General features: G+C 41.7%; 1 protein-coding gene and 1 long non-coding RNA gene across 2 annotated transcripts; one reads left to right on the top strand and one right to left on the bottom strand.

Moving 5' to 3' along the window:
* The first annotated feature begins 18,473 nt into the window (after window positions 1–18,473).
* slc8a4a (solute carrier family 8 member 4a) lies at window positions 18,474–63,543 on the top strand. Its single transcript, XM_034177767.1, has 9 exons — window positions 18,474–18,583; window positions 18,989–19,056; window positions 31,085–32,492; window positions 34,744–35,267; window positions 56,956–57,062; window positions 57,294–57,412; window positions 58,876–58,975; window positions 59,258–59,530; window positions 62,675–63,543. Exons 3-9 carry the CDS (start codon window positions 31,149–31,151, stop codon window positions 63,052–63,054), a joined length of 2,847 nt encoding a protein of 948 aa, XP_034033658.1. The 5' UTR covers window positions 18,474–18,583; window positions 18,989–19,056; window positions 31,085–31,148; the 3' UTR covers window positions 63,055–63,543.
* On the bottom strand, window positions 46,209–63,700 carry LOC117516885. The gene is made up of 3 exons (XR_004562567.1): window positions 63,545–63,700; window positions 56,082–56,091; window positions 46,209–46,219 (listed from the first exon to the last, which is right to left on the bottom strand). It is a non-coding gene; the product is annotated as an uncharacterized LOC117516885 (long non-coding RNA).
* Between the last annotated feature and the right edge of the window lie 8,389 nt (window positions 63,701–72,089).

Raw genomic sequence — 72,089 nt, 5'->3', positions numbered from 1 at the left:
CCCCCCCCACAGTCTACGTCTAAAGCAGCATAACCAAGGGATGGTCCAGGGTCACCTGATCCAGCCCTAACTATAAGCCTTAGCGAAAAGGAAAGTTTTAAGCCTAATCTTAAAAGTAGAGAGGGTGTCTGTCTCCCTGATCTGAATTGGGAACTGGTTCCACAGGAGAGGAGCCTGAAAGCTGAAGGCTCTGCCTCCCATTCTACTCTTACAAACCCTAGGAACTACAAGTAAGCCTGCAGTCTGAGAGCGAAGCGCTCTAATGGGGTAATATGGTACTACGAGGTCCCTAAGATAAGATGGGACCTGATTATTCAAAACCTTATAAGTAAGAAGAAGAATTTTAAATTCTATTCTAGAATTAACAGGAAGCCAATGAAGAGAGGCCAACACGGGTGAGATATGCTCTCTCCTGCTAGTCCCCGTCAGTACTCTAGCTGCAGCATTTTGAATTAACTGAAGGCTTTTTAGGGAACTTTTAGGACAACCTGATAATAATGAGTTACAATAGTCCAGCCTAGAGGAAATAAATGCATGAATTAGTTTTTCAGCATCACTCTGAGACAAGACCTTTCTGATTTTAGAGATATTGCGTAAATGCAAAAAGGCAGTCCTACATATTTGTTTAATATGCGCTATGAATGACATATCCTGATCAAAAATGACTCCAAGATTTCTCACAGTATTACTAGAGGTCAGGGAAATGCCATCCAGAGTAAAGATCTGGTTAGACACCATGCTTCTAAGATTTGTGGGGCCAAGTACAATAACTTCAGTTTTATCTGAGTTTAAAAGCAGGAAATTAGAGGTCATCCATGTCTTTATGTCTGTAAGACAATCCTGCAGTTTAGCTAATTGGTGTGTGTCCTCTGGCTTCATGGATAGATAAAGCTGGGTATCATCTGCGTAACAATGAAAATTTAAGCAATACCGTCTAATAATACTGCCTAAGGGAAGCATGTATAAAGTGAATAAAATTGGTCCTAGCACAGAACCTTGTGGAACTCCATAATTAACTTTAGTCTGTGAAGAAGATTCCCCATTTACATGAACAAACTGTAATCTATTAGACAAATATGATTCAAACCACCGCAGCGCAGTGCCTTTAATACCTATGACATGCTCTAATCTCTGTAATAAAATTTTATGGTCAACAGTATCAAAAGCAGCACTGAGGTCTAACAGAACAAGCACAGAGATGAGTCCACTGTCTGAGGCCATAAGAAGATCATTTGTAACCTTCACTAATGCTGTTTCTGTACTATGATGAATTCTAAAACCTGACTGAAACTTTTCAAATAGACCATTCCTCTGCAGATGATCAGTTAGCTGTTTTACAACTACCCTTTCAAGAATTTTTGAGAGAAAAGGAAGGTTGGAGATTGGCCTATAATTAGCTAAGATAGCTGGGTCAAGTGATGGCTTTTTAAGTAATGGTTTAATTACTGCCACCTTAAAAGCCTGTGGTACATAGCCAACTAATAAAGATAGATTGATCATATTTAAGATCGAAGCATTAAATAATGGTAGGGCTTCCTTGAGCAGCCTGGTAGGAATGGGGTCTAATAGACATGTTGATGGTTTGGATGAAGTAACTAATGAAAATAACTCAGACAGAACAATCTGAGAGAAAGAGTCTAACCAAATACCGGCATCACTGAAAGCAGCCAAAGATAACAATACATCTTTGGGATGGTTATGAGTAATTTTTTCTCTAATAGTTAAAATTTTATTAGCAAAGAAAGTCATGAAGTCATTACTAGTTAAAGTTAAAGGAATACTCGGCTCAATAGAGCTCTGTCTCTTTGTCAGCCTGGCTACAGTGCTGAATAGAAACCTGGGGTTGTTCTTATTTTCTTCAATTAGTGATGAGTAGTAAGATGTCCTAGCTTTACGGAGGGCTTTTTTTATAGAGCAACAGACTCTTTTTCCAGGCTAAGTGAAGATCTTCTAAATTAGTGAGACGCCATTTCCTCTCCAACTTACGGGTTATCTGCTTTAAGCTGCGAGTTTGTGAGTTATACCACGGAGTCAGGCACTTCTGATTTAAAGCTCTCTTTTTCAGAGAAGCTACAGCATCCAAAGTTGTCTTCAATGAGGATGTAAAACTATTGACAAGATACTCTATTTCACTTACAGAGTTTAGGTAGCTACTCTGCACTGTGTTGATATATGGCATTAGAGAACATAAAGAAGGAATCATATCCTTAAACCTAGTTACAGCGCTTTCTGAAAGACTTCTAGTGTAATGAAACTTATTCCCCACTGCTGGGTAGTCCATCAGAGTAAATGTAAATGTTATTAAGAAATGATCAGACAGAAGGGAGTTTTCAGGGAATACTGTTAAGTCTTCAATTTCCATACCATAAGTCAGAACAAGATCTAAGATATGATTAAAGTGGTGGGTGGACTCATTTACTTTTTGAGCAAAGCCAATTGAGTCTAATAATAGATTAAATGCAGTGTTGAGGCTGTCATTCTCAGCATCTGTGTGGATGTTAAAATCGCCCACTATAATTATCTTATCTGAGCTAAGCACTAAGTCAGACAAAAGTTCTGAAAATTCACAGAGAAACTCACAGTAATGACCAGGAGGATGATAGATAACAACAAATAAAACTGGTTTTTGGGACTTCCAATTTGGATGGACAAGACTAAGAGTCAAGCTTTCAAATGAATTAAAGCTCTGTCTGGGTTTTTGATTAATTAATAAGCTGGAATGGAAGATTGCTGCTAATCCTCCGCCTCGGCCCGTGCTACGAGCGTTCTGGCAGTTAGTGTGACTTGGGGGTGTTGACTTATTTAACATATTCATCCTGCTGTAACCAGGTTTCTGTAAGGCAGAATAAATCAATATGTTGATCAATTATTATATCATTTACTAACAGGGACTTAGAAGAGAGAGACCTAATGTTTAATAGACCACATTTAACTGTTTTAGTCTGTGGTGCAGTTGAAGGTGCTATATTATTTTTCTTTTTTAATTTTTATGCTTAAATAGATTTTTGCTGGTTATTGGTGGTCTGGGAGCAGGCACCGTCTCTACGGGGATGGGGTAATGAGGGGATGGCAGGGGGAGAGAAGCTGCAGAGAGGTGTGTAAGACTACAACTCTGCTTCCTGGTCCCAACCCTGGATAGTCACGGTTTGGAGGATTTAAGAAAATTGGCCAGATTTCTAGAAATGAGAGCTGCTCCATCCAAAGTGGGATGGATGCCGTCTCTCCTAACAAGACCAGGTTTTCCCCAGAAGCTTTGCCAATTATCTATGAAGCCCACCTCATTTTTTGGACACCACTCAGACAGCCAGCAATTGAAGGAGAACATGCGGCTAAACATGTCACTCCCGGTCCGATTGGGGAGGGGCCCAGAGAAAACTACAGAGTCCGACATTGTTTTTGTAAAGTTACACACCGATTCAATGTTAATTTTAGTGACCTCCGATTGGCGTAACCGGGTGTCATTACTGCCGACGTGAATTACAATCTTACCAAATTTACGCTTAGCCTTAGCCAGCAGTTTCAAATTTCCTTCAATGTCGCCTGCTCTGGCCCCCAGAAGACAATTGACTATGGTTGCTGGTGTCGCTAACTTCACATTTCTCAAAACAGAGTCGCCAATAACCAGAGTTTGATCCTCGGCGGGTGTGTCGTCGTGTAGGGAAAAACAGTTAGAAATGTGAACGGGTTGGCGGTCTACACGGGGCTTCTGTTTAGAACTACGCTTCCTCCTCACAGTCACCCAGTCGGCCTGCTTTCCCGGCTGCTCGGGATCTGCCAGAGGGAAACTAACGGCGGCTAAGCTACCTTGGTCCGCACCGACTACAGGGGCCTGGTAGCTGTAGAATTTTCCACGGTGCGGAGCCGAGTCTCCAATTTGCCCAGCCTGGCCTGCAAAGCTACGAATAAGCTACACTTATTACAAGTACCATTACTGCTAAAGGAGGCCGAGGAATAACTAAACATTTCACACCCAGAGCAGAAAAGTGCGGGAGAGACAGGAGAAGCCGCCATGCTAAACCGGCTAAGAGCTAGTAGCTGCGCTAAGCTAGCGGATTCCTAAAAACACGCAAAGTGAATAATGTGTAAATAATTTAGAGGTGATTCAGCAGAGGGAGTGCTTTAGTTAAGGCACGTGAAGATTACACTGTGAAACAAATCGTTATCTAGGTAACTAGATCAATCTAACTGCGCAGATTAAACAGCTAACAGATACAGAAAAACACCGCTGTGCTCCGGAACAGGAAGTGATACAATACCGCAGTGAGAGCCAACCACGAGTCAAGAACATAGCCCGCAGGATACATTTCATCAAGGCCTTGTTGAAAAGGTCAACAAGGCCTTGATGAAATGTTGAAAAGGTTTAAAACACATTAATATTTGATGGGCATGTAGCATTTGCTCTCTTTTTCTTTTTACATCCAGTGAAGCAGGCAGAGTTTTTCTGTCAAGATAGCTTTTTCCCAACATGTTTGAGTGGGAATGCATTACTTAAAAACAACAACAACAAAACAATATAACCACTAATTGTCTTGTTGAACAAGAACTGAGGATCCCCCCGCTTGTGCGTGCTCTGTCCTGCACCCCCCGCTATGAACACACGCTCTGGATTATTTTAATGAAACATTTTAAGTCAGAGCGGAGAGAGACACTGTGTGTCTCCATTCTGTTCTGCTTTCAGCAAACACTGAAAGCAGCTGTCTACTGATCTCGCTGTTGTTTGTGGCAGAGATATGAATTAAATGAGAACTATATTTCTTATTTCTTAAATTATTTCGTTGAAAGTGCAAAATAAAACAAAAATACCACAAATAATATGATCAAATTGGTACATTTTCAGCAACATTTCAGTTAATTTTTTTGGAAAATCCGTATCGTGTGGGAGAGAAAATTTTAACCCGAGAGCCAGGAGGAAATTTGCAGTACTGGGCAGTACAGCCCGGCGCTGCCCACTGTAGCTAGAACCCTAGTTTGAAACTTAAAATACTGCATAATCATCCCTTTTATGTAATGGTGTCTAACTCTTATTCTGTGTCTTTTTCACTCATTTTAATGGTTGGCTTTATTAATTTTGTACAACATGCGATGGTCTTCTCTCTCATATTGTTGTGTTCTTTCTTTGTTCTTTCAGAAAAATAAGAGTGGACTCTTGTAATGATCCAATCTGTAATTGACTCCCTCTGTTTTGTTTTCCACTCTTTGAAAATAAAGAATAAAAAAAATAATAAAATAAAATAAAACTAAACCAAAACAGCAACTATAAAATAAATAAAACAGGCCAAATACATCTAATACCAGCAGTTTATCAGTAGATATGAATATCTTCTTTTACGTGGAAGAAATGCTTTTTTACTGTTTGTTTGAAGCAATGTCAGGATTCAGATGTGTTTGTCTATATGTGAGTTGTGATAGACTGGCATCCTGTCCAAGGTGAACCTGTGACCCTTAATTGGAATAATAAATGAATGTTGGGACTCAAAAAAAAAAAAAAAAAAAAAAAAAAAATACTGCATAATAATTTGAAAATGGTGAGTGACTGGATTATTAATAGTGAATATACCGTGCCACTGGGCTATGTTTTCAATAACTTGTTTATTTTTTATGTTTAGTGCTGAAGTAAAGTACCCTGCTACTGGTCTAAGTTTTCCAAAAGAAATGGTCTATGTATTTTCCAAAAAAAAAAAAAAGTAAATTATTAGACATAGTGATCCTTGACTTTCCCTCCCCCCTCCCCCTTATAGTCAATTTCCTGTGTTGTTTCTCTTTTCTTTTCTTCCTTTGAAGGCCAAAAGTGAAATTGGCATCTGCTTTATTGTTGTTGTCTCTCAGATCCATGTGGTTTCTAGGTAATTCCCTTTGGCAACAGAATATAAACAACATCATGTGACCCCAATCTCGCTTTCACATCATAATGATGAGAGGTTTTCCCATAATGGATGGCAGCATTTTGAACAGATTTCAGGGATTTGTCACTCAGAAATGATCAAAATGGTGAAATTCTGTGAGGCTTGAAGTGTCTGACATTTAACGTGTCTGACATAAGTATGTGGACTGTCAATGCCAGAGAATAAGCAGCCTGCATGCAAATTTTGAGCTTCCTGGAGTGTGTAACAGCTGAGATAACTGTGGCTGCAGAAATCTTAAGAGGCTTGTATCATATCCAGATGATAAACGAAAGAGCTACTAAAATCAGCAGGACCTCAATAAAACCATATTAAAAGCAATATGTTTGAAGATCAATCAATCAATCAATCAACTTGTTTCTTATATAGCGCCAAATCACAACAAACAGTTGCCCCAAGGCGCTCCACATTGCAAGGCAAGGCCATACAACAATCATGAAAAACCCCAACGGTCAAAACGACCCCCTATGAGCAAGCACTTGGCCACAGTGGGAAGGAAAAACTCCCTTTTAACAGGAAGAAACCTCCAGCAGAACCAGGCTCAGGGAGGGGCAGTCTTCTGCTGAGACTGGTTGGGGCTGAGGGAAAGAACCAGGAAAAAGAGATCGATCACTAATGATTAAATGCAGAGTGATGCATACGGAGCAAAAAGAGAAAGAAACAGTGCATCATGGGAACCCCCCCACAGTCTACGTCTAAAGCAACATAACCAAGGGATGGTCCAGGGTCACCCGATCCAGCCCTAACTATAAGCCTTAGCGAAAAGGAAAGTTTTAAGCCTAATCTTAAAAGTAGAGAGGGTATCTGTCTCCCTGATCTGAATTGGGAGCTGGTTCCACAGGAGAGGAGCCTGAAAGCTGAAGGCTCTGCCTCCCATTCTACTCTTACAAACCCTAGGAACTACAAGTAAGCCCGCAGTCTGAGAGCGAAGCGCTCTAATGGGGTAATATGGTACTACGAGGTCCCTAAGATAAGATGGGACCTGATTATTCAAAACCTTATAAGTAAGAAGAAGAATTTTAAATTCTATTCTAGCATTAACAGGAAGCCAATGAAGGGAGGCCAACACGGGTGAGATATGCTCTCTCCTGCTAGTCCCCGTCAGTACTCTAGCTGCAGCATTCTGAACCAACTGAAGGCTTTTTAGGGAACTTTTAGGACAACCTGATAATAATGAATTACAATAGTCCAGCCTAGAGGAAATAAATGCATGAATTAGTTTTTCAGCATCACTCTGAGACAAGACCTTTCTGATTTTAGAGATATTGCGTAAATGCAAAAAGGCAGTCCTACATATTTGTTTAATATGCGCTTTGAATGACATATCCTGATCAAAAATAACTCCAAGATTTCTCACAGTATTACCAGAGATCAGGGAAATGCCATCCAGAGTAACGATCTGGTTAGACACCATGCTTCTAAGATTTGTGGGGCCAAGTACAATAACTTCAGTTTTATCTGAGTTTAAAAGCAGGAAATTAGAGGTCATCCATGTCTTTATGTCTGTAAGACAATCCTGCAGTTTAGCTAATTGGTGTGTATCCTGTGGCTTCATGGATAGATAAAGCTGGGTATCATCTGCGTAACAATGAAAATTTAAGCAATACCGTCTAATAATACTGCCCAAGGGAAGCATGCATAAAGTGAATAAAATTGGTCCTAGCACAGAACCTTGTGGAACTCCATAATTAACTTTAGTCTGTGAAGAAGATTCCCCATTTACATGAACAAACTGTAATCTATTAGACAAATATGATTCAAACCACCGCAGCGCAATGCCTTTAATACCTATGACATGCTCTAATCTCTGTAATAAAATTTTATGGTCAACAGTATCAAAAGCAGCACTGAGGTCCAACAGAACAAGCACAGAGATAAGTCCACTGTCCGAAGCCATAAGAAGATCATTTGTAACCTTCACTAATGCTGTTTCTGTACTATGATGAATTCTAAAACCTGACTGAAACTCTTCAAATAGACCATTCCTCTGCAGGTGATCAGTTAGCTGTTTTACAACTACCCTCTCAAGAATCTTTGAGAGAAAAGGAAGGTTGGAGATTGGCCTATAATTAGCTAAGATAGCTGGGTCAAGTGATGGCTTTTTAAGTAATGGTTTAATTACTGCCACCTTAAAGGCCTGTGGTACATAACCAACTAACAAAGATAGATTGATCATATTTAAGATTGAAGCATTAAATAATGGTAGGATTTCCTTGAGCAGCCTGGCAGGAATGGGGTCTAATAAGCATGTTGATGGTTTGGATGAAGTAACTAATGAAAATAACTCAGACAGAACAATCGGAGAGAAAGAGTCTAACCAAATACCGGCATCACTGAAAGCAGCCAAAGATAAAGATACATCTTTGGGATGGTTATGAGTAATTTTTTCTCTAATAGTCAAAATTTTGTTAGCAAAGAAAGTCATGAAGTCATTACTAGTTAAAGTTAATGGAATACTCAGCTCAATAGAGCTCTGACTCTTTGTCAGCCTGGCTACAGTGCTGAAAAGAAACCTGGGGTTGTTCTTATTTTCTTCAATTAGTGATGAGTAGAAAGATGTCCTAGCTTCACGAAGGGCTTTCTTATAGAGCAACAAACTCTTTTTCCAGGCTAAGTGAAGATCTTCTAAATTAGTGAGACGCCATTTCCTCTCCAACTTACGGGTTATCTGCTTTAAGCTACGAGTTTGTGAGTTATACCACGGAGTCAGACACTTCTGATTTAAAGCTCTCTTTTTCAGAGGAGCTACAGCATCCAAAGTTGTCTTCAATAAGGATGTAAAACTATTGACAAGATACTCTAACTCCCTTACAGAGTTTAGGTAGCTACTCTGCTCTGTGTTGGTATATGACATTAGAGAACATAAAGAAGGAATCATATCCTTAAACCTAGTTACAGCGCTTTCTGAAAGACTTCTAGTGTAATGAAACTTATTCCCCACTGCAGGGTAGTCCATCAGGGTAAATGTAAATGTTATTAAAAAATGATCAGACAAAAGGGAGTTTTCAGGGAATACTGTTAAGTCTTCTATTTCCATACCATAAGTCAGAACAAGATCTAAAATATGATTAAAGTGGTGGGTGGACTCATTTACTTTTTGAGCAAAGCCGATAGAGTCTAATAATAGATTAAATGCAGTGTTGAGGCTGTCATTCTCAGCATCTGTGTGGATGTTAAAATCGCCCACTATAATTATCTTATCTGAGCTAAGCACTAAGTCAGACAAAAGGTCTGAAAATTCACAGAGAAACTCACAGTAACGACCAGGTGGACGATAGATAATAACAAATAAAACTGGTTTTTGGGACTTCCAATTTGGATGGACAAGACTAAGAGACAAGCTTTCAAATGAATTAAAGCTCTGTCTAGGTTTTTGATTAATTAATAAGCTGGAATGGAAGATTGCTGCTAATCCTCCGCCTCGGCCCGTGCTACGAGCATTCTGACAGTTAGTGTGACTCGGGGGTGTTGACTCATTTAAACTAACATATTCATCCTGCTGTAACCAAGTTTCTGTTAGGCAGAATAAATCAATACGTTGATCAATTATTATATCATTTACCAACAGGGACTTAGAAGAAAGAGACCTAATGTTTAATAGACCACATTTAACTGTTTTAGTCTGTGGTGCAATTGAAGGTGCTATATTATTTTTTCTTTTTGAATTTTTATGCTTAAATAGATTTTTGCTAGTTATTGGTGGTCTGGGAGCAGGCACCGTCTCTACGGGGATGGGGTAATAAGGGGATGGCAGGGGGAGAGAAGCTGCAGAGAGGTGTATAAGACCACAGCTCTGCCTCCTGGTCCCAGATACTTCTATATGAAGCCATTTTCACTAATGTTGAACAATTTCTCCCCAGTTTGAGAATCTATTTTGATGTGTTTGAAGCGTTTTAACAAAATTAAACAAGCTCAGGTTTGTCAAACCCTTCCTTATGTTGAAGATGTAGGTCATGGCAATAAATGTAGCTGAAAGCAAAAGTGCAGCACTTGTCTCATCCTCATTACTGTCAATGTACCCTTGATCAATCTCCAAATTGCTCCAGGTGTGTGTGTGTGTGTGTGTGTGTGTGTGTGTGTGTGTGTGTGTGTGTGTGTGTGTGTGTGTGTGTGTGTGTGTGTGTGTGTGTGGTATTATTTTAAACAAAAAGAAGCATTTGCTCTCAAAGTACAACCCCAATTCCAATGAAGTTGGGACGTCATGTAAAATGTAAATAAAAACAAAATACAATGATTTGCAAATCCTCTTTAACCTATATTAAATTGAATACACCACAAAGACAAGATATTTAATGTTCAAACTTATAAACTTTATTGTTTTTGTGCAAATATTTGCTCATTTTGAAATGGATGCCTGCAACACGTTTCAAATAAGCTGGGACGGTGGTATGTTTACCACTGTGTTACATCACCTTTCCTTCTAACAACACTCAGTAAGTGTTTTGGAACTGAGGACACTAACTTTTGAAGCTTTGTAGGTGGAATTCTTTCCCATTCTTGCTTGATGTACGACTTCAGTTGTTCAACAGTCCAGGGTCTCCGCGGTTGTAGTTTGCGCTTCATAATGTGCCACATTTTCAATGGGCGACAGGTCTGGACTGCAGGTAGGCCAGTCTAGTACCTGCACTCTTTTACTACAAAGCCACGCTGTTGTAACACATGCAGAATGTAGCTTGGCATTGTCTTGCTGAAATAAGCAGGGTTGTCCCTGAAAAAGACGTTGCTTGGATGCCAGCATGTGTTGCTCCAAAACTTGGATGTACCTTTCAGCACTGATGATGCCATCACAGATGTATAAGTTGCATGTCATGGGCACTAACACACCCCCATACCATCACAGATGCTGGCTTTTGAACTTTGCACTGGAACTTTGCGTTTTGAACTTTGCTTTTATGCCCAATCATAACACTCACCTATTTCCAATTAGGTGTTCTTTGAGCATTCATCAACATTTCCAGTCTTTTGTTGCCACTGCCCCAACTTTTTTGAAACATGTTGCAGGCATCAATTTCAAAATGAGCAAATATTTGCACAAAAACAAAAAGTCCATCAGTTTGAACATTAAATATCTTGTCTTTGTGGTGTATTCAATTGAATATAGGTTGAAGAGGATTTTCAGATCATTGTATTCTGTTTTTATTTACATTTTACACAACGTCCCAACTTCATTGGAATTGGGGTTGTAGGATGGGAATGTAGAGTAACTGTTGCAGTGTTAAATGAACACTACAACAAACACATACAGTCCCATTCAAAATAGTATTAAACCTTCTCTGTCAGAGTATAATTTAACTGATTTAGTGTTGATCAGCTTGATTTAATGCTCAAATAAATTTAGTTTACACTAAGATACAGCTGATTTAACAGTATTTTGGATGGGACCATATGTACTCACATCGGTGTTAATTTAACACTACAAAATTTTCGCATATGTCGTGTTCTGTAGGACGTCCAATGTCAGTCTCATGAACGACACTTCCTCTGAACATTTTGTTGGGGGTAATGGTTGCAGAAACATCCTCGCATGATCATGTGACTGCTAAAGGTAGAGATGTTCACTGCAGATATCGGTCAGGACACCTCTGTTCTGTGAAAAACCCACAGTGAGTAATTCAAACTCCAACACCACGAATGAGCATTTCAACTTCTGCCTCCAAGAACATTCAAACCAGTGGGGTAGTCTTGGAGGGGTCAGCCTGTCCCTCTGATGACGCAGTTATTTCATGACACACGGGTGGAAATGTAGCTTGCTTTGCTCAGTCGTTTTGTGGTTTATCTTGGCAGTAACTTTCATGCACCTTTGTCCTCAGCCTTTGAGGTCATGAAATTCCTGGTAAGAGCTTATGGAGTCATGAGGTCCTTGGACATTAGTATTTGATGATGCTGGTATCTATGCAGGAGAATGAAGGTCCAGGTCTTTAGGGTCGTGGTGCTTCCTGTCTTACTGTACAGCTGTGAGACTTGATGATAGTCAGTGACTTAAAGCAATGACTAAATGGCTTTGAAGCTTGGTTTCTTCTGTGAATCCTTGGGTATTGCTGGTTTTACTTTGTGTCAGTTGAGCAGCTATTTGGGTAGACTCAGATGTGGAGTGTCACTTGCATCATGCGAGAGCTTCATCTACAACATTTAGCCATGTGGCACGTTTCTCTGAGCATGATCCAGCACGCCTCAGTGTCGAGGACCCCGACAATGGGAAAAGGCCAAGGGAACATTCACATTTCCCCGGGCTGTGGCAGATAAATGGTTACTTTGAAGATGTGGGGATGGTTCAGCTGTCTGACTAGATGGTTGCCATCCAGGACCCGGGGTGATTCCATGATGTGGTGGGTGCAACTGCATTGGCACACACTCACAGACCTGAACTGACTTACGACTTAAACTGGTTCTATTCATCTAAAACTGTCCATTCAGTTGTGGCACCCAACAAAGCTCCATATCAGCTGATTAATGAGCACAGAAATTAAAAATAAATTTTGTAATAGAATTTTTGTTTTGTTCTTGGTAGGAAAGCTACACATATTTACTCCAAAACAACGTTGTTTTATACAGTCTGCTAATAATCACACTTAAAAATGGCAAAGCAATTGAAAAGCAGACATCTCTTCACCTTCTCTGTCAAGAAGGCCTCTCTGATCCAAGGATGAGACAGCAGGGTGAAAGCATTTGTTAAAAAAGCCATTTGTATGGAAGTGTATTGCATTCACTTGATAAATTAATTTTTTGGTTTGTTTTTCACAGTAATTATTTGTGTTTTTCTGAGTAATTTTTTGTCTGTTTTTTTAGAATAATTATTTCTGTTTTTCTGAGTAATTTATTTTTTGTATGTTTTTCAGAATAATTATTTCTGTTTTTCCTGAGTTTTCTGTTTTTCAGAGTAATTTATTTTTATGGTTGGTTTTTCAGAGTAATTTTTTTCCTGAGTTTAGAGAGCGTTTGAAGACACATTCATTCATTGAGAGCTCATTTTGGTAACAAACATGACATTGTTCAGTTTAAACAAGTTTTACTTTGATCTAGGTTTAAGACACTGGGAGATTGTCCTGTCTTTAAGTCATATATTATCATTAGTTTGCCGACTCTACGCAGGCACCGGAGGACTTTGCGGGTGTTCAGAAGGAAAGCCCATTCAGATCTGCTAGACATAGCAGTTTTTCTCCAGGATCAGTTGGACAGATACGATATGCTCCATGGATACAGGATGATGCATTTGAAACCAAAAAATAAATTACTCAGAAAAACAGACAAAAAATAAATTACTCAGAAAAACACATATAATTACTCACAAAAATAAATTTATCAAGTGAATGCAATACGATTCCATATGTTTGCGATACAAACTATATGCACAAATTTAAGAAAAGAGGCTATTTGTTTTGTACGATGTGCTGGAATGATTTCAGGGATGTAAATGAATAACTCAAGTGAAGCTTCTCCACAGGAAATAATGCACTTTTTAATGCACTTTTTTTTCATGTGATTTTTCACTTGAACCCTAATTGAAAAAGGTAAAACAGTTTTCCAGTTCTCTAATTCACCTGCAGCTGATTAGAAAGTCTCATTGTTCTCTCACTGTCATTCTTCTGCTAGGTTTGCCGTTGTCTCCCCCCCGGGAAGGTAAACTGCAGCTTGTGTTCATGAATATTACAATCACCACCAATAAGCAGTAAATTAACAGGAGCCACAGGGAGATTAGACCTAATGTCACACCAGCAGTGTGGCTCTAAAGATATTCATTAAGTTCATCATCATTCTCAAGTCCACACTGAAATACCTCATCCAGGCTACGGCTACAAAATATTGATGGTTACTATGGCAATACCTTTAGTTTTCATTTAGCACCACCCAGAGGTCATAAACTCCACTTACTTTATATGTCGGAGGGGCAGTGATCATCTGGGTCTCAGTTTTATTTTAATTTTAAGATAATGACATTTGACACCACCTATACTTTTTCAGAAATAAGCAGGCATCTAGATTTATAAGGTGGCTCGCTCCTTTTTTTAACCTCTACAAAGGAAGTTGTTTTCAGCACCTTGGTGACTAAGTGGTCAATGCACTTGATTCCAAACCAGAAGGTTCCCAGTTCATGACCTTTCTCCATGTAATGTGGAGTCCAGTCAGGAAGGGCATCTGATATAAAGCTTTGACCAAATCAACATGCAGGAAGGTATCAGATCTGCTGTGGTTCCCCCAAACAAAAATAACTTAATGAAAGTTTTTTCTTCTGTAAAACATCTCAAAAAGGCATGTATTACATAATAATAATAATAATAATAACAATAATAATAATAAATGTATATAACAAAACTGATGCATACCCAAATAATCAAAGTGTCTGGTTCTATGATTGTCCTGGATTAAGGCCAAGATCCAGACTTGTAATGACTCGCTGGACTCAGAACATCAGACATCAGAACTATCTGTATGCGGTGAAAGTGTTGAATTCGAGGAGACATTCATTTTTCTCACCAGTAACATTCATGTCTCTAGGTCCTCTGCCTTTGTGATAATAGACGTCTGGAAAGGCCTTGAGCCTTGAGTCTTGAGCTTGCTGGACAGAGGTGTTTGATGAGGTTGTTACCTTTACAGGAGAGTGAAGGACCAAGTGTTTACAGTCTTGATGTAAGGTGATGACTAGATGTCTTTTGTACCAGGTCTTTTTAAAGCATCTTTAGGTATCCCTACAATGACTTTGTGACAGAAGAATTGTTACTTAGGAAGACTCAGATGAGAAGTATTACCTGCTACACCATCGACTGCAGTAGGAACATTGGCTACAGCATTTTAGCCATGTGGTGTATTTCTCTGAGCATGCGCCATCACACAAGGGCCTCACTTTTGAGGTTTCACCTGGCTGCAGCAGACAGATGGTTACTTTTGAGAGATGGATTGGACCAGTTGTCTATGGGTGTTGTCATGCAGGACCTGTGATGTGGTGGACGTGGTACATGCTCATATAGTAAATAATACAGTAAGTCCCTTTGGCTGGGTTAGGCTGTTTTTTCACTCAGGGTCACCACAGCGGATTCATGGTAGATCTTGCATGTTGAATTGGCACAAATTTTATGCTGGATGCCCTTCCTTACGCAACTCCACATTACATGGAGAAATGTGGCAGGGGTGGGGTTTGAACCAGGAACCTTCTGCACCAAACCCAAGTGCACTAACCACTTGGCCATCACCCCTGCTGCTCCTTTCAAAATCAAAGTGCAAGTGCAGGACTCAACAAAGCAGCTCTGGTTTTTAAGATCGTTTACTCTAAAACTTAGCAGGGTCCAGTACACAAAAAGGCAGTCCAAAAACAGCAAATAAATCAGGTACATCAGGCGATAAGGTGTGGTAAAAAAAAAAACAGGCAGGTGGTCAAAAAACATAACGTGGCAGCAGGACTAGAAAAAGACAGATGCAGCTGGAAGCGAAGGCATAAAGCAACCAGTGCAACCAGTGAATCTTATATACACCCTGGTGATGAGCTACAGATTAGAAACAGGTGTGTGGAAAGCTCCAGAATAGGGTGTGGCCCAAACAGTGTGCACCACCTCCCACCAAGCAAAAAGAGACAGAGAAGAGAGATATGGAAAGACAAAGCCCAAGCAGGAAAAACCCAGCAAGAGAAACCACACACTGATAAAACAATCAACCTAAAATGAAAAAAACAACAAAAAAACAACAACAACAACAACAAAACAACAAACAGAAGAAACATAATACAAAAGTCCAAACCCTGACAAGATTTGAAAGCACTAACACCTGCTTAATGTGTCATCACTGATTTTGGTGGTTTTCCAGCAAAATGATTTCTTTTTTCCCCCTCCTTCTGTTTGCAGTTTTGTTTCATGTTAGCCAAACCCTGACAAGATTTGAAAGATTCAGTAGAATCTGACAGTCACAACAGCTGTCTAGCACCAACATCAGGTCAAAATTGTCATCCATAGGTAACTTATTTTATGGTACTGATGTAGACCTGGCTTTAAACACAACTCTTGTTTCTGTTCCAGTTCAGAAATTCTGCTCTTCTAATACTGTTTTGCAAATATGCTGTATAATTGTCGCCAAACCATACTACACCCAACCCAAACAAACCCAATTCAAACCAACCATACTGAACCCAACTATACTAAAGCAAACCAAACCAACCATACGGAACCCAACTAAACTAAACTAAGCTAAACTATACTAAACCAAACCAAACTAACACAACCCAAATCAGACTAAAGCAACGAAACACAACCCAACCCAACCAAATCTAATTCAACCCAACCATACTGATCCCAGCTAAACTAAACTAAGCTAAACTACACTCTAAAACATGCTGCTGCATTTAGTTATGTCTACTTGCTACCTCTCTTTAACATAAAGAGCTCTTACAAGTTTTGGATGTTGAACTCAACTTTACAAGTTGAGTTGAGCTGTAAAGTTGACTTCAACATCCAAAACTTGTAAGAGCTCTTTATGTTAAAGAAAGGTAGCAAGTGGCCATAACTAAATGCAGCAGCATGTTTTAGAGTATAGACTAAACCAAACCACATCAACACAACCCAAATGAAACTAAACCAACCCAACACAACCAAAACCAACCAAACCATAGTAAACCCAAACCAACCAAACCTAACTCAACCCAACCATACTGAACCCAACTAAACTAAACCAAACCAAGCCAAGCCAACCCAACACAACCCAAACCAAACCAACCCAAATGAAACTAAACCAACCCAACACAATCCAAACCAACCATACTGAACCCCAGAAAACTAAACCAAACCAACCCAACACAACCCAAATGAAACTAAACTAAACCAACCCAACACAATCCAAACCAAATCAACCCAACCCAAACACTGCCCAAATCAAACTAAACCATTCCAACACAACCCAAACCAAGATAAATCCAAACCATACTAAACCCACCCCAACCAAACCCAACTCAACCCAGCCATACTGAACCCAGCTAAACTAAACTAAACCAAACCAACCATACTGAACCATGGTAAACCCAAACCAACCAAACCTAACTCAACCCAACCATACTGAACCCAACTAAACTAAACCAAGCCAACGCAACCCAACCCAACCCAAACCAAACCAACCCAAATTAAACTAAACCAACCCAGCACAATCCAAACCAACCATACTGAACCCAACAAAACTAAACCATACCAAATGAAACTAAACCAACCCAACACAATCCAAACCAACCATACTGAACCCAACAAAACTAAACCAAACCAAACCAAACCAAACCAACCCAACCCAAACCAAATCAACCCAAATGAAACCAAACCAACCCAACACAACCCAAACCAACCCAACATAATCCAAACCAAATCAACCCAACCCAAACACTGCCCAAATCAAACTAAACCATTCCAACACAACCCAAACCAAGATAAATCCAAACCATACTAAACTCAACCCAACCAAACCCAACTCAATCCAGCCACACTGAACCCAACAAAACTAAACCAAACCAACCCAACACAACCCAAACCAACCCAAATGAAACTAAATCAACCCAACACAATCCAAACCAAATCAACCCAACTCAAACACTGCCCAAATCAAACTAAACCATTCCAACACAACCCAAACCAACCCAAACCAAGATAAATCCAAACCATACTAAACCCAACTCAACCCAGTCATACTGAACCCAGCTAAACTAAACTAAACCAAACCAAACCAACCATACTGAACCCACAAAACTAAAGTAAACTAAATCAAACCAACCCAACCAAAACAAAACGCTTCCCAACCCAAATCAAACCAACCCAACACAACCCAAATCAAACTAAACCAACCCAACACAACCCAAACCAAACGCTGCCCAAATCAACCCAACCCAAACCTCATCTGTGAGACTTCATGTGTCGTGTGACTGAATAAAAATGGATTATTGTTGCTGTGGTTTTGGAGTGTCTCCCTCATTCACTGTAGACTTCTGATGCGCAGCGAGTGTAGCAGCCGTGCGTGTATCAGCCGTACGTGCAGCGCCGATTGTGAACGTCTCCTCCCCTGTTTCTGCAGTGTTGCCGCTTTTCCCTTTGCGCTCATCGTTTCTTGTGCCACTGCCAGAGTCAGCCAAGATTTGCATGGGCAGAGCAGCTCCCTCCTCTTTATTGTCCGTGGGCTTCGTACCCATCTCGCCCTGATCCGCCTGCGTCCTCTCAAAGCTTCATTCATTCATCCCCGGTGTGCCGTTTGGTTCTGTGCGTTCTCCGCCGCTTTCTCTTTATTTCCGAACCGGAGAAAACACATTTCAATCCCGTTTCAAACGGACTCTTTGGGGGAATTTCTGCAGGAAGGATGAAGGCAGTGTTTGCAGTTTAAAATTTTATTCTTGTTATTTTACGCATCACAACCGCGCACCTGCAAAAGCTGAAAACGCATTTTTTTTTTTTTTTCTGTGCCCCTTGAAAATTCGGTGCAGCGGTGGAACAATGAGAATATGATGAGAGGAACTAACAGCTGGCAGCGCTAAGTTTGCTGAGGTACTGTCGGATACCTGCCAGAAAAATAAAGCATCAGCACCGTGGATAGCTCCGCGTCATTTCCAACAGAACACCGGCGCAACGAGGCAGCAGGTTGCTGCGTGAATGTGGCGCACGGAGCGTCGTCCTCCGCTGGGCCGGTGTACGGTTCGGACGGTGTGTCCGGCATCCAGCTGAGAATCGGGACTTAATGTGAGTATGTGTGAAAGTACCGCGCGCACGGAATGGATGAGTCTGTTTGTCTGTGGCGCATAGATCAGATAAACCGCTTTTCCCTGCAGCTGGAAGGCGCGATGATCCAGCTGTCTGAGAACAGCTGCAACTATTATTTATTCTTAATAGCCTCCTGGTCCTCAATGGAAATAAGTGCTTACACTTTACTGTGTTGTTCAAGTATTTTAATGTGCACTGTATATATTTTTGTATTTTGCACATTATTTGACTAAAAATTCAGTCAATCCGTCACCCTGCGTGTAGTGTTTTATGTGCATTGGTTCCATATTGGCGCACATTTTGCTGCCGACTGTTCTTGTTACTTTTCAGTGTTAAAAGAGTCAAAAATCAATTCATTTCCGCTGTTTTTTCTTTTCTTTTTAGACGAAAGTGAAAAATAAGTTCGTTTCCTGAGGCTACAACTTCACTGACTCACAGGCGGCTGCACCCAGGTGAGTAATGCGTCTCTAGCAAATATGTTCTAATGCTGCACATTCCAACATGAGCATCCCGCTGTGTCCTCTTTTAGTTTTCTCCATCACAGTGAGCTCTCAGCCTCTAACAGCCAAGGCACTAACACCTGCTTCATGTGTCATCACTGATTTTGGTGATTTTCCAGCAAAATGATTTCTTTTTTCCCCCTCCTTCTGTTTGCAGTTTTTTTTTCATGTTAGCCATACAGGGTGCTGTGATTATTTTTTCTTTACTTGAGCAGGAATGTGATGTGTGGGGGCTCTCTACAAACTGAGGCTGCCACCATTTGAACAAACACAGACCATCTCTTTCAAAATGACTGCTTTCATCAACGTGTGACTCATTATATACAACTGTTTACTCAGAACCTTGCTCACCCAGCCAGAGGCACATTTCAGGGCCAAATTGTAATCGATGTGGGTCAGTGGCATTTCTTGACAGGCTGAAATAACTGAAAGGTGCATAAAATGAATAAATAAATCATAATAAAAAATAAAAAAAACAAACAAACTGCAACAGAAGCACTAAGCATCTAAAGAGGAAAGGTTGGTAAAATTACAGTTGTCCCTTTTGACATGATTCTCGGGCACAGCAGGAGGCAGGAGGCACAATGCAAACTCTCAAGCAGCTGGTAGGATGGAAAAGGCTTTATCATAAATTCTGGCAGAGGGTCTGGTACACAAAAATGCAGTCAGCAAGGTGAATGTACAGGCAGGTGTAATAAAAAGGCGTCGGCAAAAATACAAGCTGAGGTCAGAGCACAGCAATCAAAGTTACAAGGGCTAAGAGAAAAGGCAAGATCAAGAAAAACAGGCCCGGTCAGCAATGAGGATCTATGGCTAGGAACTTGGAACACAGATACAACAGCTGGAATGGAGATAGTAACGTCAACCATCAAGCAAGTGAGACGAAAAAATGCAGGGTGTTGTGAAAGTGTAGGTACACGGACCCACAACAGGGGGCGTAATGAACGGACAATGGAGGAAGGTGAATAACAAGGTTTACTATTGTGAAACGAGCACAATGAATACAACAATCAACAATTTGGGGTCGAATCCGCTGGTGTCGTGTGGGCAGGCTCGAAGGTAGGAGACGTCCGTCTCAGTCGAACCGGAACCACCCAGATCTCCTCTGCCACCAAACCCTGGAAATACTGGAACCGCCAAGTCCCGAAGTCCCAGGTGGCCACTGCCTCCGCTCGTCGGATCCGGTACTGCTGGCGGGAGAGAGCAACAACACAGGCGTGGATGCGACAGCACCCAGTAACGGAGAGGGGAGAAGCCGCCTCCACCTCTAGTCACAAGTTGGCAGGCAGGTGAGTACTTATCCAAGCAATTTAGCTTATAGTAATCAGCTGTCCTGAAAAAGGTTTAACAAGTCTTTTGTTAGTCAGAATATAAATGCAGAGAACGTTACCTTAGTCTAAAGGCGATATCTCGGCACTGAGGTGGAGACGCCGTCCTCCTGATATACCTCTGTGCTGAGTGGAACAGCTGGGTCCAGTGATGGGTGACAGCTGTCACCCAGGCTGCTCCCATAAGGCGGCAGCGCCCTCTGGTGCCTGGAGCCCGCACTCCAGGCAGGGCGCCCTCTGGTGGTGGTGGGCCAGCAGTACCTCCTCTTCAGCGGCCCACACAACACAGGGCTTAAATACATAGTGATGTGATTAGAAGCAGGTGCGTGAGCAGGCAGGAGGAGGGCGTGGACTAACAAAGAGGAGAGGCAACTATGTGAGACAAGAGAGTGCTGTGACAGGTAGATAAGGAGATGACAAAATGGGTGTGGCCAACAGAGATGAGGATTTACTGGTGAAGGGCAAGAGAGTGCAGTGATGAAAAGGCGTGACTATGAAACAAATGAGACTGAGGGTGAACACGAGAACCAAGATGAGAAGAGACAGACAAGGGAGCACAGTGACAACATGGACATGACTAGAACCATAATCTAATACTAAACTAACAAGACAGAGAAAAACAACTCAAACCAAAGGCTGCATGAAACCTAAACATGAGCAGAATCAAATTAGATAACAAATAGAAAAGACTGCAGCAAGGACAACAAGAAAATCAAAACCTGAAACTAGAACAGAACTGACATGAATAATACAACTGAAGACTAATGTGGCAAACTTGAGAAATCAAACTAGTGACACAAGCAATCATGAAACAATCAAAAACAGTGGATCAAAATTAAACTAAACAAGAACGGAACTCAACACGTGGCTGAAGTGTGATGCACATAAACAACAAGCTGTGACAAAAGCAATGATGAACAAAAATCAAAAACAGTGGACCAAAGATTAAACTAAACCAGAATGGAACTCAAAATGTGGCTGAAGTGTGATGAACAGAAAACAAGCAGCTGTGACAAAAAAGCAGATTAAAAAGAAATCAATAAGGACAGACTGGCAGAAAAACATAATCACAAATGGAGCAGGGGCAAATCATGACACCTTTTTTAAATTTCTGATTTAGTAGAAAGATTAAATAAAAAATGTGGTATTTTATTGGAATCAAGTGTCTCGGTGAGAAATCCATTTAAATAATTTATATGCTGGGTGAAGAATTTTAGTATTACAAATTATATATATATATATAAACGCAACACTTTTGGTTTTGCTCCCATTTTGTATGAGATGAACTCAAAGATCTAAAACTTTTTCCACATACACAATATCACCATTTCCCTCAAATATTGTTCACAAACCAGTCGAAATCTGTGATAGTGAGCACTTCTCCTTTGCTGAGATAATCCATCCCACCTCACAGGTGTGCCATACCAAGATGCTGATTAGACACCATGATTAGTGCACAGGTGTGCCTTAGACTGCCCACAATAAAAGGCCACTCTGAAAGGTGCAGTTTTGTTTTATTGGGGGGGGGATACCAGTATCTGGTGTGACCACCATATGCCTCATGCAGTGCAACACATCTCCTTCGCATCATCCGTGAAGAGAACACCTCTCCAACGTGCCAAACGCCAGCGAATGTGAGCATTTGCCCACTCAAGTCGGTTACGACGACGAACTGGAGTCAGGTCGAGACCCCGATGAGGACCACGAGCATGCAGATGAGCTTCCCTGAGACGGTTTCTGACAGTTTGTGCAGAAATTCTTTGGTTATGCAAACCGATTGTTTCAGCAGCTGTCCGAGTGGCTGGTCTCAGACGATCTTGGAGGTGAACATGCTGGATGTGGAGGTCCTGGGCTGGTGTGGTTACACGTGGTCTGCGGTTGTGAGGCTGGTTGGATGTACTGCCAAATTCTCTGAAACGCCTTTGGAGACGGCTTATGGTAGAGAAATGAACATTCAATACACGAGCAACAGCTCTGGTTGACATTCCTGCTGTCAGCATGCCAATTGCACGTTCCCTCAAATCTTGCGACATCTGTGGCATTGTGCTGTGTGATAAAACTGCACCTCTGAGTGGCCTTTTATTGTGGGCAGTCTAAGGCACACCTGTGCACTAATCATGGTGTCTAATCAGCATCTTGGTATGGCACACCTGTGAGGTGGGATGGATTATCTCAGCAAAGGAGAAGTGCTCACTATCACAGATTTAGACTGGTTTGTGAACAATATTTGAGGGAAATGGTGATATTGTGTATGTGGAAAAAGTTTTAGATCTTTGAGTTCATCTCATACAAAATGGGAGCAAAACCAAAAGTGTTGCGTTTATATTTTTGTTGAGTGTATATATATATATATCGTATATATATATATATATATATATATATATATATATATATATATATATATATATATATATATATATATATATTTTTTTTTTTTTAAGTGTTGCCTAAACATGGGGGTTGGAATTTCCAAGAACCATTACACATTATAATTACCAGGGTATAAATAAATATGCCAATTTTGCCACAAATCCCATTTCATCTTCAGGCATTTGTCTAATTTAATGTTTATTTAAACATATCATAGAGTTCAGCAGTTTAAGAGGAGTTACAGGTGCATTAAGGTGTTACAGTAAAACATTAAAATGGTCTGATTTGTAGGTTGCTTCAGCCTCATTAGATAACTTCACTTTTGTCCTCCTGGTTTAGTTACTATTGACAACATGTTTTATTCCAGAACTCAAACCAGCAGGAGAGCTCGATTTGACCGTAGAAACCTCACCCACTCAAAATTTGTGCAGAGTTATTTGCCAGATTAGAACAATATCATACTGTATGATATATTACTGGAAGTGTTCCACTCACAGGGCACACACACACACACACACACACACACACACACACACACACACACACACACACACACACACACACACACACACACACACACACACACACACACACACAAGGTCAAACAGATGCGTCAATCATCACCATGTCCAGCTCTGACTCGCTCACTCAGTCCTGCGTGTCTGTCTGGATCACTCTGCTTCACTCTTGCTGTCACATGGGATCATCCCATCTTTCCAGGCTTTGTTCTTGTCTGTTGATCTCATATGGTCCTCTTGCCTTTTCAGGTCAGGTCCTCTTCTATTTAGCTGGTTCCTGTGTCTCCTACTGCTTTAACCCATATTTCCAGGCTTCCCCTTTCTTTTTTGGTTACTCTGGTTCTCCTTCTTGGTTCCACAGGGCTTCTTTTGTCAGATCAGGTTATCCTGTCCATTCTGCTTTGCTCAGTTGAAGTTTCCCAGCAAAGTCTTTTTTCTTCAGTGGGGTCTCTGCCTGTTGGACCTCAGGCCTGTATACTTGTATAACAGCCTGTACAGTGCATCCAGAAAGTATTCACAGCTTTTTGTTGTTACAGCCCTATTCCAAAATGGATGAATTCAGTCCCCCCCCCCCCTCAAAATTCTACTCACAGCACCCCATAATGACAATGTGAAAAATTGAGCTCAGGTGCTTCCTGTTTCCATTTATCATCCTTGGGATGTTTCTACAACTTAATTGGAGTCTACCTGGGTTAAATTTTGTTGACTGGACATGATTTGGAAAGAAACACATCTTTTTACATATAAGATCCCACAGTTGACAGTGTATATCAGAGCACAAACCAAGCATGAAGTCAAAGGAGTTGTCTGTAGACTTCTGAGACAGGATTGTCTCCAGGCACAAATCTGGGAAGGGACACAGAAACATTTTTGCTCATTTGAAAGTCCCAGTGAGCACAGTGGCCACCATCATCTGTAAATGGAAGAAGATCAGATTCACCAGGACTCTTCCTAGAGCTGCCTGCACATCTAAACTGAGCGATCGGGGGAGAAGGACCTTAGTCAGGGACCAAGAACCTAATGGTCGCTCTGTCAGAGCTCCAGCATTCCTCTGTGGAGAGAGGAGAACCTTCCAGAAGGACAACCATCTCTGCAGCAATCCAACAATCAGGCCTGTATGGTAGAGTGGCCAGACGGAAGCCACTCCTTAGTAAAAGGCACATGGCAGGCCACCTGGAGTTTGTCAAAAGGCACCTGAAGGACATTCAGACCACAAGAAACAAAATTCTCTGGTCTGATGAGACAAACCTTGAACTTTTTGGCGTGAATGCCAGGCATCATGTTTGAAGGAAATCAGGCACCATCTCTACAGTGAAGAATGGTGGTGGCAGCATCATGCTGTGGGGATGTTTTTCAGCAGCAGGAACTGGGAGACTAGTCAGGATTGAAGGAAAGATGAATGCAGCAATGTACAGAGACATCCTGGATGAAAACCTGCTCCAGAGTGCTCTTGACCTCAGACTGGGGCGACGGGTCATCTTTCAGCAGAACAATGACCCTAAACACACAGCCAAGATATCAAAGGAGTGGCTTCAGAACAACTCTGTGAATATCCTTGAGTGGCCCAGCTAGAGCCCAGACCTGAACATCTCTGGAGAGATCTGAAAATGGCTGTGCACTGATGATTCCCATCCAGCTTGAGAGATGCTTCAAAGAGGAATGGACAAAACTGCCCAAAGATAGGTGCACCAAGCTTGCGGCATCATTTTGAAGAACACTTGAGGCTGTAATTGCTGCCAAAGATGCATCAAAAAAGTATTGAGCAAAGAGTGTGAATACTTATGTACACATGATTTTTTAGTTAAAAACATTGAGTAATTTGCAGTTCTGTTGTGCATGGCGGAGGTCAGAAAAGAATGCCCAGGCTGGTTTATGTTGACAGAGAGGAACCAGAAAGTAAAACAAGTGCTTGTTACAATCAAAGTATGGAGATCATCTGTGATAGCACAATAACAGTAACATTGAAGCAAACTGGGGACAGCAGCACAAAACCACACCAGGTGCCACAGCTGTCAGTAAAGAACAGGAACCAGAAGCTACAGCAGACACAGGTCAGCATCACTAAAAAAAACCCAAAACAAAACAAAACAAAAAAAGACCTGGGGCCTCATGTAGAAAGTCTGCATACACACAAAAACGTGGCATACGTCCGTCTCCATGCTAATGTTCAGATGTATCAAAGTAAAATGACCATGGAGTGTGCAGTGCATCACACCAAGTTCATGGCTGGTGTACGCGTGTTGTTGAAGTTAAGTTGTGAAGTTGAGTTCAGCATTCAAAACTTGTAAGAGCTCTTTATGTTAAAGAGAGGTAGCAAGTGGACATAACTAAACGCAGCTGCAATGTTTTAGAGTGTACAGCTCCTCTTGCGACACTTTGAGGTGATGCTGGGACACTATTAATCATGTAAAAACATGAAGTCATCAGAGTGATGTGCACAAAAGAGACACACTGATGAACAATTACAGTAACACACCCACGTGTTTGCAATTATATGGGTGGATATAAAACCATGTGCATAGTGATGAGCAAAATGGCACTAATAATGGCTGCGTTAGCGTTGTTAGAGGACCTTGCAAATGGTGCATTCCGATGTGAGCGTGCATTCAGGGAACACAAGGATTTACTTGCAAATGACCATAATTGGGTCATAAGCCGATTTAGATTACCAAGGCCACACTGGAGATGTGTGCAGAACTGCAGCCGTCCTTGGCAATGGGGCCATTCCAGCGGGATCTGGCTGATTGGTCAGGAGTGTGCCAGTCAACCTTGCACCAAGCCATGCCAGCTGTGTGGGACACAATCATCCGAATGTCATCCAGGTCCATTACATTCCAACATTAAAGCACCATTTGCAGCGAGAGCCGGTTTTCCGAATGTAATCGGCGCTAGTAATTGCACGAATATTGCTATAAAGGCACCATCACATTATAAATTTGGTTTTGTTAATAGGAAACATTTTCATTCCATAAATGTTCAAATCATATGTAATGCGCAAATGTATCTAACTAACGTCAACATGGGTGGCCTGGTTCAACGCATGACTCATTCATCCTGACTAACAGCGTGGTTGGGGCAGCCCAGTCTCATGCTTTTTCTCATGCTCCCGTCACAAAATGAATTACATTTCCATAATGCAATTCTTTTTATTTTACTATTTCTAGCCATAACCCCTTCTCCTAACGCTAACCATAACCATAATGTAACTGTCTCCCTTCCCCTAACCACACCCTGCATTTCATGCCCCCATCTGGCACAGTGCACAATGGGTGGCTGTTTGGTGAGTAAATAGTTTCTTTGTGTAACTGTGCCGAAGGAAAGCAGCGCGGGGACATTTGGGCAAATATGTTTTTGTTATTATTATTATTTGTTTCCTGATGGTGAAATTAGAGTTGCAGAGCTTCTTAACAGGCCTCCGATTGTCTCCCTTTGTTCAGTATTTGTCAATAAACACATGCATAAAGTTGTGGATGTCTCACACACACTATCGCACACAGTGCACCTCATTTTCTTTAACTTCAGTGTGTGTGTGCACTGTTTCCATTTCATGTTTATTCTGGTTCACAGGGTACCAAATATAATATCCCTGCATATCTCCAAATCATTTACTCCACTTCATCTGTAGCTCACACTCGGTAAACTTCCTTTTTTTTTACTGTAATCATTCCAGACAGAAAGGGGAATCCCAGATCCCAGGGCCTATTTAAATACATTTGCATATTTAAACAAGGATGTGGACAGGGAGGAGTTTGGTACATCTGCATGTGCACTCAATTCCATGTTGATTGGGATGTACAAATGGAACATGCTTGGATCCATGCATATACACAGTTTGGTACGTCATTATATTTTTGTGCATATGAGAGTTTCTGGGTTTTAACGTATGCCAAGTTTCAGTAGGAAATCTGCACAAGATTTTGTACATGAGGCCCCTGGTCTGATGAGTCTGAGATTCTGCTGCAACATTCAGACGTGAGAGTCAGAATTTGGTGCAAACAGCATGGATGGATCCATCCTGCTTTGTATCCACAATCCAGGCTGCTGGTGGTGTGAAGGTTCTGGCTGCTGCGTCATGTTTTCACATCAGTACGGACAAAAACGTCCGAGGAGTGTTTCCAGCACCTTGTTGAATTTGTAACACAAAGGATTAAAGCAGTTAGGTGTCTCTGAAGGCAAAATGGGCTTCTACCATGTATGAGCAAGGTGTACCTAATGAAGTGGCCTTGGAGTTTATCTACGCATGTTAGTGGATCAGTTCGATCCACCTCCCACGCAATAGTGCAGTAACTACTAAAATGCTCCAAAGGCGTCGACTGGTAATTTCACACTTAGTTCAGCCTACTATTTAAAACTCATTATTGGTGTCAGAGCGTAAATATTTCAAACATTCAGACTCTGTATCGTGATTGTGTGAACAGTCTGGAACAGCTGCTTCCTCATGCTGGTCGCCGGAGCTGTCCATGGTCCTGTTCTCTTTGGATTACAGTTTCTTGCATGACGCTTCTGTCTCTCTGATCGGCAGACAAACATGGAATTGGTTCACATTTCACGGTGGCCAAGAGAGGCCACAGCTCTTCTGAATTAAGACAACATTAAACATCTTACAAATGTAGAAAACACTTACAAACACAAAGACCACAAATACGAGGTCTGTGAGAAAAGTATCCGACCTTTTTATTTTTTTCAAAAACCATATGGGTTTGAATCATGTGTGATTGCATCAGCCAAGCTTGAACCTTCGTGCACATGCGTGAGTTTTTTCACGCCTGTCGGTTGTGTCATTCACTTGTGAGCAGGCTTTGTGTGAGCACTGGTCCACCCCTCTCGTCGTTTTTTTATTGCGAATAAATGTCTGAACAATTTGGAGCTTTGCTGCATCAATTTTTTTCCAGAAACTGTGAGAGACCTCCAGGTGGACACCGTTCGGAAAATTAATATGGCTTTCAGGGACGATTTTATGGGGATTACACAGATTAAGGAGTGCTCCAGACGGTTTAAAGACCGCCCACAACTGCTGAGAGCGAGCCGCGCTCCAAGCGCCGATCGACAGGCTCCAACCCCTGGAACAACCAGATCATTTCCAATGTGAAGGCTTTGTTGATCCGGAACGTCGTCTGACTTTCACAAAAAGGCAGAAGGCGTGGACATCAGCACTTTTTTGGCACATTCCACTGTTACAGGAGTTTTTTTCATGGAAAGAAAAGCGGAGGGACACACCACGGAACCGTTCATTACGCGGCACAAAACCACCTCCGTGTTGGTCTCACAGGACGGCTTTCAGGTGGATTTCAGATGGCTGTTGGTTGCTTTTCAGTCGTGTGATTATCTGAGAAATTGAGCATGAGCTGGACATGCCCCAACATGTCCTGTCCAGGCTTCATCACGGCGTTGCTTTGTGCCATGTGGCTTCACCACGACGCACGGAACTCCGCTCCTCTTTCCATGACAAAAACTCCTGTAACAGTGGAATGTGCCATTCATTTCTAAACTGGATGCTGTCTTGATCCGGTATGTTGTCTGACTAGCACAGGAATTGTGAAAAGAGTGGACATCAGCATTTTTTCGGCTCATTGAGACAGACGTGCGGAGGAATGTGCCGAAAAAGTACTGATGTCCATGCCTTCTGCCTTTTTGTGAAAGACAGACGACATCCTGGATCAACAAAGCCTTCACATTGGAAATGATCTGGTTGTTCACAATAAAAAAACGACGAGAGGGGTGGACCAGTGCTCACACAAAGCCTGCTCACAGGCGAATGACGCAACCTAGAGGTGTGAAAAAACACACGCATGCGCACGAAGGTTCAAGCTTGGCTGATGTAATCACACGTGATTCAAATCCATATGGTTTTTGAAAAAAATAAAAAGGTCAGATACTTTTCTCACAGACCTCGTATAACCTGTAGCAGATGCAGCAATTCAGTTTGACAATGGGTTGCTGCAAATTCACACAAAAACAGATAAGTGCTGCAAATAGTCACAACACTATGTTCAGTTATCTTTATCTCTGGCTGATTGGCAGAACTGAATGCGTTTGTTTAGTTTATTGATGATTTTACTCTTAAGCTTTTGATATTTTTGCATTCTATCATTTTATTTCCATTGCAATGAAAGAGCAGTAAAGGTCCTTGAGGCAGAAACTTTTTTGTGTTGGTGACACTTCTGTTGTGTTGTGGAGCTTTGCAACACATCTGTGTTTTTGCATACATGGTGTGAATTTGCAGCAGACGTGTTTTTGAATAAAATTTCTGTGTGTGCTGCAGGTGATATTTATGTCCTCTGCATTTGCAAACATTTTCTGAATTTGCAAACTTTTTGGACGCATGGATGCATCTGCCTTTTGTTGAATTGATGCAGGTGTTTTTCTTTTTGTATCTGTGCTTTCTGATTTGCTCATGTTGTCTTAATGTGGAAATGCTGTGCCCTCTCTCAGCCACCATAACATTTGATTATTAAATGCAGTATGTGAGTGATTTATTTTTAATGAAACCAAATTACAGTTTCTCCATTTGCTTGCTGTTGCATCAGTCAGAGAAATGGTTGAACACATGCACACCCGTGCTGCAGGTCAGAGCTACGTCAGCTTTGCTGCATGTCAGTGAGCGCCACATAATGTTAACATAATGCTTTCACATGTTTCTAGTGTAGGTAGGAAACGTGTTTTTCTGACGATCTTCGGTTTTAGGCCTCGCTCTTCTCCTGCCTGGTGGCTCCATCCTCAGCATCCTTGAATCCATTCATTGGAATTTATCTCCTTTGCTTTCTCTCTGTGATGCAGGTGTTAATAATCAGCTCGATATGTTTTTGGCTTTTCTCCCATTTCTTCTCTCAAGATGTTCAGGTGGCTGAGGTGCTGCCAAGAAAACCAGAGTGAAATCATTTCCAAGTTGCCACCAGACACAGTTGAAATTACTCAATACTGAGAACAATGATTTCTTCTTCTTATGAGGTGCAAACAATAAAGCTGTATAGGTTCAGATTCTCCAGAATAAAACACATGCACAACCTCCCTTTTTCTTACTACTCATAAAATTGTTACTCATGTAAGTGTAGATTATTTTTAGAATCCTAGTTAACATGATAGTTCATGGTAGACTGTAACAGTGTTAAAGCTAGAATTTAAGGCTGCTTATTAGCAGAAATGGAACATAGCATTCCTGTACTACTGAATCGATTCATATCAACATGCTGATACAGTAGCCCAGAAGGGACATATTTATTCCTTTTTTTTTTTTGCATATTGCAGTATGGTTGGTGGACTGAAGAAAAAATAGGATTCAGCATTTGTTCTTGCAGGCTGACAAATTTGAGAACGCTCGTTTTTGAGAAATGGAGGATAATGCATATTGCTTATCACAAGAGAAAGCAAGGAATCATGAAACACTGCTGACAAAGAAATGAAAACATGAAGGGAAACAAAATTGTGAGCAGTGATGGTGTAATGCAATCTGCAGCCTCACCACTAGATGACCCTAAATCCTGCACACTGTACCTTTAACGGTGTAGTTCCTTCATTTTGCACAATGACTTGAAAATTAATTTGATTGTATTCATGCAACTCGTGAATTCATTAAGATATCTCCATTTCTAAACTCAGACCAACAGACATCGTGTAGTCTGCAATATTCGCACAAAAAAGAGGATAAAGAATATGACTGCAATCTCAACACCTTCATTATGCAGGTTCCTGGATGAGTGTGATGATGAGCTAAAACAATCTCATTCTTTACACACTGTAATAATTCTCTTTTGTTCTGTCTTCCAGAGGCTTGTATGCACCTTCAGCTGTGACTTGGTTTGAACTCAGGCATCAGAACACTCCAACCACCATGCTAATCCATAAGCATATTCTGAACTACAGCCCGTCTTTCACTCCGTGCATGTTTATTTCCATTCTGCTGGTTCTGCTCCCGGGAGTCACACATTTCTCTCATGGCAGTGACAACCATGAAGACACGAGCGGAGCACCGGGCAACTGCTCCAGTGAAGACAACTGTTCTGAAGGAGTGGTGCTACCCCTGTGGAATCCACAAAACCCTGCTGTGGGTGACAAGGTGGCACGAGCCATCGTGTACTTTGCAGCTCTCATATACATGTTCCTGGGGATGTCCATCATTGCAGACCGCTTTATGTCCTCGATTGAGGTCATCACCTCTCAGGAAAAGGAGATCACCATCAAGAAGCCCAACGGTGAGACGACGACAACTACAGTACGCATCTGGAACGAGACGGTGTCCAACCTGACTCTGATGGCACTGGGCTCATCGGCTCCTGAGATCCTGTTGTCCGTCATTGAAGTGGTCGGCCATAATTTTGAATCCGGCTCTCTGGGTCCCAGCACCATTGTTGGCAGCGCTGCATTTAACATGTTCATCATCATCGCCATCTGCGTCTACGTTGTACCAGAAAATGAAACCCGTAAAATAAAACACCTGCGTGTGTTTTTTGTTACTGCAGCTTGGAGCATTTTTGCCTACATCTGGCTCTACCTGATCCTGTCTGTGTTCTCCCCTGGAGAGGTGGAGGTTTGGGAGGCTGTCCTCACCTTCCTCTTCTTTCCTCTCTGTGTGCTACAAGCCTGGATTGCAGACCGCCGTCTGCTCTTCTACAAGTATGTTCGCAGGCGTTACCGTGCCGACAAGACCCGTGGTATCATCATTGAGTCCGAGGGAGATGCCATGTTCACTAAAATGGACTTGGAAATGGATGGCCAGGATGTAAACTCACACACACACCCAAAAGAGGCTCTGGACGGAATGCTAGAAGGGGATGAGGAAGGTGGACTGATGATCACAGAGCAAGACCAAGAGGAAGAGGCCCGGCGGGAGATGGCTCGAACTCTGAAAGAGTTAAAACAGAGACACCCAGAGAAGGATATGGAGCAGCTCATTGAGATGGCCAACTACCAAGTTCTTATCCAGCAACAGAAGAGCCGAGCCTTCTACCGCATTCAAGCCACACGCATGATGATTGGCGCTGGCAACATCTTGAAAAAACATGCGGCTGACCAGGCCAGGAAAGTGGTGAGCTGTCATGAGGCCAGTGGCCAAGAAGAGGATCCAAATACTATCTATCTCCAGTTTGACCCGTCTCATTACCAGTGCTTTGAGAACTGCGGGTCATTGAAGCTGTCAGTGAGCCGCCACGGAGGAGAAAGTGGCTGCACAGTGAAGGTAAGACACTAAGAATAACTGAACATGAAGTCTTCTTCTTCTTCTTTCAGTTGCTCCCATTAGGGGGCGCCACAGCAGATCAACCATCTCACTCTGTCCTCTGTATCTTCCTCTGTCACACCAACCACCTGCATGTCCTCTCTCAGCACATCCATATACCTCCTATTTGGCCTCCCTCTTCTCCTCCTGTCTGGTGGCTCCATCCTCAGCATCCTTCTCCCTATATACCCTGGGTCCCTTCTCTGCACATGTCCAAACCATCTCAATCTCACCTCTCTGACTTTGTCTCCAAACCGTCCCACCTGAGATGTCCCTCTGATATGTTCATTCCTAATCCTGTTCATCCTCATCACTCCCACAGAGAATCTCAACATCTCCAGCTCCGCCTCCTGTCTTTTTGTTAGCACCACCATCTCTAAGCTGTACAACATAGCTGGTCTCACTATTGTCTTGTAAACTTTCTCCTTCACTCTTGCTGATATTCTTCGGTCACAAATCACTCTGACCACCTTTCTCCACCCACTCCATCCTGCCTGCATTCTCTCCTTTGCCTCTCTACCACACTCTCCATTACTTTGGACAGTTAACCCCGAAGTATTTAAACTCATCTAATTTCACCACTTCTACTCCTTGTAACCACACTATTCCACTGGGCTCCCTCTCATTCACACACATGTACTCAGTCTTGCTCCTACTGGCTTTCATTCCCCGTCTCTCCAGGGCATATCTCCACATTTCCAGGCTAGATGTTTCTGTGAAGGCTCTCAGTTGTCCAGGTGGTTTCCATAGTAGAGAAGCTTGAATCTTCAACTGGACTGGGTTGCTTGATGCAAGGATGTTTCGCTTTTAATCGCAGAAGCTTCCTCAGCTAAAATTCTTGCTCTGGTAGTCTGACTTCTGTCTTGACTCTTGTAGAGAAGAATAACAGAAGCCAGCAAAAGCTGGAGGTTTAAACCTAACCAGACCCCTCCTACCGAGAGGTAGACTGCTATTGGCTAGTGCCTAACAATTGCTCTAATTAGCACCTATTGTGCTCTAGTTAGTACCCTCTTAATGACAGGCTAGATGTTTCTGTGAAGGCTCTCAGTTGTCCAGGTGGTTTCCATAGTAGAGAAGCTTGAATCTTCAACTGGACTGGGTTGCTTGATGCAAGGATGTTTCGCTTCTAATCGCAGAAGCTTCCTCAGCTAAAATTCTTGCTCTGGTAGTCTGACTTCTGTCTTGACTCTTGTAGAGAAGAATAACAGAAGCCAGCAAAAGATGGAGTTTTAAACCTGACCAGGCCCCTCCTACCGAGAGGCAGACTGCTATTGGCTAGTGACTAACAATTGCTCTAATTAGCACCTATTGTGCTCTAGTTAGTACCCTCCTAATGATAGGGTAGCTGTACCTCCTAATGATGGGACTGACACCTCTCCTGACGACTCTCCTGATGACGTGAATGACTTATTACCATGAACAAAAGACTGAAACTGCTTTGACCTGAGTACCCCATTGTAAACAGGGGACAAAGCGTGTCTCAGACCCCCTCCCTGGTTAAGGCTGGGTTTCAACTGTTTCACATACAAAGCTTCCTTCACTCCCATCTGAAACCATTTATTTTCTCTGGCTAAGATTTTAACTTCCTTGTCCTCAAATGTGTGGTTAGTGTCTTTAAGGTGGAGATGAACTGCCGACTGAGGTCCACCGGCGCCCTCTCTGCGGTGCTGGTATGGCCTTTTGTGCAACGGCTGCTTAGTCTCACCTATGTAGTGTTTGTTACAGTTGTCCTGACATCTGATAGAATACACTACATTGCTCTGTTTGTAACTAGGGATCCTGTCCTTAGGGTGAACTAATTTCTGTCTCAAGGTGTTAACAGGTTTAAAGTAAACTGGGATTTTGTGATGTCTGAAGATACTCTGTAGTTTTTTTTCCCCTACTCCTGCTAAAAAAGGGAGAGACATTCCTCTTCTTCTTGGCTCTGTCTCTTGTCTGTCTAGTCTCTTTGTTCTTTGGGACTTCTGCACTTTATCCAGGCTAGACTCAACCTCCTCTCTACTCTCACTACAGATCACAATGTCATCTGCAAACATCATATTCAGTGTTTTAATATGGCAGTTTCCTAAATCTTACTATAATGATTGTAGCATATCATGTACGTATGTATGCAGCGACCGCCCCCCCACCCCCATCACACACACACCCTGTCCTAAGGGCAGGTTTTTGCTAGTGTTTAATAAGTCTCTTTCAGTCTTTCTGTATTGGACAGGTGGACTACCGTACAGAGGATGGGACTGCCAATGCTGGATCAGACTATGAGTTTGCTGAAGGCACTTTGGTCTTCAAGCCTGGTGAGACCACAAAAGAGTTCACTGTAGGTGTTATTGATGATGACATCTTCGAAGAGGATGAGCACTTCTACGTGCGCCTCAGCAACCCACGAATCGTGCACCGAGCTGAGGTTTCCATCCTTGAGCCCAGCTCCATCACCTCCAGCAACAGCATGGTGGGTAGTGTTATCTTATCACACGTGCCCCCAAAGGCAGCTCTGAGCAAAGCTCACATGGCCACGGTGACCATCTACGATGACGACCACGCCGGCATTTTCACATTCGAGAGCAATTCCACACGGGTCAGTGAGAGCATTGGCAACATGCAAGTCAAGGTTCATCGGACGTCGGGGGCAAGGGGGAAGGTGGCAGTGCCTTATCACACTGTGGAGGGAACCGCCAAAGCTGGAGAGGACTACGAGGAAGTGTCGGGCAAGCTGGAGTTTCAGAATGATGAGACCATGTAAGTGACTGCTCAGTTTGCTTTGTTTTGTTGTTGCTTGTCATCAGCAATTTTCAAAACTGCTAAATTCATGAGAACAAATAACTGCATTGTGGCATCTTAAGTTACTTCTACGCTGGACAGCTGGACCACAGTGCATCTGGAAATAGATGTGCTGTGGTGCAGCTCTATGAGGGTGGGCTCAGTGAGACTCGAGTAGACCCAAGAACTGCAGTCATCTGCCTTCCTAATCCTGTTTATAATCTCAGTCTATCACCAGGACCGCCTCAAAACACTGGCTCAAGGACCAGATGTGGGCTGTGGACCACTGTTTGATTATTCCTGCATTAGAATATCAAACAGTCGTCCTACCCTGTGTGTGTGTGTGTGTGTGTGCGTGAATATTTCTTGGGTTTGTGCCTCCAGATGATTAACGACTGGAACACATTGTTTAAATGTCAAGGTCAAGCAAACCATGACCCTTAAAAACACAATCATATCATCACCAAACCAGTGATCAAAAGCTCATATTGATCAGTAAAATATAGGTCATAATACAACCCCTGGCAATAATTATGGAATCACCGGCCTCGGAGGATGTTCATTCAGTTGTTTAATTTTGTAGAAAAAAAGCAGATCACAGACATGACACAAAACTAAAGTCATTTCAAATGGCAACTTTCTGGCTTTAAGAAACACTATAAGAAATCAGGAAAAAAAATTGTGGCAGTCAGTAACTGTTACTTTTTAGACCAAGCAGAGGGAAAAGAATATGGACTCACTCAATTCTGAGGAATAAATTATGGAATCACCCTGTAAATTTTCATCCCCAAAACTAACACCTGCATCAAATCAGATCTGCTTGTTAGTCTGCATCTAAAAAGGAGTGATCACACCTTGGAGAGCTGTTGCACCAAGTGGACTGACATAAATCATGGCTCCAACACGAGAGATGTCAATTGAAACAAAGGAGAGGATTATCAAACTCTTAAAAGAGGGTAAATCATCACGCAATGCTGCAAAAGATGTTGGTTGTTCACAGTCAGCTGTGTCTAAACTCTGGACCAAATACAAACAACATGGGAAGGTTGTTAAAGGCAAACATACTGGTAGACCAAGGAAGACATCAAAACGTCAAGACAGAAAACTTAAAGCAATATGTCTCAAAAATCGAAAATGCACAACAAAACAAATGAGGAATGAATGGGAGGAAACTGGAGTCAACGTCTGTGACCGAACTGTAAGAAACCACCTAAAGGAAATGGGATTTACATACAAAAAACCTAAATGAAAGCCATCATTAACACCTAAACAGAAAAAAACAAGGTTACAATGGGCAATCGTGGACTGTGGATGACTGGATGAAAGTCATATTCAGTGATGAATCTCAAATCTGCATTGAGCAAGGTGATGATGCTGGAACTTTTGTTTGGTGCCGTTCCAATGAGATTTATAAAGATGACTGCCTGAAGAGAACATGTAAATTTCCACAGTCATTGATGATATGGGGCTGCATGTCAGGTAAAGGCACTGGGGAGATGGCTGTCATTACATCATCAATAAATGCACAAGTTTACGTTGATATTTTGGACACTTTTCTTATCCCATCAATTGAAAGGATGTTTGGGGATGATGAAATCATTTTTCAAGATGATAATGCATCTTGCCATAGAGCAAAAACTGTGAAAACATTCCTTGCAAAAAGACACATAGGGTCAATGTCATGGCCTGCAAATAGTCTGGATCTTAATCCAATTGAAAATCTTTGGTGGAAGTTGAAGAAAATGGTCCATGACAAGGCTCCAACCTGCAAAGCTGATCTGGCAACAGCCATCAGAGAAAGTTGGAGCCAGATTGATGTACTGATTGAGTACTGTTTGTCACTCATTAAGTCCATGCCTCAGAGACTGCAAGCTGTTATAAAAGCCAGAGGTGGTGCAACAAAATACTAGTGATGTGTTGGAGTGTTCTTTAGTTTTTCATGAATCCATAATTTTTTCCTCAGAATTGAGTGATTCCATATTTTTTTTTCCTTCTGCTTGGTCTAAAAAGTAACCGTTACTGACTGCCACAATTTCTTTCCTGATTTCTTATAGTGTTTCTTAAAGCCAGAAAGTTGCCATTTGAAATGACTTTAGTTTTGTGTCATGTCTGTGATCTGCTTTTTTTCTACAAAATTAAACAACTGAATGAACATCCTCTGAGGCCGGTGATTCTATAATTTTTGCCAGGGGTTGTATGAAGTCATATATCGTAAAACAAAAAGCAAATTACTCAACTAAGAGCAGTTCCTCAAAGCTCGCTGCATGTTTTATTGACAGTGAATGTATTTGTCTGTCTACATGTGGGCCTATGATGGACTAGCGTCCTGTCCAGAGTGTGCCCCACCTTACGCCCTAAGACCGCTGGGATAGGCCCCAGCCCCCAGTGATTGGAGTCAGCGAGTATAAAAATGAATGAATGAGTAATATAAACTTGTATTTTGGCGTGCAGAGGGAGCAGGCTTTGCTTCAGCCCTCTGGTACCTTTCATTTCTGTTTTTATTGTTTTTTATTGTGATAAAGGATCAAAGGTCTACTTTTAAGAGTCGTAGATAAGTTTGCTGAGGGACGGTTCGGTCATCAGATCAGACGTCTGACTTGTGCATCAGATGGAGTGGGAAAAGCAGAAGAAGAAGCAACTTTCGATGAATGAGTTCAACATTAACGTGAAGCCTGCTGGGATTTCTGTGCAGGTCATCAAACAGCTCATTGTAACACAGAACAAAGAGAGCTGCAGCAAACAAAGAGACTGGGGAAAGCAAAAAAAAAAAAAAAAAAAAAAAAAAATCCCACAGGAAATGTGGCTGATCAGCTGCTGACAAAAAGTGCATGAATAAGTTTTAAACAAATGCACAAACACAGAGGAAGATGAAACAGAACAGAAGGAGATCAGCAGCTGTCTGATGTGTTTCCACGTATCTGTTGAACATGCAGCTGAGCGTTGTGTGTGAACGTCACTTCTTATTTTTAAAAATTTGCTTGAAAATATAAAATGTGCTCAGCTGCAGCAGGCTCACCACAAAATAGTGAAAACAAAATAAATACAATTAAAAATACGACTGAGAAGAACGTGTCAGATGGATCCATCTGTGAGGAGGAGGAGGGTGAAGCCGTGTGTAGGTGTGTGGAGTGGGCTGCATGAGTGGGACGAAAAGCAGGTGAATGCATGCTTTCAAAGCTGGTGCAGAGATCTCTATTTGTCTTTTGTGCCTTGCAGTGCAGCAAAGAATTAAATCTATTTATCTGTAAGTGTAAACGCCTCTGTGTGCACACAGTATTTGTGTAGTTTTTAAGCTCGTGCACCCACTTTAAACACAAAATGTTGCACTACATTACACCAAATCATACCATCCAAAGCAGTTGGAGAGGTAGAGGAGGCAGGCTGGTGGAGTGCCTGAGGTTGTGCACACTGCACACACAACAACACTCGGTGCCGTAATGAGACAACAGTGTGCCATTAACGGCTTTCTTGATGGTGGAGGGCGAGAGGCGCGCTGCGCAGAAAGTGAACATTAAACAAAAATCTTCACTGAGTGAACCAAGGCTTTACGTAACACCTGCACAAAGTACTGGCTTTCCTCGAGACTCGGTGTGCTGCAGTAGACGACAAACTGTGGGGAGTTAATCCTGCAGAACAGCAGCACAAAGGGGAAAAAAATGAAAAGAAATCCCAAAGACAGCAGAACATGACAACGCTGTGCTCATCTGCATCGATGCTTCATGCAAATGTGGGGATCAGATCCTCAAGACTGTACCAGGAACAGACGTGTCAGTTGATTATGAGGAACCCACTTAACTGTTGCCAGTTGCTTATTATGACCGCTGGACTTGATCAGTAGCTGGATGATTCTGCTGCATTTTATTTACAGACGTACGTTTCCACACAGCAGCGCAAGTTTGAAAATAAACTAGATGTATCCAAGATGTTGGCGTACGAGGTCTGTTAGAAAAGTATCTGACCTTTTTATTTTTTTCAAAAACCATATGGATTTGAATTACGTGTGATTGCATCAGCCAAGGTTGAACCTTCGTGCGCATGCATGAGTTTTTTCACGCCTGTCGGTTGCGTCATTCGCCTGTGAGCAGGCTTTGTGTGAGCACTGGTCCACTCTCTCGTCGTTTTTTTATTGCGAATAAATGTCTGAACAATTTGGAGCTTTACTGCATCAATTTTTTTCTAGAAACTGTGAGAGATCTCTAGGTGGACACCGTTCGGAAAATTAATATGGCTTTCAGGGACGATTTTATGGGGATTATACAGATTAAGGAGTGCTCCAGCCGGTTTAAGGATGGCCCACAACTGCTGAGAGCGCGGCGCACTCCCAGCCCCCATCGACATGCTCAGACCCCGCTGAAACAACCAAATCATTTCCAACGTGAAGGCTTTGTTGATCCGGGACCTCGTCTGACTTTCACAAAAAGGCAGAAGTCGTGGACATCAGCACTTTTTCGGCACATTCCACTGTTACAGGAGTTTTTTTTCATGGAAAGAAAAGATGAGGGATGCGCCACAAGCCGTTCATTACGCGGGACAAAACCACCTCGGTGTTGGTCTCACAGGACGGCTTAAAGGTGGATTTCAGATGGATTCCGGTTGCTTTTCAGTTGTGTGATTATCCGATTGTGATTGTGAATGAGCTGGACATGCCCCAACATGTCCTGGAAGGCTTCATCACGGCGTTGCTTTGCGCCATGCAGCTCCACCGTGACGCGCGGAATTCCTCCGCACGTCTGTCTCAGTGAGCCGAAAAAAATGCTGATGTCCACTCTTTTCACAATTCCTGTGCTAGTCAGACGACATACCGGATCAAGACAGCATCCAGTTTAGAAATGAACAGCACATTCCACTGTTACAGGAGTTTTTGTCATGGGGTATTCAATGTCATACAACTGTTGTGATTTTATTAAACAAAATGTAGGTGTCCCACACTATTGCCGTAATTTCCACCACAACACTGTAATGTCCCTTTAAACAGTTTGTATGAAAGATTGTTTGGGTAGTTTCTATGGAGATAAACAGTGACATCAGAGCACATGTATATAGCGCCAAATCACAACAAACAGTTTCCCCAAGGCGCTTTATATTGTAAGGCAATGGTGTGGTGGAAATTACATTTACAAGGCCAATAGTGCCCGTAGTTAAAGAATCACCCTCATATGAATAAGCCATCTCACAGGTGAGAGGTCATCTAACCCAAACACAGCCGACGTGAGCGGCACTATTTAAATCCAAGTAATTTCTCTCTCTCTTTAATGGTATTTTGCGGTAATTCCAGCTCCAATATCTTATCTTAAAGTTGCTGCAGTTAAAAAGCTCATAGTTGGATCTCAGTGCTCAAAGCGCTTTTTTTAGGACTTTATATTAGAGCAAAACAGAACAAAGGAATACAGTGACAACTCTCAGTGTATATAACAAAGAATCAGATGTAACAACGAGGTGATGAACCTCCAAAGAAAATACAATCATTTCCTCAATGAGTCGGTGAATTGTATCCGTTATAATGCGATCTGAAGCGTTCAATTTGACAATTAGTGTGTTTAAAGTGACCCATCTGGATATCTCAGCTAGGAATAATGGAATAGGCCTGTGGTTCTACTTCGTGGGTTTTCTTTTCTTAACTGGGGCCATGATTAAGAGGGACGGCCGGGGGCTGGAGGTGAAATTATTGGACCAAGAATGTTTTCATTAATCAAGAACGAAAGTCAGAGGTTCTAATACGATCAGATACCATCGTAGTTCCGCCCATAAACAATGAAAACTAGTGATCCTGCAGCGTTTTTCCCAGGACCCGCCGGGCAGCATCCAGTGTACTGAGAAGACAGGTGGACATGGAAGACCACCGCCAGGAGCCTGCGGATTAATTTGTCTCAACACGGGAAACCTCACCCGGCCCAGACACGAAAGGATGAACAGATCAATCGCTCTTTTGCTCTCACTGGCATTTCATTTGCATAGTGTTATCAATGTGGACATTTATTTGATATATTGTCGCGCTCCCGGGGGTTCTAGGGCTGTAAGCATGTATCTAGCACCTGGATGGTCAGATCTACTTTTGTTTTAATCAAATTACTCACAATCTAGTTTCATGGTTCTGTCTTAATTAGTTCTTTCGTAATTCTCACACATTATGAGTCGTGAAGACGACATTCTGAGGGCTTTGCGATGTTCCTGGGAGTGTGAAGTGACGACTTCTGTCACCTTGCCAACTTTGAACGGTTCAAAATCCACACGTGATGCTAGCAACACCCTGCAAGTCAAACAAGGGAATTGGGAAACCCAGCGAACTTCACGCAAAATCAAGCAAATTCCCATTCACGTGATGTTGCAGTGTATCCCTCCTTCCAGCAGCACTGCAGCCACAGTTTGTCTTACAGCAAGTCACAATTGCAAAGTCCAAGAAGGCTGAGTTTATAGCAGCTGAATTTGGAGTCTATGACCTGAACCTTGCTTTAGTGGAATGAATCTGCATTCCTCCATTTGTCAAATGTGTTGAAAGAAAGAAGAAAATGCAGCATTTTAATGCTGACTTTGGTGTTGACACCAAATAAGTTAGATGCCATTAAAGTTTTTTTGTCCAAGTTCACATAGAGTACACAGGATAAACTACAAACTGAAGAAGCCACTTGGATGAGAGCAACCAGTGAAAACGCCTGAAAGACCAACAACACACCCAGTGTAGCAGCTCATACTGTCTGCATTGTGTTTGTTTTTGTGACTCCTCCCACTCGCTCCCCTCAGGACACAAACTCACGATCTCCAGCATGTGAGGCAGACGGTCTGTCCAGTCACCTGAAACCCAGGCTCTATTCTGAGTAGTCAATTGATTCCCATATGGGCAGCAAGCCTTATTCCAAACGAGATTAAATTCATTTTTTCCACAAAATTCTACATACAGTACCCCATAATGACAATGTGAAAAAAAGATTTTTTTGAGATTTTTGCAAATTTATGAACAACAACAACAAAAAACTAAGACATCACCTGTACAGTATTCTCAGCCTTTGCTATAAAGCTCAAAATTGAGCTCAGGTGCATCCTGTTTCCACTGATCATCCTTGAGAGGTTTCAACAGCTTAATTAGAGTCCACCTGGGGTAAATTCAGTTGATTGGACATGATTTGGAAAGACACACACCTGGCTACATATAAGGTCCCACATTTGATGGTGCATGTCAGAGCACAGGCCAAGCATGAAGTCAAAGGAATTGTCTGTAGACCTCCGAGACAGGATTATCTTGAGGCACAAATCTGGGGAAGGGTACAAAAACACTTCTGCTGCTTCGAAGGCCTCAATGAGTACAGTGGACTCCATCATCTGTAAATGGAAGACGTTCAGGTCCACCAGGACTCTTCCTAAAGCTGGCCGTCCATTTAAACTGATTGATTGGGTGAGAAGGACCTTAGTCAGGAAGGTGACCAAGAACCTGATGGTCACTCTGTCAGAGCTCCAGCATTTCTCTGTGGAGAGAGGAGAACCTTCCAGAAGGACAACCTGCAGCAATCCATCAATCGGGCCTGTATGGTAGAGTAGCCAGACGGAAGCAACTCATTAGTAAAAGGCACATGACAGCCCACCTGGAGTTTGGCTCAAGGCACCTGAAGGACTCTCAGACCATGAGAAAAGAAATTCGCTGGTCTGATGAGACAAATGTGAAACTTCCCCACAGCATCATGCTGTGGGGATGTTTTTCAGCAGCAGGAACTGGGAGACTCGTCAGGATTGAGGGAAAGATGAATACAGCAATGTGCAGAGACATCCTGGATGAAAACCTGCTTCAGAGCGCTCTTGACCTCAGACTGGGGTGATGGTTCATCTTCCAGCAGGACAATGACTCTAAGCACACAGCCAAGATATCAAAGAAGTGGCTTCAGGACAACTCTGTGAATGTCCTTGAGTGTCCCAGCCAGAGCCCAGACCTGAATCTGATTGAACATCTCTGAAGAGATCTGAAAATGGCTGTGCACTGACGCTCCCCATCCAACCTGATGGAGCTTGAGAGGTGCTGCAAAGAGGAATGGACAAAACTTCCCAAATATAGGTGCACCAAGCTTGTGGCATCATATTCAAGAAGACTTGAGGCTGTAATTGCTGCCAAAGGTGCATCAACAAAATATTGAGCAAAGGGTGTGAATACTTACGTACACATGAATTCTTATTTTTTTACTCCATTTTGGAATACGGCTGTAACATAACAAAATGTGGAAAAATGTGAATACTTTCTGGATGCACTGTAGGCATTTTTTTGCACGATCCTTGAGTCCCACTGGTCTTTCTGGGTGGTTCCCATTGAGGACCTGGGATGGTTACATACTGTAGCACCAGTGCATGTTGTCAGACCTGACCTGACTTATTTATTAAAAAAACAAAACATGACCTTTATGAACATGAACCATCTTGTATTTGGGCCATTATCCAAAACATTGTGCAGCACTCAAATCATCAGCTGATGTTTTACAGGATTCTACTGCTGCCGTTTGGTCGCCTCTGCAGCCCATAACGAGGAATCTGTCAAAGCAATATGGTGCATCTTCAAATTAAACTTTGCCATCTGAAAAAAAAGACCACAATAAGCAACTTTTCATTTCCAACCCCTTTATTCACATCTGCCTACATGTCTCAGTCACCAGGATCAGCTTAGTCGTTTTTGTGGAGGTCCATTGAAGCTGCCTGCTCTAGTTTATGAGCGCTATTCCAGAATAAGTCTGACCTTTATCCCAAATTTTATTAAAGTTGGCTCTTTCATTTTTGAGTCATCTCCCTAAAAACACCCAGCAATCCAACAAACAGACACAACAAAACACACACTCCTCCGCGGGTAGCTGTAGCTCTCATGTCGGCAACATCACGGTTTGCTCCTCAATTATGCTGCTCTGCTTAGACTGAAAGTTTTATGAGTCAGGAGTATTTATATCTCTGTGCGTTGCCATGTCAACATGTGACACCTCTGTCCTTACACCCTCATGTCTATAAAGAAAATAAAGAAATGATCACGTTTGAGGGAAACCTCCCAGCTGACCAAATCAGATTTACCTGGAAAAAAAGGTCAACATCAGAAATTTAAACCATCTAAAAACAGTGTTAGAATAAACATTCTCTGTTCATTTCAACCTTCACTTTGTGAAAACATTCACAAATCATGGATATAGTATTAAGAGAAATGATCTCTGCCTGGAAGAAAATGGGCTTCTTTCCATTTTTATAGATTTAATATAAGTTCTTTTGTCTTTTTCAATTGGTGTTGCCACCACAGATCTGATATGGATCTGCATGATGATTTGTCAGATGTTTGACCCCGGATGCCCACCCTGACACAACCCAGCATTACATGGAGAATGAGCATTGGGTTTTCTTGAGCCAGGCATCTTCTCTTTTGGAAGCAAGCGCACTGACCACTGGAACACCATGCTCCGGAAAATAACTTGTTTTCTGGAGATTAAAAAAAGATCAAACCACCTCATAAACCTCAAAGTGACTTATATCTGCAAAAGTCTGCAAAAGCTTTAATGCACTGTAAAAGTCAGTGAGTTAGCTGAACTCAAACCATTTCAGGAAACTGCTTGCCTTCAGCCATTTGAGTATGACAACTTAAATAAAATAATTTTCAAAAATTTAATTGTTAAAGTTTTAGTAACTTAACAATTTATAGTTAATAAAAAAGTGACAAATAAATTTCTGCCTAAAAAAAATTGCATTATATTTTGGATTCAATTTTTTGATGCATTCTTTGGTTTACTTGTTGACATTAATCTGCTTTCTAAAAAACAAAACAAAACTAAAAAATCTAAAAGGACTACAACAGAATGAAAAATGCTAAATGGTAGCCCATGAACAGAACTTGCAGTGTTTCATAATGGTATAAACTCAATTAAAATGAGTGAATGGAATGCACTGGAAATACATCACCAACACTTAAATGCCCCAAAACTTTAAATGCACTTAAAGGAACTGAGTTATGACAACAATTCATTTTTGAGTTAGTTCAATTAATGGAAATAACTATAGCTTTTTCAAAATTTGAGTTACATTAACTTAATTATTGTATTAAAATGGAGTGTTTGGTTTAACAGTGTGGCTGATCGTTTAATATTTCAAATAATATTTTGCAGCTTGTATAGGAAAAGTTGTAAATAAAATTTCAGTCTTCAACCTTTAGAACTTTCTAAGGGTCTTAAAATCAGCTTCAAATCTCTTCTTAGAGGCTAAAAATCTCTCCACACAAGAATGTGGTCGTATTGGAGTCGACGTATGTTTGGATTTCCCCACAAACAGCAGTCAGTCCCATTAAAAGGCTCCAACTGCCGTTCCATCTGGTGGCGAGGAGAGTAGCTTTGCTTACATGCTGCCATTTCCTGCAACTGCGACATCTATTTGCAAAATATAATTGATAGCACCTTTTAACAAATATAAAGCAGTTACTGAAAAGGAAATCCAACATCTGGTGTTTTTTTTTTTTTTTTAAATTATCGTTGCCCATGGGAAATACCAAGTATGCTGTTCTAATGCTGCATTCATAACGGCAACAAGAAACTTGCATTAAACAAAAATGTGCACCTGCAGGTGTGTGTGTGTGCGTGCATTACTGTGCATGTGTGCATTCTGAGCCTCTCCCCTGGATTCAGACAGAGCTGTCTTTTTGTACTCTGATGTTTCCTTGGGTGTAAAAAGCTGACCTCCAGGCACCACTGTGTGTGTGTGTGTGTGTGTGTGTGTGCGCGCGTGCGTGTGTACGTGTGAATCCTGCCTGTCGATAGGAGCCAGAGGAGCCAAGTTTTTAAGCTTTTGACAGCATGCCAGGTGGACCAGGTTAGAATCCAGACGTGAGGTTCAATGAAAATTGACCATCACTTTTCTGCAGTGCAGTAAACAGATCATAATTTCTGCACACAGAAAAGCCTTTCACATTCCGGGTTTGTGGATTACGGGAAAACCTGCTGTGATGCTTGTGTTTTCTGCTTGTTTTTGCTCCTCTAAACGTGCAAGTACTGAACACCGGTTAAAGTTAAAGTGGTTAACGGGGGCAGTTACATAAGCTGGGATGGAGGAGATGTGAGGAGATCACGTTTAAAAAGGAAAATCAATATCCTGATCTTCTTTATTTCTCACGGGATCAACTACATTCTGAACTTTCTGACAAACTTGGATAAAAGCGGCACGGCAGGGTCGGAAAATGTTAACGCTGGTGGAAGATAAAACCTTTTCTGAAATCACATCCTGCCTCGAAGCATCTGGAGACAGAAAAAAAACCTAAAAAGCTTTACGGAGCAGGTTTGCTTAAAGGTGGAATAAGTCGCTCACTTTAGGCTCACAGTCATTTCTCATTTTGTAAATCCTCTTCACCTCACTCATCTCCCTGTCTTCTCATTAGTTCAGGTTTCATGACTTAGACCTTCCTCTATGATGTCTCACAAAAATCCAGCAGAAGAAGGAAGAAGGGCCTTTATTGTCATTGTACAATGATAATGATCCTCTGCACTTAAACATCCTAAGTATAGTTCGACACAATCCAACCACGAGCAGCAGTTGGTAGACAGTCTGGCACTGGGGACGAAGTCCACATGTACAGACACTGCCTTGGTCAAGAGCAGAGAAAGGCGCAAATCATAATTCATCATCATAATTTGATGAATAACCGCGCATTAATACAGAGGCGATTAAGTGCAATCTGTCATCGAGATGGTCACCAAAGATGTGATAAAATACAGGAAAGGTCTTGCATAAACAAGGACTGATTGATGAATGCTGCTGCATGCAGAACTGGAACATTTGCAATGTTTAAAATACAAGTCAGTCAGTATGTAGCTCCCCCAGGTTGCCTTAAATCTGTACAGCCTTTGTTTTTTTTCTTTTTGAATTTTCTTTGTCACCACTATAATTTCATTCCTAAGCATTTAAGTAACACATTCATAATATGATATTGCCAATAGGATCAAAATTCATTTAGAATTTCAACCCCTGACGGGGAGAAATTCAAGTGATCAGACACCATAGCAACATCATGGATTACGTAAGGGCATCCCCGATTTGTGTGAGAATGCTGGGAAGGACACGGCGACTGCCAGTCAGAGTAAAGAAAGGCAGCGTGACATCACCTCGCTGCTCACTCAAACAAAATAAACCAAGGTGGCGGAAAATGCTCTGCAACAGGTTATTTCTGTATAAATCTAATATTTTTCACATACGTATATTGTGTAAAACGTAGCAATAAATCAACTCTTAGAAATGTAAAAATACTGTTTTTGTAATCAGATAAGACCTCTGAAGTGATTTACAAGGCATCTTACTGATGTGCATGCCCCGGGAACACGCATCACCCAAGTGGGTCAGGTCACAGGTGATCTCAAAACCTCACGCATGTGCACACACCCTTCCTCCTACAATCTGTCTGCACAATGGCATTTTTAGGAAAAGAAAATATTCACCATGGAATTCTGCCTAGATAATTATGTTCTCTTCATTAAAATGAATTTTGCAACATGTTACAAAACTAAACGGACATTATAATGCTTGGATCTCAGCAGAAACTAAATTTTGTCAGTTTTGTGAAATTTCAAAGGCCGTATAGCTTTAAAATCCGTAAAAATAAAAAGGCTATGAAGTTTTAAAATTTGCCCTTGGACCCCTCTAGTAGGGATGTGTCATTGGAAACATCCAACCCAATCACCCTCCTCCCTCCCCCTTCACCTGAAGCTGAGTACAGCATGTAATTTACCTGCCAGACATGACAAACAGCTTACTCACAGTGTGCCAGCTCAACATCTCACTCAAGGTCACACCAACACGCCAAATGATTGGTGACCCGCCGGTGTGGAGCAGAGGCTTTTACAGAACGGCAACACCTCCTTCAGTTGAGAGCACATTTTTCTCGACACTTGTTTTTCCCTGAGTGTTGGCGGTTGGAGTCTATATCCCAGCATGCACAGGGTAAACACAGAAATTCGGTCATGCCTGTGGGTATCTCAGAGTCTCCAGCCCTGTTGACTTACATGCGTTTAGACTGTGGGAGGAAAAATTGAAGCATCCTCCACAACCCATCACAAAGTCTGGAGCTCAGCAAAACTCCTAAAGAAAAAAGGTTCAGAGCTGGAAGTCCCAGTCTGAGATTTGCTGGTGGGAGGGGACAGGCTTCACCACGCTCTTCAGTTCGATTTTTCCCAAAATAAAATAAAATTTAAAAAACAAAAAAAACTTTGGGTTGAAATCTTTATTTTTATTTTTATTTATTATATATTCGTTGCATAGTGGTTAATGTTATGAACAGTCAAAATATTATTTCCAGGGTATTGTGCGCTGACTTTCCAGTTGCACGCACGCCTTTCATCTATTTTATATATGTGCTACAACTTTCTGTTTGCATACAAATCAACAAAGTGTGTGCACCTTCTAGCACTTTTGCAGTATTGTGGTGACGGTACTGCACTCTGATTCAGACTACTGTGAGTTCTCATGTAACTTTTATTTATTATCTTAACAAATGTATCGTTTCTTGTTTGGCTGCTTACAGTTAGGATTTGGAATCAGACTTAGGTTTGCAAAAATATATGTAAGCACTATAAAATAAACTCTTGACAATAGCCTGGAAATAATTAATGCAACTTGTCAGGAAATGAATGCGGAAGGTTCAAAGTTCATCCTGCATTTGACAGAAACTGGGAAATTGCAATTTCACACTTACACCTAAGAAAAATACTTTTAATGAAGGTGTAATAAAACGTTCGTCTCCACACTGACTCATTTGGGGAAACCAAGTAAAAAGATTGTTACTGTAACTAACATTAGTACTGAGACGCATTTTTACCTGTCCAGCAGATATCCACAAAACCTTATGCGGAAATTGTATCTGGGGTTCTTCCCAGTGGGATGTCTGTGGGTGTATCTTTATTAGCTGTGTTTTTCTTTAACTTTTATCCCATTCTTATTTTATTTTATTTTTTTTTTATTTAATGCACTTTCAGTCACAATCTAGACTCTTGAGTGGCATGCTGGGAAAATGAGTTTTTCCACTGCATTACGGTAGCAAAGGTCATCGCTGCTTCAATTGGAAAAGAGATCAATCTCTGAGCCTGGGATCATACACTCACCTTTACTGCGTGACACATTCAGCAACAAGCAACATTACAGCCTCTCAGGGTGAAGCTGACAGCAGACAGAGGTGGCCAATACGGAGTAAATGAAGGATTTAGGGTTTTGCCACAGTTGGACTGCATCTTGTGTATGATGGTGTTTCTTTCGACCCACAGAGATCAGAACTCTCACCTCCAGCAGCTTGATATAAATTAGAACTCACACATGTGCTGATCTTCCGTTGGCGTTGATTTATGTATCACAGCAACATGCACCACCTTCTCCACATGAGGAAGCAGAAAGTATGACTTGCTCTTGCTTGCCTCTATTGGTGGTTGGCTCTCACTGCGGTATTGTATCACTTCCTGTTCCGGAGCACAGCGGTGTTTTGCTGTATCTGTTAGCTGTTTAATCTGCGCAGTTAGATTGATGTAGTTACCTAGATAACGATTTGTTTCACAGTGTTATCTTCATGTGCCTTAACTAAAGCACTCCCTCTGCTGAATCACCTCTAAATTATTTACACATTATTCACTTCATGTGTTTTCAGGAATCCGCTAGCTTAGCGCAGCTACTAGCTCTTAGCCGGTTTAGCATGGCGGCTTCTCCTGTCTCTCCCACACTTTTCTGCTCTGGGTGTGAAATGTTTAGTTATTCCTCGGCCTCCTTTAGCAGTAATGGTACTTGTAATAAGTGTAGCTTATTCGTAGCTTTGGAGGCCAGGCTGGGCGAACTGGAGACTCGGCTCCGCACCGTGGAAAATTCTACAGCTAGCCAGGCCCCTGTAGTCGGTGCGGACCAAGGTAGCTTAGCCGCCGTTAGTTTCCCTCTGGCAGATCCCGAGCAGCCGGGAAAGCAGGCTGACTGGGTGACTGTGAGGAGGAAGCGTAGCCCTAAACAGAAGCCCCGTGTACACTGCCAACCCGTTCACATTTCTAACCGTTTTTCCCCACTCGACGACACACCCGCCGAGGATCAAACTCTGGTTATTGGCGACTCTGTTTTGAGAAATGTGAAGTTAGCGACACCAGCAACCATAGTCAATTGTCTTCCAAGGGCCAGAGCAGGCGACATTGAAGGAAATTTGAAACTGCTGGCTAAGGCTAAGCATAAATTTGGTAAGATTGTAATTCACGTTGGCAGTAATGACACCCGGTTACGCCAATCGGAGGTCACTAAAATTAACATTGAATCGGTGTGTAACTTTGCAAAAACAATGTCGGACTCTGTAGTTTTCCCTGGGCCCCTCCCCAATCGGACCGGGATTGACATGTTTAGCGGCATGTTCTCCTTGAATTGCTGGCTGTCTGAGTGTTGTCCAAAAAATGAGGTGGGCTTCATAGATAATTGGCAAAGCTTCTGGGGAAAACCTGGTCTTGTTAGGAGAGACGGCATCCATCCCACTTTGGATGGAGCAGCTCTCATTTCTAGAAATCTGGCCAATTTTCTTAAATCCTGCAAACCGTGACTATCCAGGGTTGGGACCAGGAAGCAGAGTTGTAGTCTTACACACCTCTCTGCAGCTTCTCTCCCCCTGCCATCCCCTCATTACCCCATCCCCGTAGAGACGGTGCCTACTCCCAGACCACCAATAACCAGCAAAAATCTATTTAAGCATAAAAATTCAAAAAGAAAAAATAATATAGCACCTTCAACTGCACCACAGACTAAAACAGTTAAATGTGGTCTATTAAACATTAGGTCTCTCTCTTCTAAGTCCCTGTTAGTAAATGATATAATAATTGATCAACATATTGATTTATTCTGCCTTACAGAAACCTGGTTACAGCAGGATGAATATGTTAGTTTAAATGAGTCAACTCCCCCGAGTCACACTAACTGCCAGAATGCTCGTAGCACGGGCCGAGGCGGAGGATTAGCAGCAATCTTCCTTTCCAGCTTATTAATTAATCAAAAACCCAGACAGAGCTTTAATTCATTTGAAAGCTTGACTCTTAGTCTTGTCCATCCAAATTTTAAGTCCCAAAAACCAGTTTTATTTGTTATTATCTATCGTCCACCTGGTCGTTACTGTGAGTTTCTCTGTGAATTTTCAGACCTTTTTTCTGACTTAGTGCTTAGCTCAGATAAGATAATTATAGTGGGCGATTTTAACATCCACACAGATGCTGAGAATGACAGCCTCAACACTGCATTTAATCTATTATTAGACTCAATTGGCTTTGCTCAAAATGTAAATGAGTCCACCCACCACTTTAATCATATCTTAGATCTTGTTCTGACTTATGGTATGGAAATTGAAGACTTAACGGTATTCCCTGAAAACTCCCTTCTGTCTGATCATTTCTTAATAACATTTACATTTACTCTGATGGACTACCCAGCAGTGGGGAATAAGTTTCATTACACTAGAGGTCTTTCAGAAAGCGCTGTAACTAGGTTTAAGGATATGATTCCTTCTTTATGTTCTCTAATGCCATATACCAACACAGTGCAGAGTAGCTACATAAACTCTGTAAGTGAGATAGAGTATCTCGTCAATAGTTTTACATCCTCATTGAAGACAACTTTGGATGCTGTAGCTCCTCTGAAAAAGAGAGCTTTAAATCAGAAGTGCCTGACTCCATGGTATAACTCACAAACTCGCAGCTTAAAGCAGATAACCCGTAAGTTGGAGAGGAAATGGCGTCTCACTAATTTAGAAGATCTTCACTTAGCCTGGAAAAAGAGTGTTGCTCTATAAAAAAGCCCTCCGTAAAGCTAGGACATCTTACTACTCATCACTAATTGAAGAAAATAAGAACAACCCCAGGTTTCTTTTCAGCACTGTAGCCAGGCTGACAAAGAGTCAGAGCTCTATTGAGCCGAGTATTCCTTTAACTTTAACTAGTAATGACTTCATGACTTTCTTTGCTAGGTCAAGTGATGGCTTTTTAAGTAATGGTTTAATTACTGCCACCTTAAAAGCCTGTGGTACATAGCCAACTAATAAAGTTAGATTGATCATATTTAAGATCGAAGCATTAATTAATGGTAGGGCTTCCTTGAGCAGCCTGGTAGGAATGGGGTCTAATAGACATGTTGATGGTTTGGAGGAAGTAACTAATGAAAATAACTCAGACAGAACAATCGTAGAGAAAGAGTCTAACCAAATACCGGCATCACTGAAAGCAGCCAAAGAGAACGATATGTCTTTGGGATGGTTATGAGTAATTTTTTCTCTAATAGTTAAAATTTATTAGCAAAGAAAGTCATGAAGTCATTACTAGTTAAAGTTAAAGGAATACTCGGCTCAATAGAGCTCTGACTCTTTGTCAGCCTGGCTACAGTGCTGAAAAGAAACCTGGGGTTGTTCTTATTTTCTTCAATTAGTGATGAGTAGTAAGATGTCCTAGCTTTACGGAGGGCTTTTTTATAGAGCAACAGACTCTTTTTCCAGGCTAAGTGAAGATCTTCTAAATTAGTGAGATGCCATTTCCTCTCCAACTTACGGGTTATCTGCTTTAAGCTGCGAGTTTGTGAGTTATACCACGGAGTCAGGCACTTCTGATTTAAGGCTCTCTTTTTCAGAGGAGCTACAGCATCCAAAGTTGTCCTCAATGAGGATATAAAACTATTGACGAGATCATCTATCTTACTCACAGAGTTTAGGTAGCTACTCTGCCCTGGTATATGGCATTGGAGAACATAAAGAACTATTAAAAGTGTCCAAAATATCAATGTAAACTTGTGCATTTATTGATGATGTTATGACAGCCATCTCCCCAGTGCCTTTACCTGACATGCAGCCCCATATCATCAATGACTGTGGAAATTTACATGTTCTCTTCAGGCAGTCGTCTTTATAAATCTCATTGGAACGGCACCAAACAAAAGTTCCAGCATCATCACCTTGCCCAATGCAGATTCGAGATTCATCACTGAATATGACTTTCATCCAGTCATCCACAGTCCACGATTACTTTTCCTTAGCCCATTGTAACCTTGTTTTTTTCTGTTTAGGTGTTAATGATGGCTTTTGTTTAGCTTTTCTGTATATAAATCCCATTTCCTTTAGGCGGTTATTAACAGTTCGGTCACAGACGTTGACTCCAGTTTCCTCCCATTCGTTCCTCATTTGTTTTGCTGTGCATTTTTGATTTTTGAGACATATTGCTTTAAGTTTTCTGTCTTGACGCTTTGATGTCTTCCTTGGTCTACCAGTATGTTTGCCTTTAACAACCTTCCCATGTTGTTTGTATTTGGTCCAGAGTTTAGACACAGCTGACTGTGAACAACCAGCATCTTTTGCAACATTGCGTGATGATTTACCCTCTTTTAAGAGTTTGATAATCCTCTCCTTTGTTTCAATTGACATCTCTCGTGTTGGAGCCATGATTCATGTCAGTCCACTTGGTGCAACAGCTCTCCAAGGTGTGATCACTCCTTGGTGCAACAGCTCTCCAAGGTGTGATCACTCCTTTTTAGATGCAGACTAACGAGCAGATCTGATTTGATGCAGGTGTTAGTTTTGGGGATGAAAATTTACAGGGAGAGTCCATAATTTTTTTCCTCAGAATTGAGTGATTCCATATTTTTTTCCCTCAGCTTGGTCTAAAAAAGTAACAGTTACTGACTGCCACAATTTTTTTTCCTGATTTCTTATAGTGTTTCTTAAAGCCAGAAAGTTGCCATTTGAAATGACTTTAGTTTTGTGTCATGTCTGTGATCTGCTTTTTTTTCTACAAAATTAAACAACTGAATGAACATCCTCCGAGGCCGGTGAGTCCATAATTTTTGCCAGGGGTTGTATATTGACATATACTGATATTGACTTGTCACCTTAGGTCACAGGTTAGTGTCCAAGTCTTAAAATCATACAGCACAACAGGTAGCACCAGGACTTTAAAGACATGGACTGTCATTCACCTGCAAAGATATCAGCATCACCAAACTCCTCTGTCTTGTAACCCATAAGCGCCAATGTTAGAGCACAAATAAACATGCTTACAGCCTAGTACAAAAAAACGGTTTTGGTCCTATAGATACTTTCCTCCGCCACGACAACAGTATGGGGAGGGGGGTGGGTGGGGTGATTTTTTTGAAACTGTTAGAACGTCCCAAGCAGTGGGTCACCCCTTTGAGTCAGATCTGCTTGAGATTTCTTCTTCACTATCATCAGAGGGAGTTTTTCCTCACCACTGTCGCCTGTGTGCTTGCTCTATGGGTTGGTAAGGTTAGATATTACTTGTGTGTAGCTCCTTGAGGCAGCTTTGTTGTGATTTAGCACTATATAAACTAAATAAATTGAAATTAAACTGAAATTTGGAATATTTTATTACAAACACCTGGAATAATCTGGCTTGTTGTGTGGCGAAACCTCTGAAAAGATCACCTAAGACATCCCTGCTGCAATATTCATGCTGAATGAAACTCATCATATTTAATGTTGTATGCCAACAGTGTTAGCACCTTTAGCAGCTAGCCTGATTCGTTAGGTCCCTTTATTGCACAATTACTGATAAAATACGCAGCATATAATTTTTAATGCCCACAGCAAAGTAAACTGCTATGCAAACCACCACACAGTCCCCAAAAATATGATTTAATAAACACTCAAACCAAGGTTAGCTTGTTAGCTTAGCTGGTTTGGACATGAAGAAACGGGCTTGTTCAGGTTTCTTTCATTACACACTGAACTACCTATGTTCCATCCCTTTATGCTCCACCCCTTTATACATTAATGAGTTCATCTTGACGTAGCCAGCATGGCAATCCCAGATATGAGTGTTATATCAGCTGTTCTGGGTCTCGATAGAAAAACCTACGGGTGACATCACGCAGGCTTTGTTGAGTTCATATACAGTTTATGATTAAAGACTGCAATAAACTGATGGGCATCAAAAGCAAAACGTTTTATTTGGAGTTTTTATTTCCTCGTGGAATCTGCGTTTATCTGATATCTGATATTTCTGTTCAGTTGACTACAGTAGTTTGGTGCACATAATGTCAAGATGGCGGCTTTTTGAAGCGCACCCATAGCAACCGAGCTGTAAGTCTTCATGTTCAGGTTCTGCCCTGACGCATCAAACTAAATTCATCTCCTTCCTGTACAAGCTTAAAAAAGGGGTTTATTTAAAAAGAAAGTCTTCATTGTGTGGACTCGCTGCGTGAATCACTTTGCTCCCACTGACATTAGCCGGTCATTGGCGTATTGTTCACGGTTGAAGTTATTTCGTTGTGCCAGCGAGCGCGGTGCCTGCATGCTGTTGGATCCTGAGTGTGTCGACAGAAATAGACAGCCACCCACGTATCATTAGGGAGATAGAGGGAGCGAAAAGACTCGGCGTGGAGGAGAAAGAAGCTGACTGAAGCAAACATGTCTGTCACATTTCGACACCGCAGCCTCACGTATTCCTGTGGTGTTTCACGCTGCATCTTAAATCGGTTTGTTGAAGTTGGTTGCCTCGCCAGATAAGCAGAGTGTAATTTCTGTGAGGAATAAGATAATAACTGAATTTCCCCTCAACTGATAGGATGAAGTGTGTGTGTGTGTGTGTGTGTGTGTGTGTGTGGGAGGGGGTGAGCAGTTCCTCTCATGTTCTGCTGGAATATTTCCATGCAGAAGGAACTCGCCCTCTTGTGGAATTCTGGGAGAGAAGGTGATTTTTCCCACATTTCAAGATGAAAGAAGACAATCCAGTTCAGTCTGCAGACATCTGAACATCGGCTTTGATTTCATCATGAAAATGCAGTGCACACATCATTCTACCAGTACAGTTATAGGTTAACTTAACTCATACTGATGGAAACAGACAAATTAGTCACTGATTCCGAACTGTCTGGAAATAGAACTGCAACAATTACTCAATTATTAAGCGATTATTAATTTCCAAATATTTTGTTAATCAGTGAATTGCACTGACTCCAAACTCTCTGCTTTCAGCTTCTTAAATGTGACTCTTTTTTGTATTTTTATTTATTTATTTGTTTGTTCGTTTAGCTTCTTTGCTCCTCTCTTAACAGTAAACTCTGTATTTTTGGGTTGTAGCCAAAGTAATGTTTTCTATCTCGAGCTTTGTGAAACAATGTTTGACATTTTTCATGATTTTCCCACATTTTATGGAGCAAACGACTGAGTAATTAATACAGAAAATAGCAGCTTAAGCATGAATGAAAATAATCATAAATTGCATCCTTATTAAATGTGGCAATTTTATTTTTGTGTCTTTTTGTGTTGGGAAGATGAAAAGCTGTGCAAGAATTTATTCCATAATTTTTTATTATTTATTTATGTAGTTATTTTTGATTTGTTTTGTTTTGCCGATTTGGAACCTTTATGTGTCGAGCGCTTTTAAATTTTGTTAATGACAAACTATGAGATGTGGGGATGGGCCGGTTGTCTGCCTGGGTTGTTGCCATCTTGGACCCAAGACAGTTCCCTGGTGTTGGATGCAGCGACTCCCAGACTTGACTTGAACTGACAAAACATGAATATTTTGTTGAAAATTATTAGCAGAATTTATTGTTTTGATTTACAGTTTAGTTAACTAAAGGATTAATCAACCGACCACAAAATAATCATCCCATTAACAGATTAACTGAAAAATTATAAGTTGATTAATGATTTTGATTAAAGTATTATTCCCTTGTTCTTTACTTTCAGGAGGCTGTTGGATGTGAAGATCATAGATGACGAGGAGTACGAGAAGAACAAGACTTTCACCATCATTTTGGAGGAGCCCATTCTGCTGGAGGTGGGACAGCGGCATGGTGAGAGCAGGACAGCTGCAGGCTAAAGCTGTCAAACTCACATTTTATTCATTATGTTGTGGCTCAAAGCGGTTTTTACTTTGCCTTCACTCGCCATCTTTTATTGAAAACTTAGCGCTTCTAAAGGAGCAATTTATATCAAATATCCAATGTGCTTTTGGACATTTGTCTGGGAGGATTGCCCCAAAATGGGACAAACTCTGTCATGATTGTGTGCCTGCTCTGTTGTAGGAGATACAAATGATAACAAGACTGCTGTGGGGCCCGAAGATGTTTCAAAAATGGGTTGCCCTTGCCTGGGAGAGCACACAAAGCTGGAGGTGGTTATTGAGGAGTCTTATGAATTCAAGGTAACTTAACGTTATTTCTGACCTCAGAGTCATCACCATGATGTTTGTGTAGTGTGAAACATTTTACAAGCTAACAAGGACTGAGTGATGCCATGATTATGTTGTCCACAATCTCTTTCAAAGACATCCTTGAGCAGACTACAAGTCCATCATGGAGATGTCGTAAAGTGTTATGGGGCAGATAACATCAATTTTACAGCAAAATTGTACAAATGCTGGTACAAGCACCAAATTTGGAACGGTGATTCCCAACTTCCCAAGATAGTACTTACCAAATCTGGTCCATTGGCCACTTGAAAATCCAACATGGCAGCTGTTTTCCAAAATGGCCACAAAAATGACCTACTGAAAAATTACTTTTTGCATTTAATTGCTCCAATCACAATGGATCTGTTTTACAGCATCACTGAAATCCAAGATGACACCTAATTTCACGATGGCCGTCAAAATCATGTTTTCCCGTCACAAAAATGTGGTTAGTTATTTAATTTGTGTGATATTGATGTCAAATTTCATGTTCCATCAACAGTATGACACTCTTAGTGGCATAAATTGTCATTTGTCCATGTTGCCTGAAGATATTTTAAAATTACAACACAATATATTCAACACTAAACACCTTTTAATAGGCCTACGTGCAGTAGTTTTAAGAGATGAACATTCTTTAAATGTGCTGGGTGGAATCCATTAATACTAAATATAATAAAATTCACTATAATATGGCAAATAACAAAATAAAACATAATAAATACCATAAATAGCAAATAAAATAAAATTTTACTGAATGGAATGTGACATCAACATCAGTTTAATCAATCAAATAGGAGCATTTCAATACAAAAATTTATTGTCAATAGGTCATTTTGGTGGCTGTTTTCCAAGATGGCCATCACCTAGAATTTTCCAGTGGCCAATTGACCAGATATGCTGAGTAATATCAAGAACTTCACCATGCAAAATTTGGTGCTTGCACCACCAAATGCATGATTTTTTTCTCATTATCTGCTCCACTAGTTGATAGGAAATGGGTGACAAAGTTATCAGACACCTGCAACCCGAGGGTTCAAAATAGGGACAGCAATCATATTGGCTCAACCAGAGGTTTGCATGACGGGCCAAGATGATGCAGGTGTTCCTTGCTACTGTTCATCATAGCAGGTAATTTCACAGATAATCAGGACTTTAAAATGATGGGAAGAGCTAATTTTTAAAACCATCGGCCATTGGTTGCAAGGAAAATCTGGACCCCCAGACTTATCCAAAGGGTCCACAAGCTTGAATTAAAACTAGTAGTCTGCACACCTCAAATCTGATCTCAAGATCATCAAGAGTCTTGATTCTTTTGCCAAACTGGCCGATCGACAGGTTTTACTGTATTTAACAGGTATTAAAATAAGCTTTGGTGAGTCCTCTTAGCACACTCACTGACATCTGACAGTGATCATTTTTGTGGCTTTTTGCAGAGCACAGTGGACAAACTGATCAAAAAGACCAATCTGGCCCTGGTGGTGGGGAGCAGCAGCTGGAGGGAGCAGTTTGTTAGCGCCGTCACTGTCAGCGCAGGTGAATTGTACCGTCCTGAAGTTCATTACATGGAAATCAGAACTACAAGCTCCAGCGTCACAGTTATTTGTATTACAAAATGAAAAATACACAATAATCCTCAGGAGGAGGCTGAGCATGAAGACTCAGAGGCCACCTGCCCAAACAGTCCATGTATAGAATATAAATGCACTTTCTGTGGGAGGCCTTGTTTTATTTTGCTGGATGCAGGTTTGTTTTTTGATATGAGTGAGTTATTTTCTGTACCTTTAAACACATTTTGTTGGCTTCTCTCTTTGTTAGGTGACGATGATGAGGAAGAGAGCGGCGAGGAGCGTCTGCCGTCCTGCTTTGATTACATCATGCACTTCCTGACCGTATTCTGGAAGGTCCTCTTCGCTTTTGTCCCTCCCACTGAATACTGGAATGGCTGGGCCTGCTTCTTTGTGTCCATCTCCCTCATCGGCGTTCTGACAGCCGTGACCGGAGACTTGGCCTCTCATTTCGGCTGTACCGTCGGTCTGAAGGACTCCGTCACCGCTGTGATCTTCGTGGCTCTCGGCACTTCTGTTCCAGGTGGGTGTCTGGCTGTCAAACAGCTCTCACAGCTGACTTGCTCCGGCTTCCTGCTGAGGTTTGCTGTGAAGTTCCATCAGCTGTCTGGCAAAACTGATGTAACTGGCTGCAGCAAATAGATGATGATTTTAGAGATGTGGGGATGGACCAGTTGTCTGCCTGGGTGGTTGCATGTAGGACCCAAGGCAACTGCCGTGGTGTTGTGCATGAGGCACCGGTGCATGCTCTTGACTTTATGCATCAAGGTAAGTATCGAGTCTAGTGGTTGTAATGATCAATAGTCAAACAGGTGGTAAAGATCAGTGTGATCAACAGTTCAAATCTACGGTGCTGTCATCAATCCTCAGCAGGCCGTGACAGTTGGTCATCTCCCTCCTCCAGTCATAGTCAATGAAGATAAGGCTTATCAGTTTGGATCCAGCACGAGACAGAAGAGACTGATCCACGTGATGCTCCTCTTCCATGATATGTCTCACAAGCCACTGATGATTCTTTCATAGCTTCATTGTCCCCGGTGCCTTGGATGAGAGGACAGAGTGGAAATCAAGCAGCCACAATGAAAAGTCTCAGGAACAATATGTCACATCAGTAAATTGACAGACAGGATACTAACGTGATTGCTAGCAACACAGCGCTACATTTCATTCACAATACCCGAGACTGGATATGGTGAGACTGAGATTGAACAGATTTAAGATGGAGGGGAAAGGTAATTCAGTACAAACCTACAGCAGTCATACAAAAGAGAGGACAGAAAAGTCTTTTAATCTGGATTTGAATGAATCAGTGGAATCGGGCTGTTTTATGTCAGCAGGCAGATTATTACACACAAGTACAAGTTTTTAACCTTTGGAACACACAGTATTCCTGCATCCTGACAATACAGAGCTCGGGTCGGTACGTAAGGTTTAATTTGATCAGCCAGATGGGGAGGCGCTTGTCCATGAAGGATTTTGAAATTTAATCACAAAACCTTAAGTCCTGTCTTAAGGCCACAAACTTTCTTCAACTGGTCAGAACCATGTGGAGACCTTTGATGATGGCCAGTGGTAAGACAGGAAAAAAATCATAATGGTAATCTAATCTAGAAGAGAGAAAGGCATGAATCAATATCTCTGCATCAACCACAGACAGAATAGGTTAAATCTTTGCAATATTACAGAGGTGATAGAAAACTTTCTTTGTGTAGACATTCGCGAAAATTGGTCTTGCAGGACCAATGACATAATCTCTGTCTTGCCAGAAATTACTGCACATCCAGTTTTTCACTGAAGTCAGACAATCCTTTAAATTCCAAGTGTGGGTGAGATTATCTGTGTGTACTGTTCAGCCCAGTCTCACATTTTTTTTTGTTCTCCCTTCACGAAATGATTCAAATTTTTGTGACGGGGGTTTTTTTTTAACTCACTATTAATAAGCCTACTCCTACCACCAACCGCAACCTTAACCATAACCGTAACCCTACTCCTTCCCCTAACCCTAACCATAACCACCCCGACCCCCTGCTGCACTTTTAATTACATGCACCCGTTATGGAATGAATTAGAATAAATTTGTGCTCCCATGACGAAAATTTTGCACTTTTTGTGACAATATGACAAACCAATAGATTCATGTATATTTTGTGCTGCTGAATCACGACATGCCATGAGACTGGGTTGGTATTGTCCTATAAAACTGAGGGTCACCATAGCAAAGAAATATAATCCAATATCATCACGGTGTCTGTTCAAGAGATGGTACATAAAGACGGAATAGCAGTGGGCCTAGTACATAATCCTGTGGTAGGCCTTATTTTCCCAGAATTATACCAGATGCAAAGAGAACGAGTAGAGAAGTGTAATATCAACCATGAGAAAACCTGGCCAGTAAGTCTCAGTCAAGTAAGTCAGTCCTATATAGGCCCTGAGGCCTGATGGTGCTGTGCTGTCCATAAAATGCAGCAGACGAGAGTCAACGACTTACCCTGGATTGGACATTAGTTCATTGCAGGTTAATTCCCCTGAGACTGTGCAATTAAAGTGTCTTGTCCAAGGACACAGCATGAACAAGAATGGAACCCATTTTGGTGAACCAGCTCCTATCCCACTGAGTCACCTGTTCTCCCCTCAGTGCTGAGGACTCCAGCAAATGAAAAAGGCCAAGAGGACGTCCACATATCCACCGGCTCCACAAGTATATCAATGCTTTTAGAAAGTGAGGATGGGCCATATGTCTGCTGCTCACTGTAGAACTGCCATGGACCAGTTCAGTAAGTTGGAGAGTGAGATCAACAGGCAGATTGGGACTGCATCTCAGGTACTGGGGATAAGAAAGCATTGAGCCAGAAGATGAAACTCTTGATTTACCAATTGATTTGCACTCCTAATCTTCACCTAGGGCAGGGGTGGGCAGCGAGGGCCGAGACACTGCATGTTTTCCTTGCAACCAATAACCTCAGCAGGTGGGTTGCTGATGAGCTTCTCCCTTGAACATAAACACCTGGTTGTCAATGAAATCACCCGCTGAAACACCTGAACATTAATGAAATCACCTGCTGAGGTGATTGGTAGCAAGGAAAACCTGCAGTGCTTCGGCCCTTGATGGCACATGATTGCCCACCCCTGACCTAGGGTCATAAACTTTGGGTAATGACCAAAAGAACAAGGTCGCGGAAATGAGATTCCTCTGACGGGTATCTGGAGTTACACTCAGGGACAGAGGGAGAAGCTTGAATGTCTGAGAGGGACTGCTGCTTCTTTGCAGGAAGCTAGCTGAGATGGTTCAGGCACCTGGTGAGGATGCCTCATGGTCGTGTCCATAGGGAGGTTTTCCAGGCACATGCAACTGGAAGGAGGCCCCGGGGAGACCCAGGACACACTGGAGGGATTATATTTCCCAGAAGACTTGGTGGGTCACCTCAGGATCCCCCAAGAAGAGTTGGAGGACTTGGCCAAGCATAGGGAAGTACGTATGGGATGAGCTGCTTCATCTGCTGCCACCACAACCTGTTCCAGGATAAGTGGCAGAAAATGAATGAATGCCTATAATTTGAATTTGTTGGATAATTTCCTCAAAATTTCTCCATCATCAGAGGCAGATATGTTCAAACTCACTTTTGCCACTTCTTTACTTTCAACCACATCGATTTTTCTTTTCTTTCAGATACATTTGCGAGTAAGGTAGCTGCCATCCAGGACCAATACGCTGACGCTTCCATTGGGAACGTGACTGGCAGCAACGCAGTGAATGTGTTCCTTGGCATCGGTGTGGCGTGGACCATTGCAGCTGTCTACTGGAAGACCAAGAACCGGACATTTAAGGTGGAACCGGGTTCCCTGGCTTTCTCTGTCACCCTCTTCACCATCATGGCACTTGTGTGTGTGATGGTGCTGCTTTACCGCCGGCGTCCCAGTGTGTCAGGGGGAGAGCTCGGGGGTCCACGGACAGCCAAGCTTCTCACCTTCCTGCTGTTCCTCTCCCTGTGGTTCATCTACATCCTGTTGGCTTCCTTGGAGGCCTACTGCCACGTGCCTGGCTTCTGAGTCCCAGATCCTCTCCTTGTTTTTACTGTCTCTTTTCTCTCTGTTCTTCTGTATTTTCATGAAGGTTTATAAATATTTGTATCATTAGTTTTAGTATTGATACTGCACAGTATCAAATTGACTTTTGAATCTTCTGACTTTTGAACTTTGTTAACCAACCCACTCTGGTGTGAAGGAAAGCTTTTGCCACTGAAACAGCACCTCTTACCACCACACGTCTCCTTTTTTAAAGGTGTCCAGACAACATTTATGTAATCATGCTATTAGCTTAAAGCTACAGCGTGTAGGATTTAGGGGTTTATTATTGTTTTGCACATCAGCGAAGTGGTGAGCAAGGTATTATTTTCACTGGCATGTGTGTGTCTGTAGACAAGATAAATCAAAAAGAGCTGGACAGATTTCCATCAAACTTAGTGGGAATATGGCTTTAATAGATATCTACAGGTGATTAGATTTTGGAGTAGTTGGGTCAAAGAAGGTCAAGGGAAACATGTTTAAAAAAAAACACCTTTTTGTACAGCTCAACCGCCAAGGAGCCTCAATGGATCATTGGATTTTGGAGTCATTTGGTGAAAGGTCAAGGAAAATACGGTCTGAAAACACCTTTTGTTGTACATCTGAACAACCTAGAAGCCTAGATGAATGATCAAATGCATATATGATCCATTTTGGGGACATAGAGGATCATACATATTGGTTATGACAACAGAAGGCATGGGAGCATGAGGCACCATCGCCAAAGAAACAAAGAAGTGATCAGAGATTAGATTAGATTAGATAGAACTTTATTGATCCCTTGGAAAGACTCGCTCAGGGAAATTGAGGTTTCAGCAGCATTGTATAGCAGCACACAGGGTAAAAAGCACACAAAAGGGAAAGTAAAAAAGAAAATCAGTTTACAAATACCAGACATACTGATCAATACTGGTTTACAGAGACAACCCAGTCTCACACTAGTTCATGATGGTATCAGAAAAACTGATTTAATCTATTAGGTTATGATAATGTCAAATTTGGGGTGATGCTGAGGGGGGGGGAGGGGGTGGCACTGGGTACCCCTTGTGTTAGGGATTATGGTTAAAAATAATGAACTAAAGGTGACTACGTGACAATTTCACATAAAAAGAATAACTAAAAAAAATGCGCAAGAATAGACTGCAGTCTTGTGACCAGCAGCAGCACGGTGCAATCCCCAACCTCACCACTAGATGACACTAAGTCCTATACACTATCACTTTAAATCACAGAAAGCATCTTTCTTCAAATTAGTGCTAATAATACCAATGTGTAAAAACAAAACTTCCAGCATTTCTCACTCTCTCCTTGTGGACTTGTGCAATAAAACCAATAGATCCTGTCATCAGATTGTATGTTCATTAGTAAAGTGGCAGATTGGTGAGCACATTATGAAGATTATCGTTCTTAGAGTGTGTTAAAATGACCAAAAAAAAAAAAAAAGATCCTGTCAGTGTACGCGATGTCATTATACTGACATTACTAATGTGTGAAAAACAAATTTGTGTATTGATATTTATTATTCATGTAAAAAAAACTGACATGGTGTGTGAGACTTTTGTGAAGGATTAGGTGTTTATTTTTTTGCACGCATCAGTTTAAGAGTTTCTTGAAGTACTCTGTGTAATATTATGACATGACTGTGGGCGTATTGATGTTCCGTGTGACTCACAGGTGTCTCATTGTCCATCCCTGTCCGTCGGTGCGTTCTCGTGTCTGACACTGTCAGGGTCTTTTTGAAGCAGTTCTTGTGGAGCAGGATTCCTCCTTTCAGCTGTAGTGTGAAATGTAAATTCCTTTCCACACATCTATGTTTTCTGCGCGACATGTGCACGCACACTCCAGCACAAAATAGTGAAATGTTTTCACGGTTTTAGAGTATCCCAGAATCCTTTGCACGCTGGGGAGAGAGGCTTTCTAATGGCTCAGCTTAATGCTAACTTTAACATTGAAAATGCCACAGACATGCTAACGCGTTAGCATCTGTCCCATTTTTAAACTATAAAATGCATCTATCAACTGTTTCAGAAGACCATAACCGGTCGCTTTAACATAAAAAAAAGTAAATATTACTCACAGACATATGCTCTTTAGGGTTTTAGCGGGGAAAAATTAAGATAAAGCGAAATAACACGAAGAACCAACGAAGCAGCAGATCGAATATCGAAGCACTGCTTCATTGGTTCAAGGTTCCAAGCAAAGCCGCGCTGCAGAAATGGTTGATTATACAGACCCGCTGCAGGATCTGTAATCAATGTAGAGAAATGATCATTTTCCTGACAAACACCCCCAAAAACAACGGCCACTCTGAAGGACCGATAAGGGAATCGTTAAGCAAAAAAGTTATTGATGTCGGTGGATCAAATCATTTCTTAATGATACCTGAAAAGAACCGGTTCATGACACGCAACCCTAATAGCAACACGCTTCTTTCTTTTTCTTTTTTTTTCTTTTTTTTATAAATCTCACATTAAAGACTCATGATTATCGTTAAACACCTAAATACATATTTTGGTTAAACTCACCTCCATAACGACGCAATGTTGCAAACAAGTTGCTTGTTGCATGTCCACTCCACCACCCGCAAACGCTTGTTTACACTGACAATGAAATCTCGACCTCCCCAGCGAGAACGTGATTACACGTGAGATTTGACACCATAAAGGCGTCAATGTAAACGGAGTTTCTGACACACTTTTTCTTTTGTCTTGTGTGAGTGCAGAGATGTGACGGACGCCGGTTCCACGTCACACTGACACTGTGAACATTTTTCAAAAGCATCACTTCAAGAAAAGCACATAAATCTAAATCACTTTATATACGAGAGAGAGAATGAAGCAGTTCATCACATCACAAGCATCAGTCACAGGCCCATTATTTATCATGTAAAAAAATAGATAATAATATCAAGTACAGTGTCTCATAAACTGACAGTGTCTCTTTGTGTTGCCAATAAGTGTTACTGAAGTTTCTTTTTTATTGTATTGTAACGGTATGACATTAGAGGTATTTATATATGAACGTTTCAGTTTTATTTTTATTGAAATGCACGTTTAATGTGTGAAAAGTGGAAATAAATGTTTCTGGTTTGAGCCCTTTTTTGTCGTAATTACACCACTTAATAGAAATAAAATACAAATGCAATCGTTCATGTTGCAGGAGGCTCTATAGGCATCACCTCAAGGGTTCAATAAAACATCTGTACAAAAATGTGCGTGCACAGAAATACAGAATAAACTCCAGGATGACGGGGGGGGGGGGGGGGGGGGGGGGTTGTGATGCTGAAATGTGCATCATTTACAGCATCAGGAGCATTAAATTACAATACAGAAGCTAGAAAACTCTTGTAAGCAAATTTTATGAGGAATTAGAGAGCTGGTTGAAAGGTTAGTCAAGTTACAAGATGGAGATGAATGAAACTGTTTATTTCAGCTAACTGCACATTTTGGTTTTTGTTTTCAGGCATTTCTCAACATTATGCCCAGTGAGTCAAAACTTTGCACATTTTAATAATAATTTAGTAATAATCACAAATACAGCACAATAAAATGAATTCCTAATGTGGCAAAACATGTCAAGATTTGCATCACTGAGACGCTGCAGAGCCAAACTTTTTTCTGTGATTGATTTTGGGTTTCTTGACAACACAAAAAGGATTTTTTTCTTTTAATGTCAGTTTCAACGATGATAGCAGCAACACATATTTTCAACTCAATGCCAGATTTGGTGTTTAAACATCCAAATGCAGATGAAGGTCTGACGACTGGAAAGCTGATCTGCATGAAATCCCTGGGAGCTGATTAGGTGGCAGACTTGTTATTCTGCACCTTGAGACTCCACTTCATTGTTGAGATGGTGCTGGCAGGCAACAGACTTTTTATAACTTCGCCCAAAAAGTTGTTGCTTCACTTTTTCCACATTTTGTTATGTTACAACCTTATTCCAAAATGGAGTAAATTCTTCTCTTTTTTTTGGTCAAAATTCTACTCACAACACCCCATAATGACAACATATTTTAATTTTTGCAAATTTATTAAAAATAAACAACTAAGAAATCACATGTAAGTATGTATTCACATCCTTTGCTCAATACTTTGTTGATGCACCTTTGGCAGCAATTATCAACCTGGTCTCACGGCAAGTCGTGCTTCAGTAGCACGAAATATACATGAATCTATTGGTTCATGATATTGTGACGAAAAGCGCCTCATTTTCGTCACGGCAGCACGAATTCATTCTCATTCATTCCATGATGGCTGCATGAAATTAAAGGGAAGCGGGGGGGGGGGGGGGGGGGGTCAGGGATGGTTATGGTTAGTGTGGGGGGAAGGAGTAAGATTAGGTTATGGTTAAGGTTAGGGTTGGGGGTGAGAGTAGGGTTAGGAATAGTGAGTTTAAAAAAGCTCCGTCACGAAAATTTTACTCATTTTGTCACGGAAGCACGAAAAAAACCCAAAAAACAAAAAATGTGAGACTGGGATGGCAGTTACAGCCTCAAGTCTTCTTGAATGTGATGCCACAAACTTGGTGCACTTATCTTTGGGCAGTTTGGTCCATTCCTCTGCAGCACCTCTCAAGCTCCTTCAGGTTTGGGAGCATCAGTGCACTGCCATTTTCAGATCTCTCCAGAGACGTTCAATTGGATTCAGGTCTGGGCTCTGGCTGGACCACTCAAGGACATTCACAGAGTTGTCCTGAAGACACTCTTTTGATATCTTGGCTGTGTGCTTAGGGTCTTTGTCTTGCTGAAAGATGAACCGTCACCCCAGTCTGAGGTCAAGAGCGCTCTGGAGCAGGTTTTTATCCAGGATGTCTCTGTACGTTGCTGCATTCATCTTTCCCTCAATCCTGACTAGTCTCCCAGTTCCTGCTGCTGAAAAACATCCCCACAGCATGATGCTGCCACCACCACCATGCTTCACTGGAAGGATGGTGCCTGGTTTCCTCCAAACATGATGTCTGGTATTCACGTCAAAGAGTTCAATCTTTGTCTTATCAGACCAGAGAATTTTGTTTCTCATGCTCTGAGAGTCCTTCAGGTGCCTTTTGTGAAACTCCAGGTGGGCTGCTATGTGTCTTTTACTAAGGAGAGGATCTGTCTGGCCACTCTACCATACAGGCCTGATTGGTGGATTTCTGCAGAGATGTTGTCCTTCTGGATGTCATGATTGGGGTCTGTGAGGAGTGTCTTTTGTTTTATTTGTTTTATTTTTGCCTATTCTCTGTCACTGTTATGTTTTCTTGGGGTTTTGGTGGAGGGACTTTTCTTGTCTACTGTCTTCTGCTTGGTGTTCGGCAGTTCCCTTCGGTCCTTTCTCCTGTTTGCCACAGCCCATTCCAGATCTTTCTACACACACCTGTCCTGCATTTCCTGCTAATCACTATCTCTATTTAAGTCACATCTTTCACCCTGTCTGGCTATTTGCCTTCCCGTTTTTTTTGACCTGCCTGCCTGTTTTTTGACATCTCTGCTGAATGCTTCAGATCCAGTTGCTCATCTTGGTCTGCCTACTTGTGTACCAAACCCCACCTGAACTTTTATTAAACCCTGTTTTATCAACATCTGAATCCTGCATTTGTGTCCAGCCATGCTGTTCCTGTAAACCGGACACTGGCAGGTCTCCTCTCTCCACTGAGGAATGGTGGAGCTCTGACAGAGTGACCATTGGGTTCTTGGTCACCTCCCCGACTAAGGTCCTTCTCCCCGATCACTCAGTTTAGATGGATGGCCAGCTCTAGGAAGAGTCCTGGTGGATCTGAACTTCTTCCATTTACATTTGATGGAGGCCACTGTGCTCAATGGGACCTTCAAAGCAGCAGAAATGTTTCTGTACCCTTCCCCAGATTTGTGCCTTGAGACAATCCTGTCTCAGAGATCTACAGACAATTCTTTTGACTTCATGCTTGGTTTGTGCTCTGACATGCACTGTCAACTGTGGGACCTTATATGTAGACAGGTGTGTGTCTTTCCAAATCATGTCCAATCAACTGAATTTACCCCAGGTGAAGTAAATCCATCCTGATCATCCTTGAGCTGTAGAAACATCTCAAGGATGATCAGTGGAAACAGGATGCACCTGAGCTACATTTTGAGCTTCATGGCAAAGGCTATGTGTCAGGGTTTGAATTCTGGCTTGCTTGTCTGTTTTGTTTTGGCGGTTATGTTAACACAAGTTTTTAAGTTACATGGGTTGCTGCAGGATATTGTGTCCAACCGGGTACCTCAGTTTGTGTCCAATTTTTGGAGTGAGTTCTGCCATCTCCCTGGGTTCACATCAAGTTTAACCTCGGGCTACCATCCACAGGCCAATGGGCAGACGGAATGTCTTAATCAAGAGTTAGAGAAAGGTCTCCAAATTCTTGCTTCTCAACATCTAGCATTATGGTCAGCACAACCCCCCTGGTTTGAACTCACACACAGTAGTTTACCTCGGGATCCTCGGGTTACTCCCCTTTCCATGTTGTATATGGTCACAGCCTTCTGTCTTTCCCTCTGTAAATATTCACTCGTCTGTCCCCTCAGCTTGCAACGTCATCCTTTATTGCCAACGAAGCTGGGAGCTGGCGAGAAAAGCATTGCTGTACTCATCGTTGGCCTAAAAGACCACCGTGGATAATAGGAGGTCCACCGCGCCACCGTACACTACTGGGCAGAAAGTTTGGCTTTCCGCGCGTCACCTTACCCTTAGGGGACAGCGAAAGAAGTTGGCTCCCAGGTTTGTTGGTCCCTTTCCGGTATCCAAAATTATTAATCCTGTTTCTGTTTATCTCCATCTCCCCAGGTCCATGCACGTGCGTCCCACTTTCCATGTCAGTCATCTCAAACCCGTCCGTTCTAGTGTTTTATTTCACTAAATTTCACTAGGTGTACCTAATAAATTGACAACTGAGCGTATATAGTATATAATAATAATAAATTTTATTTGTAATGCACTTTACATTTGACACCAAATCCCAAAGTGCTACAGTATAAAACAGAAGAACACAGAAGACTATAAATCAATGTAAAAGCAATAAAACAGTAACAATAAAATCAAAATAAGAATGATAAAACAGCAGCAGTTATTTAGCTAAAGGCCAGAGTAAAAAGGTAGGTTTTGAGTCCTTTTTAAAAAGCATCCACGGTCTGTGGAGCCCTGAGATAGTCTGGGAGGGCGTTCCATAGACGGGGAGCAGCCACTGAGAAGGCCCTGTCACCCATGGTCTTGAGCCGTGTCCTGGGCATGGCTAGACAATGCTGTTGGCCTGACCGGGTCCTAGTGGAAGTGTGTGGTGTGAGCAGTTCAGTGAGGTAAGTGGGGCCACACCGTGGAGACAGTGATGAGTGTGCAGGAGGACTTTGTATTGAATACGGCAGTGAATGGGGAGCCAGTGGAGGGAGTGAAGAATGAGGGTGATGTGCTCGTGCCTGCGCACCCTCATCAGGACCCTGGCAGTGCTGTTTTGGACATACTGGACCTTTTGAATGCTCCTGCCAGAGATCCCGATGAGGATCGTATTACAGTAGTCCAGCCTGGAGGAGACAAAGGCATGATATAGTATATGTAGCCAAATGCAGTAACCTTGTTAACTGTCTTTCTCTCTCGCTCTCTCACTCATTCACTCTCACACACAGAGACACCTGTCACTGGATAACAAAAATTAATGTATTTAACAATCACAGCACAGAACCACTGTAATCTGTTCAGGCGGCCGTTCACACTGTGTTATTATGACTCTGTTAGCCTATAGAGGAGTGTATCTAATGCAGTTGAATCATTGAAATGCTTTAAAACTCACTGTTTGATGAAAATATTCAAGTTCGATTTAAAGCTTTGATTCAAAGCTTTGAATACTCCACAGTGCTTTGGCGGCAGTCTTTACTTCAAATTACATGATATCCTCCCTTATGTTTCTACGTTGATTACAGAACCCCTGCAGGGTCTGTAATCATCCGTTTCGGTTCTTCTTTGAAGCTTGAAGCAATGAAGCCATGATCCAACCCGCTGCTTCGTGCTTCGATCTGCTGCTTTGTTGGTTCTTTGTGTTATTTCACTTTATCTTAATTTTTCCCCACTAAAACCCCAACGAGCATATGTCTGAGTGTAATATTTACCTTTTCTATGTTAAACCGACCTGTTATGGTCTTCTGAAACAGTTGATAGATGTATTTTATAACTTAAAACGGGACCGATGCTAACACGTTAGCATGTCTATGGTATTTTCAGTGTTAAAGTTAGCATTAAGCTGTTCGCATCTCAGCACGTTTGTGTACATTTGTTTTCTGTATAATAATTAATGGCTCAGTGTTTGTTGTTGTAAAAGAGTCAAATGTATTACAAATTGTAATTTTATTTATTTATTTTTATTTATATATTAATAATAGCAACAACAACAATAATCAGAATAACTAATAATGCTACAATACAATTTTAGAGAAAGAGACAAAAAGAACCTGATTAAAAAATCAAACCAAATAACGATGAAAATAAAATATAAATATAGAAATAAATAAGTGTTTCCTGTGAACACCGAGTGACTCTTACACCTCCACTTCATCCCTGCTTTATTTATGTTTAATGACAATTTGTTTTGGTCACACCATATTTTCAATTTGTTAATTTCTTCAGTGATTTCCTCCAGAACTATCTGCCAAGCTAGAAAACTGCTGCATCCCAGTAAGAGCAGAATACTACTGGAATTTATTTGAATAAGGAAAGTTGGGTTTTTTTCTCACCTAAATGGATGCTGCTCTCACTGCAGTTTATTGTCTGGAATTGTCCCAGATTGCATTACAGAGCTTCTAGAATTCAAACATTTTCATGCAGGTGGTGGTGGGGGGTAATTTTGGGTTACAGCTTTTTTGTTGTTGTAATTCAAACTGCAAATTGATCAAAACGTTTTTTTTTCTTCCCAAAATGAGACGTCCTGCGCTGATGTGCAGCAGCCGGCTAAGCTCAGCTCAGAGGTATGGGGAAACATTCATGACAAAATGTCTGAAAGGACAAAAACTACAGATTTTGTTTATTACCTCCACCAAG

Source organism: Thalassophryne amazonica, chromosome 9 (genome assembly GCF_902500255.1).
Source record: "Thalassophryne amazonica chromosome 9, fThaAma1.1, whole genome shotgun sequence".
NCBI classification, from domain to species: domain Eukaryota; kingdom Metazoa; phylum Chordata; class Actinopteri; order Batrachoidiformes; family Batrachoididae; genus Thalassophryne; species Thalassophryne amazonica.
Note: the sequence above shows the minus strand (reverse complement) of the source record. Positions and strands in the feature narration are given on the sequence as shown.

Coding starts and splice junctions, on each gene's coding strand:
- slc8a4a (XM_034177767.1), top strand. CDS start 31,149: ATGCTAATCCATAAGCATATTCTGAACTACAGCCCGTCTTTCACTCCG. Junction 32,493..34,743: donor AAAGTGGCTGCACAGTGAAG/GTAAGACACTAA, acceptor TGTATTGGACAG/GTGGACTACCGTACAGAGGA. Junction 57,063..57,293: donor GGAGGTGGGACAGCGGCATG/GTGAGAGCAGGA, acceptor GCTCTGTTGTAG/GAGATACAAATGATAACAAG.